Source organism: Typha angustifolia, chromosome 12, assembly GCF_048772165.1.
Source record: "Typha angustifolia cultivar Huaian chromosome 12, ASM4877216v1, whole genome shotgun sequence".
Taxonomy (NCBI): Eukaryota; Viridiplantae; Streptophyta; class Magnoliopsida; order Poales; family Typhaceae; genus Typha; species Typha angustifolia.
Genome location: NC_133250.1, coordinates 4336583 through 4408671, shown reverse-complemented (window position 1 = coordinate 4408671; position 72089 = coordinate 4336583). Strand labels below are relative to the sequence as shown.

The 72089-nt window shown below is 41.4% G+C and overlaps 1 pseudogene; it reads left to right on the top strand.

Moving 5' to 3' along the window:
• Positions 1 to 25591: 25591 nt before the first annotated feature.
• Positions 25592 to 60749, top strand: LOC140772013 (uncharacterized; annotated as a pseudogene).
• The last annotated feature ends 11340 nt before the right edge of the window (positions 60750 to 72089 follow it).

Sequence of the window (72089 nt, the reverse complement as noted above, 5' to 3'; positions counted from 1 at the left end):
TTTTCTTTTCTTCTCTTCTTCTTCTTCTTCCTTTCTTCCTTCTTCTTTCTTCTTCTTCATCTTCCTCAGCTATTTCCCTTCTGCAATAGTGCTGGGCTCGGCTCAGCACTGTAGCAGATAGTGCCGAGCCCAGCACTGTGACAAGGGATTGCTCCCTTTTTAATTTGTTTATATTAATATATGATTTAGTTTTTAAAATTTAGGTGAATCAGTTATCTGGATGATAGATTATTTTAATAATTTATACTCTCTAGCATAAGTATTAGTTAAGTATTATTAGTATAATAATTATTTATTAATTATAGTTATAAGTACTTGCATATGATTATATATAGTATAACCACTGTTTATTAGATTAATACATGTAATCATATAGATAATAATCTTATATTTTATATAGTTAGTTTTATTAAAAATAATTAAATTTTATAAGTTTCTATTAATGTTTATGTATGCTTATACATGCATATATTTAATACATTTGAGTATACAATGTGTTTCTAGCAACTTATCATTATTATTATATATTATTTTCTATGCAATAAAATGCTGAGCTCAGATAATCATTTTTATATTTATGAATAATGATTAATATATGTATGATTCGTAACTAGTTAAGTAAAAGTTATAATTGCCATATAATTGAATAAGGTTATCATAATTATATATATATAAGGTATATCAAGTTATTTAATAAAATCAAATAATTTATTATATTTTACACCAATGAATTCTAAATGGGATAAACGGCTAACATCATATTATTTAAATATTTTCAGACTCCGAACCCCCTTATTTGAGACCCCGTGGACCTTGCTAGCGATGAGTGTCACTCGGTTACCTGACGGACGTGAGAGATGCGTGGTTTGTATCTTCTGATCAGACTGTGAGTAGTCTTATCCCCTAGATCCCTTTCTCAAATTAGGTTATATTATATTATGTACATGCATGTTTTGGCCTCCAGCATGATAATATGACTTTATCTAGAGATGATTACCGTCGAGCATATTTTTATCATGCATGTAATTAGGCTGATCTTTGATATGAGTATGATAATGATAAATAAGGATGGTTGGAGATGATTATACTGTTATGGTTTTATGTCGAGATAATCTCTAGCATGAGTGTGCATGTGATAGACTAGCGGGAGTATGCATGTGTTAGATATATGGTTGGAGACTACATTGCATCATTTTTCTCTTGATTCCTGTTTCACCTAAATTCCTATTATGCATTGACTCGTTATCGTACTGGATATATGCATATGATCTGTCATTTAAAAGGAAAGCATGAAATATGATTAATAGGATAGTTGATAGAAAGCATGGGATACCCGAGTAGGCGCCAGGGTTAGGGGTGCCTGGATTGATGATTATGGTCACTGATATGCGATATCTCGTGGCCCATGTCCGAGGTCAGTTGAGTCTGTGCGCACAGACAATCGGACACATACCGTTCGCCAGGGCATATGTGGTGAGTTATCCTCACAAGGGTTCTATCAACTATGTGGGGTGCCCGGTCTGGATGGATGTTGATACCCTTAGCGGATGGCAGGGTATGGTTATATTTGAGATACTCCTTGCGGATAGCAGAGTATGCTCGGAGCCTTCGGGCATGATGTTGAGACCGGGTACCGGGTGTTGACTATGCACAGTGGTCTAGTATGATGATATTATACCGAGATGTCGGTGATGATTATGATGTTGAGAAATGCATATGATTTCATTATCATTCGGTGACCTGATTATCGAGTAGTCAATATTAATCATATATGATTGCATTTGATTTCATAGTATTGTCATGGTGGGCATGCATCATGTGTCATATTTGAGAGAGAAAGTTATGATGATTATATGACGTGGTGACCTATTTATTCATTGTCGAGGATTATGTATTCTTATCAGTTATGACATGTTATCTACTTTTCATTTATGTATTATTGAGGATACATTCATATACTCATTCATGACATGATACTCTGTCTAATTCATATTATCCAGTACATGATTTACTCTTTGTTTGGCATCACTGATTCGGGGTAAGGTCTATTCACTGAGCCTTTTGGTCATGACTCTCTTTATTTCTTTTCTAACCCCTCAGATTTGTGGTACGTGATAGCGACCTGAGATATCTTGAGAAGATATTTTAGAGTGATGATGAGGTGAGCTATTGATGCGAGACGGTATGGAAGATAGTTTAACCAGACATTGAGTTGTATCGTTGTTTGCTATATTTGTACCTTATTGTATCAGATGATGAGTTATATAGTATATGTCAGATTTTTATAGCACTCGTGTATTAGCTGTTTAGTTGTATCTTGATGGTTTGTTGTGGCCTGTATGGGTCCTGCCAGATTATGTAGCGGTCTAGTGTTTATTATTGTGGACTTGGATATTCATATGTTAACAGATTTATTTGATTGACAGTATGATTTATTCGACGATGGATTATGTGATCATGGATATGTTAGTAGGTGTTATTTGATAATTTCATGTTTATAGGTGCACAGGAGAGTATCTGTGCGTGACGGGCCCCGCTCGACCTGTCTTGTGCGCCGCGCGTGCTGTGTGGGCGCGTGGGCGTGCACGTGCCGTGCCGGGCGGGGGCGTTACACTAGCGATCAAGACTGAGAGGAACAAAGTCGTTTGGATCGACGGGTTGTTTTGTGAGTCAGTCTTGTAACTGCTACTATCATAGTGATTGGTTTTGATCCGAGTTTGGATCCGTGGTTTTTTCCCGTTTGGGTTTTCCACATTAAAATCTTGGCGTTCATCTCTACATTCGTTTTTAATATTTCTTCTGACTTTTACTTAAGCAAACGAGAAATATCATTGCCTAGAGGTTAGATACATACGTGTGTCTAGGGGTTTTTCAATTGGTATCAGAGCAGGTTCTCTCAATCTTTGAGAGAGATCAGATAGGCATGGATTTTCATAGAGATGGACCCTCATCTATTAGACCTCCTATTCTAGATGGATCAAATTATGGATATTGGAAAGCTAGGATGAGAGCTTATTTGAAGTCTATAGATGAGAGAGTATGGATGGCCATTATGAACAGTTGGAGTCCACCAATGTACATGGTGAATGGTGAGTTAGTTGAGAAACCGATTGAGTCATGGGATAAAACAGATTATGAAAAAGTTGGCTAGAATAGCAAAGCAATAAATGCAATTTTTAGTTGTGTTTCCTCGGAAGAATTTAGAAGAATATCTACTTGTGAAATAGCAAAAGAAGCCTGGATGATCTTAGAAACAACTCATGAAGGTACTATGGCTGTAAAACTTTCGAAACTTCAGAGGTTGACTATTAATTTTGAAACCCTACGTATGGAGGAGAATGAAAGATTTGATGAGTTCTATGCAAAGTTGAGTGATATAATCAACTCCAGTTTCAACCTAGGAGAGAAAATTCCTGAAAATAGAATTGTCCGTAAGATCCTTAGGTCTCTTTCAGAAAGGTTTCAGGCGAAACTTACAGCTATTGAGGAAAGTAAGGACATCGACTCTATGAAAGTTGAACAATTGGTAGGAAATCTACAAACATTTGAGTCCAGTCTTTCAAAACCGAGGAAGTCCAAAGGGATAGCTCTATCCACTGTTGAACAAAATTTAGAGGAGTCTGAAGATGAAGGTGATTTAGATGTTGAGATGTTGGCTATGTTTGTCAAAAAGTTCAATAAATTCTTTCGAAAGCCAAACAAGTTGAATACTGAAAAGTTTGAAAAAAGCAAAGCTTTTGTGAAAAAGAAGAATACCGTGACTTCGAATACAGGTGGTAGCAACAACAATGTCAAACAGAAAAACAAGAATTCTGAGAATAAAGTTCAATGTTTTGAATGTTCTGGTTTTGGACACATTGCACAAGAATGCCCTAATCGTTTTAAGAGAAAGGGCAAAGCTATAAAAATTACTTGGGATGATTCAGATGAATCTAATGATTATTCTGAAAAAGACGAAGAAAACTTTGTAGCCTTTGCCTCTTCTCTGCTTAATACTGACTCTGTTGATAATACTGATAGTACAGATGATCTTGATATGCTACCAGCTGAGGAAGATGAATATGAAATTCAAAAGGCATATAATGATTTGTACCTGGAGTCGTTTAAACTCAAGAAAAGCAATCTTAGACTACTTCAACGACTCAAGGAAATTGAACCAGAAAGAATTCAATTTGAGGAGAAGTACAAATTGGAGCTTGAACGTGTCAAAGACCTTTCTGAACAACTTGACAATGCGAAAAATAAAATGAAGGCTGATGAAATTGAACTAGAGCGATTGCATAAGGAAGTTACATTTCTAAAAGGGAAGAACAAACTGGACGAGATTCTAAAAGCTCAGATCTCTGGAAAAGACAGGTATGGTGTTGGATATATTGGTAATTCAAATAATAATAAAACTGTTTTTGTTTCTACAGGTATACAAAAGGAAGAATACCTGAAGCCATCAATCGCATTTTCAAAGCAATCCTGGATGAATCCTTCCAAATTGAAGTTGAATCTACAAACTGGTGAATCTTTGACGATACCAAAGGTAAACTTTAGTCACACCTCTCGACAAAAGGTGAGTAGAAAAGGGTTTGTTCCGACATGCTATCATTGCGGCATTCTAGGGCATATTCAACCTCATTGTAAGTTTTTGCAAAAACCTAGAACTGCTTTCATTTATGGGATGAAAACAAAAACCATATGGGTCAAGAAAAGTGATTTGAAATGTTATGTTGTACATACAGCCTTGAAAACTTTAAATTCTGATTTATGGTATTTAGACAGTGGCTGTTCAAGACATATGTCGGGTGACAAGTCGTTATTTTCTAATCTTGAAAAACATGAAGGAGGAGTTGTGATATTCGGAGATGGTAATTCATCAAAGGTAATAGGTAAAGGAAAGGTAAGTACTCTAGGAATTCCTAGTCTCAAAAATGTTCTTTATGTTAAGGGCTTGAAAGCAAATCTACTGAGCATCAGTCAATTTTGTGATGAAGATTATGAGGTAAAATTCTCCAAAAATGATTGTACTGTTCTAGATCATGATGGTAATATTATATGGTAAGACCAGGTACAAATATGACTGCTTATGAAATCTGGAAAGGTAAGAAACCTAGTGTTAAATATTTTTGAGTTTTTGGTAGTAAATGTTATATCTTGCGTGATCGAGAATATTTGACTAAATTTGACACTAGAAGTAGCGAAGGCATCTTCTTGGGGTACTCGAATAATAGTAGAGCCTACAGAGTATTTAATTTTGAAACTTCTACTGTTATGGAATCTGCTAATGTTATGATAGATGAATCCTCCACTGACTTAACTAAAGCTACTTCTATTTCTTTTTCTGCAGATACATATTACGAAGAAATAGGAAAGGAGCTTGATCTGGAAATTGAGAATCAGGATGAGGACAAAGTTGAAATGAACAAAAATGACTGCAACGTATCGCAACCATCTGCTAGAGTGAAATCAAATCATCCACTGTCATAAGTGATCGGAGACGTGAATGAACCAATTAAGACAAGACGACAAATCCAAAGTGAGGTATCATTTACTTGTTATACATCTTCTTTTGAACCTAAAAATGTGAAGGAAGCATTGTTAGACGATTCTTGGGTTAATGCTATGCATGAGGAATTAGAGCAATTTTCTAGGAATGATGTTTGGTATTTAGTTCCTAGACCTAAGAATGTGAACGTCATTGGAACAAAATGGATTTACAAAAATAAAAGTGATGAACATGGCAAATATAGTTCGAAATAAAGTCAGACTAGTAGCACAGGGATACACTTAGGTTGAGGGTATAGATTTTGATGAGACATTTGCTCCTGTTGCTAGATTAGAGTCTATTCGTATACTGCTTGCCATTGCTTGTCATTTAAAATTTAAATTGTTTCAAATGGATGTTAAAAGTGCTTTCTTGAATGGTATCCTGAATGAAGATGTTTATGTGGAACAACCTAAGGGCTTCGAAGATCAAAAATTTTCTTCTCATGTTTTTAAATTGAAAAAGGCTCTTTACGGGCTAAAACAAGCTCCAAGAGCTTGGTATGAGAAGTTGACCACCTTTTTAGTGGATGCGGGGTTCACTCGAGGGGAGCTTGACTCCGCTTCAGAGTAATCCGATCCAATGGTTTCTGTGAAGTAAGAGAAGGTTCCGAAGCATCCATTCACACCCCACTCTGAATGCACAAATTTGTAAGAAAAATGCCAAATGGTAATCCCTCACGAGGTGCTTCTTTCTGTGCAGCTGAGAGAATTGAATCATAGATCACTGCAGCTAAGTCAATAGAGACTCCCGATAACATGGCATGAAGAAGAAATGGACGATCTAGACTAATGCTGGAATGTCGAATCTTGGGGGTGACATTGTACAGACAAAAGAGATGAAGCATGCGAGCCACAGATGTCAGCCTTGCATGCGGCATCATGTTACCTTTCCAACGTTCCCCTTTGATCAGGACTGTACCGGCATATTCATTTACATCAAGGAGTGGAGCAGACGTTGGATACTGAAACTCACCATTAGGCAGACTCAGTTCAACACGAATAACATCAGAATCCAGGTATATAGATACACCGCGAACAGTAGAACGTATACAGTGATCGAAAATCGTGACATTACTAAAGAATTCTCGAACAACTTCCGCATAAGCAGTTCCTCTCATCCGACACACTGATAACCATCCTCGTTCAGTAAAGATCTGTTCAATCCCCAACTCAGAAAAATCAGATATAACCACAGGTCTTTCACAGATAATAGGACGAGTGCCAAAATTATGTTTGTAACGACCCGCAGCCGTTGTTGAAGAAAACTTGGGAGCCGAGGATGGCGACGAAGACGGCCTTGGTTTCTTCGTCACTGTCGTTTTTTTTTGGCATTCTTGAAAAGAAAACACGTTGCAATATTCAATACATGCCCAAAGCAACCGAAAAATAGCAAGAATTCGAAAAAAAATGGTAGAAACCATGAAGCCCCAAAAGGAAAAACATCTTTCACTTGAAAAACGCTAAAATATCACGTTCAATCTCACAAGAACCATCAAGAGTTTAACATTAACGTGATCAAAAGTTGAGAATGCACAAAATCAATCAAGATCAAGCTTGATTGTTTAATAAAAAAACTAAGAAAATAATGGATGATCAAACCTTGCAAATGTGAGGAGAAACTCAAAAATTTGGTTGAAGGACACTAGATCCGGAGGAGATCTACCCCCAAAAAGGATTTGAAGTGAAAAATTCGATGAAAAACACCAAGATCTTGAAGATTTGAGAAGGAGAAAATGAAGGGTTTTTAGGGTTTGGAGAATGGAAGATGAAACCCTTGGGTTCGGACGCAATATTTAAAGAACCCACGAGTGCGTTCGAACGCACCAGTCCGCGCGTTCGAACGCCCTTTTTTTTTTTTTAAACTAAAAACAAGTTAAAAATCATTTTGGAGATGCACTTCTAGAATTCCAAAATATATTCAAGACATAGAATATGACAATCAAATGAAATAAGTCATACAAGATCAATCAAATCATCAAAAGCATATTATAATCAATTTGAATGCATCACTCAAAATTACATTAATCTTGATTGATCATAACGATATGCATATGCAAGATGAGCATAGAAAATATGAACCAATCTTCTTAAACAAACTTTACTATATAAACAATGATGCAACAAAGTAATCAAACCGACTTAGTATAGAAATTTTGCACTTTTCGACTTATTCTCCATAACACAACAGGAATTTTTCCTGTATTTTTTTTTTACTGAAACATATATGTGCAATGATGGCTTTCACACATGAGTAGGTAGCCCTTTTCTTGTAGTACAAATCAAACGATGTGTAAGAAGAAATTCACATATATCATTTTTTTTAAAATTTGCAAATAATGTACTGAGTCAAACTGGACTTGAAACAAGACGGCTTTCACACTAACTCATTGTAGCCCTTTTCATTGATCTTTTATAAAAATATATTTGATAACTAAGCATGAGGTCAAACTATGCAAATCAAAGTTAATAGAGAGCTATTTAAAAAAATATTCATGATATCATGCTCACACAAGAATACACATACGTTATGAGGTATTAAAAATTTATTATTATAGAAGTCGAGGGAGTGACAAAATCAAAAATTGAAACAATATACTACAAGATGACAAAATTGACTATAATAACTCATAATCAAAAGAAAAATCATATTTTTATGTCAAGAGTATATTATTGAATCTAGGAGTGCATCAATTTTTTTTATTTTTTTATTTTTTTATATGACAAAAACTCTCGACAAAACTGAAACTAAAACCAAAGAAAATTTCAGAGTAAAAGAGAACCTAAAAAAAATGAAAGAAACTCGCAAACTAAAAAAACACAAATCCCAATAAAATCAGTCCAAAGCACAAATCCCTAAAGAAGTACGAAGATACTCAAATCTCTATAAATCCAAAGGTTTTGTAAACATGTCACCCAACTGTTTCTCGGTCTCAACATGTTCTAGTGCTATTGTTTTGTCTTCAACTAACTCGCGTATAAAATGATGTCGGATATCAATATGTTTTATACGCGAGTGTTGAACAGGATTTTTCGATATATTAATAGCACTCATGTTGTCACAATAAAGCACCATAGTATCTTGTTCAATGCCATAATCCTTGACAATCTATTTCATCCATAGTAACTGAGAACAACAACTCCCTACTGTAATGTACTCGGCCTCCGCAGTAGATAAAGATATCGAGTTTTATTTTCTTACTGTGCCAAGCAACCAGATTGTTTCCAACATAAAAACATCCACCTGAAGTACTTTTTCTTTCATCACATGAACCTGCCCAATCAGAATCCATGTATACCGATATGATAGCACCCGAGTCATAAATAAACCAGATTCCTAAATCAACTATGCCACTGACATATTTTATGATACGTTTCACAGCAAACAAATGTGACTCCTTAGGTTCAGACTGAAACCTAGCACACACACCGACACTAAATGCAATGTTAGGTCTACTAGCAGTTAAGTACAAAAGGCTACCAATCATGCTCCTATACGCTGTCTGATCAACACTTTTTCCTGACATGTCCTTACCTAGTTTTGTAGTTGTACTCATAGGAGTTCTAGCATGTTTTGTATTTTCTAAACCAAATTTAGTCACAAGATCCTTAGCATACTTGGTTTGAGCGATAAAAATCCCTCTCTCCAATTGAGTAATTTGAAGCCCTAAAAAGTACTTCAACTCACCCATCATACTTATCTCAAAATAACTGTGCATGAGATCTGCAAACTCCTTAGCTAATAATTGAATCGTCGCCCCGAAGACAATGTCATCCACATATATTTGTGCCACAACTAAACTCTTGTTTTCACGTCTAATGAATAATGTCTTGTCCACTCAAAAAGGGGGAGAGTGTCTTAGTGTTTAGGTGTCTAGGTGTGTACGGGGAGTATGGGCATAGGGGGAGTTTAGTGGAGTTTACTTGATGGTTGAACTTTGCTTTGTCTTAGTGTCGTTGGCATTTGAATTTAACTTGAAGTAATTGTGATAACGTGTGTTTAATCTTTGTCTGTTTAAATTTTTGCTCTTGTGATAACTTGTGTTTTGATTTTCTTATTTCAAGTTATTTTCACTTGATCTTGGATTGGTATATGTTTCCTTGCAGGGATTGATGTGCAAAATATTCTAGACTTGTTGATTGCTCAGTTTGAAGTCATTGTAATATCTTGTAACCTAGGTGTTTTGTCACAAATTGCCAAAGGGGGAGATTGTTAGGTTTTTTATTTATTGGCAATTTTGTACAAAATATTCTAAGTGTATTTTTTCATGTATATGAGCTTTACACAAGTCTAGAATATCACTGGTGTGAAGAATTGCAAGATCATTGGAGAAAAACCGTCGCGTTCTCACCACGTTCACAAACGCGTTCGAACGCGAAATCTGCGTTCACACAGACAGAGAGCCGCGTTCACAAGCGCATTCGAACGCGGGCACTACGTTCACACAGACAAAGAGTCGCGTTCACAAGCGCGTTCGAACGCGGGCACTGCATTCACACAGACAGAGAGCCGCGTTCACACAGACCGAGAGCAGCGTTCACAAACGTGTTCGAACGCAACCTGAAGAATTCAAGCTGTTGCATTTGAACGCACTTGGGCCCGTTAGAATGCACCTGAGATTAAGTTAGGCCGCTCGAACGCACTCGGGCCGCGTTCGAACGCACCTATGAAGTTTGCAATTTATTGGATTTTCGTGAGTACGAATATGACTTGGATTTGGCTCTATCTTGGAGGTCATATATAAAGATAGTGTTGCCCTAACCTAGGGTAGTTGAAGAAGGTTATTCAAGGAGACATTTTGGAGGCTACATCGGTTCTTCTACAAACAAGGCCCTTCGCATCTACAAATCTTAATCTTTCGTCTTAAGGGCTATCTAAATGAAAGATCAATCTCGAGGGCTACTGAGATTGGACTTCAATCACAAGAAGCAGTGAATCGTGGGTTCAAGCGATCAAGACTAAGAGGAACAAAGTCGTTTGGATCGACGGGTTGTTTTGTGAGTCAGTCTTGTAACTGCTACTATCATAGTGATTGGTTTTGATCCGAGTTTGGATCCGTGGTTTTTTCCCGTTTGGGTTTTCCACGTTAAAATCTTGGCGTTCATCTCTACTTTCGTTTTTAATATTTCTTCCGAGTTTTACTTAAGTGAACGAGAAATATCATTGCCTAGAGGTTAGATACATACGTGTGTCTAGGGGTTTTTCAGATGAGTTGTATAATACATTTCAAATTATAGTGTACTCGTATATTAGTTGTTTAGTTGTATGTTGATTGTTTGTCGTGGCTTATGTGGGTTGATACACTTAGTTAGGATCTTTTCTTGTTGCATTAGGTATTTCTTTCATTAAAATAAAATTCCTGTAGGTCGCATTTGAGCACAGGTGGAGTCGCGTTCGAATGCTTGTGAACGCTTGTGAACGCCTTGTGAATGCTCGTGTTTGAACGACTTGTGAACGCCTATGTCGTATTCGCAAATCCAGAGAAGGGGCTTTTTGAGTGCGTTCGAACGCGATCGATGGGAATCTTCTAGAATTAGAATCTCATATTGTTTTAGGACTTGTTGGCTAGCCTCTATAAATATGTGGATGGCAACCAACTTTATAATGCAATTGGATTCTTGATTTCTTGCCTCCTATCTTCTCTCAAGACTTCTCCCTCCTCTCTCTTCACCATTTTTTCATCTCTACCATTGGCAAGGTTTCTCCTCGCTTCTAATCTCTCTCAATTGTCGAGTCACCCCTCTTCTTTGGGATCTTGACCATTTCGTTCCCTATCTCTACTTTCCTTAATCACTTCCACAATCCACCCTCATCTCCATACCCATCCATAACCCTAACATCCATTCCACCTATTACCACCCTCATCTCCATTCCCATGATTGTGCAGATTACTTTCTACAATAAATTCAGATCTTAAGGTATTGTTCCGTAGCTGATCATTTGGTTCCAGATCCTATCAAATTGGTATCAGAGCTAATCAATTGGTATCAGAGCTTATCATTTGGTATCAGAGCCTATCATGAATCCTGCCAGATTATGTAGTGGTCTAGTGTATATTATTGTAGATGTGGATATTTATATGTTAACAGGTTTATTTAGTTGATAATATGATTTTTTTGGTGTTAGATTATGTGAGCATGAATATGCTAGCATGTAGTATTTGATAATGTAATGATTATATGTGCACAAGAGTGTATTTGTGCATGACGGGCCCCGCCCATCCTGTCGCATGAGCTGCACGTGTCGTGTGGGCACATGGGCGTGTACGTGCCTATGTCGGGCGGGGGCATTATAATATGGAAACTAGTGTGGTGCAAGAACTCCATATCGAGGGTGAAGACATTCATTTGGAGGAGTTTAGCAGGTACAATCCCAGTACTAGCGGTTCTGAACAAGTGAGTACCTATTGTTAACCATTACTGCCCGATGTGCAAATTAGTGGAGGAGACTATCGAGCATCTATTGTTGGGATGCAACGCTGTGAGGGCCATCTGGTTTGACTCAATGCTCAGAATAAGACTAGAGAGATGCCCCTAAGCCTGGAGGGATGGATCCTATCTATAATGGATCATGATAAGATCTGGAACCAAGATAGGCTACGCAATGATTCCTTCAAGATTTGAACGTATTACAGGAATTAATCCGCGCAACCATGGAAAAATATTCGTCAGATATTTTTCGGTAGCTAGAAAATTATGAAACAAATTATGTTAGATCCATAACTTCCTGATCTACAACTTTCATATTTACGCCCTTCACAGATTTGAACTGTAATAGGGACAAAAATATGGAATAACGTAGGTGATGGTGGAGGTGACGAGTGGAGTGGATGTTAGGGTTATGGATGGGTATGGGGATGAAGGTGGATTGTGGATGCTAAGGTTATGAATGGGTATGGAGATAAAGGTGGATTGTGGATGTCATTAAGGGAAGTAGATGAAGGGAATGAAGTGGTCGAGATCCCAAAGAAGAGGGGTGACTCGATAGTCGAAGGGAGAAACCTTGTTAACTGTAAAGGTGGAAGGATGGTGAAGAGGGAGGAGGGAGAGAGAGTTTAGAGAAGATAGGAGGCAAGAAATCAATAATCTAATAGCATAATGAAGTTGGCTGCCATCCACATATTTATAGAGGCTAGCCAACAAGTCCTCAAACAATATGAAACCCTAATTCTAGAACTTTCTCGTCGATTGCGTTCGAATGCACTCAAAAAGCTCCATCTTTGGATGTGCGAACGCGATGCAGGCGTTCAAATATGGGCGTTCGAACTCGCCCGACTGCGTTCGAACGCACATTATGCATTCTCTGTATTTGTGAACCTGATGTAGGCGTTTGAACGCGACTCCTCCTACGTTCGAATGCGACTACAGGAATTTTATTTTAATGAAAATAAACACCTAATGCAATAAGAAAAAAAAAATTCTAACTAAGTGTATCAAATCACATAACGAGAGACTGGCTCAACTATGTCTTCACACTAATGTGGAGCATTTGGAAGGCTTGGAACAACATGGTATTTAGAAAGGAGATGAGTCCAAGAAAGGTGGTTGATGTGATTCGGACCTCACCGAGTCGTCTTGAGCATGGATACACTCTAAAGGCATCTTTCTTATTATATTTAGTTGTTTATTTAAGAAAAATAAGGAATCTGTATGTCGCGTTTGAATGTGAGAGGGGGTGCGTTCAAATGTCCCTTGCGAACGCAATTTGTGTGTTCGAATGCCCGTGTGTGAATGCCTGCATACGTTCGCATTGGTAGAGAACGTGAAATGTGCGTTTGAACATGCTCGACCCCGTTCAGACGCAATCGGCGATAATTCATTATTTCTAGGGTTATTATTTATCACTTTTGGCTTGTTTGGTTAGCCTCTTAAGGTTTGGATGGCAACCAAAATATTATGATGAATGAATATTGAGTTCTATCCCCTTTCTATCCTCTCTACCCTAATCTTCCTTCCCCTTCCTTCAAGCCCTAGTCGTGCGCCATCTCGATGTCGGTGATCCTCTAACCTCTCTCGTTGTCGAGTCCTCCTTCCTCCTTGGGATTTTGACCCCTTTTTCCCCTTCATCCTTATCCCCTAAACACGACAAACCATCCACCCCCATCGCCATTGTCATCCCTAACCCCATCATCACTACCACTCATCACTTCCACTCTCACCCCCACGTTTACATATTTTTGTCCCAGTTGAATTCGGAATCTATGAAGGGCATAAATACAAAAAATGTAGATCAGGAAGTTAGGGATCGACCACCCGTAGTTTCGTAATATTCCAACAACGGTAAAATATCTGATAAATATTTTTCCTAAACTGTGCAGGCTGCTTTCCTGCCTTTGATTCAGATCGAAAAGCGGACATACTAATCATACCAGTGGTGGAGGCAAACAAACTGTGGAAACCCAATCCCAATTCCCTCAACAGCAACACCATGGTGATCGGAAGAAAGGAGGATGAGCTCCCTAGGCTTACTAATGGAGATTTAATTTGCTAGGTGGATGATGCATGGAAGGGGAGGCATACGGGAGGAGTTGGTATCACATTGACGAACTCCCCAAACAAAGTTCTACAAGGCAAATCTATACATCTGGAGCACTATGAAAGTGCACTTGCAAGAGAAGCTCAAGCTATGCTGGAAGGGCTAAAGGAGATAGCTAAGCTAGATGGTCGAAACTCGTGTTGGCTATTTAGTGATTCCCAGCTAATAGTGAAGGTCATTACTAGAGTATTATCAAATAATGATTGGACCATTCTCAGGGTTATTCATGAGTGCATGGGGTGGTTATCTACCCTAACCCATGTTAAGGTACACTACACTAGTAGGAACAACAACGACGTAGCCCACAAGTTAGCAAGTTTGGCTGATCCAAGCAAACCTTGTATAACTTGAGTTGAATCACCCCGGGATCTAAGTGGAAACTTTGGATTGAATGAAAGTCTCTAGTCTACAGATTGTTTATAAAGAAACGGGTCCAATTGTAGAGCTATAATTGCTAAATTGGGATTTGATTGACTTCTCTTCTTCTTCTACTTCTTCTTCTTCTTCTTCTTCTTCTTCTTCTTCTTCTCATTGGCAATTCAATTTGTGTCTATCGTTTTAAATTTTAGCTCCAATTTTAGTGTAAGGCTCAGCTTAGTCGTTAGTACTTTTATATCATCCTGGACAAACGGAGGCTAAGTTTCACTATCCACGAACCAAAACTTCAATAATGAGTCTCCACCAATATATTAGAATCTAATCTCCGCCACCCACATAATAGAGTGAGAATCAATTACCTTATATATATATAGTTTTTGACCAAACTAGCCTTGTTCCAATTTATTTTTATCAAAATAAACTACTCCTCAAACTTATTACCAGGTGACCGAGAGGATTGGACCCGTGGTGTACCGCCTAAACTCACTTGAGGAGGCGCGGATACATCCAGTTTTCCATGTCTCAAGCCTTAAGGCTCGAGTTCCCTTGCCGAGCCAATTGGAGCTATTCCACCCGAGCCAATAAGGGCTGAACCTGACGAGTCAGAAGCCGAATCGAGTACTCCTGTTCTAGTTCAGACCCTAGCCAGATGATGCACTCGAGTCCAGGATGAGTGGGTGACTGAGATTTTGGTGGAGTGGCGAGGATGCATAGTGGACGAGCTGACTTGGATGCCCAAATCCAACTTCATGGACCGCTATCCCGAGCTGACACTTTGAGGGCAAGGTGAATGGAAGCGTGGTGAAATAATCGACTCGGTCCATATTGGCTCCACTCATGGCATTGAGTTCATTGGGATGAGCCTATTTATCTAGTTGATTTTTGTTTGAAGAAATAAAAGGATTTTTGCCGGAGGGCGTTCGAACGCAGGGACCACGTTTAAACGGGTTATGCGAACGCCTGCATGCGTTTAAAAAAGTAGAGAACACAAATTATGCGTTCGAATAGAATCGGACTATTCGAACGCCATCATTCGAACACCTGCACACGTTCGCAACGACAGAGAACTGTAATTCCGCATTTGAACGCGATCGAGCCCGTTCGAATGCACCACGACGAAAATTGTTGGTTTGTTAGGGCTTTTTAACTTATTTGATGGGTCCCTAGGGTAAGCCTCTATAAATATATGGAGAAAACCCTAATTGAAGTTTATCTGATAATTAAAGTTGGCAGTATGCCTTTATCTCATTCTCTTCTTGCTCCAGCTATTGGCACCCTCTCCTACCTCCTTCCTTTCACCACCCAAGTCTTTGGTCGGCTTCTTCTAACTCCTAATCCCCCTTTTCTACAACAACTTCTCACCCGTCACAGCAAGGAATTAACTTAGCACCTATCTAGCCATTGAAGGGATATCAAGCTAGGGTTTATCTGACCTTCGACCACTATTCGGTCGATATCTCAAGATCTAGCCATCCAAACTCTGCGATCTTGGATTCATTGGAAAGCTCTTTTCAAAGGAGACAAATTCTGAAGGATCAAACTATTAGATTATGTTAGGTTTTTTATTTATTGACAATTTTGTATAAAATATTCTAAGTGTATTCTTTCATGTATTTGAGCTTTACACAAGTCTAGAATATCACTGGTGTGAAGAATTGCAAGATCATTGGAGAAAAGCCTCGCGTTCTCACCGCGTTCACAAACGCGTTCGAACGCGAAATCTGCGTTCACACAGACAGAAAGCCGCGTTCACAAGCGCGTTCGAACGCGGGCACTACGTTCACACAAATCGAGAGCAGCGTTCACAAACGCGTTCGAACGTGGGTACTGCGTTCACACAGACCGAGAGCAGCGTTCACAAATGCGTTCGAACGCAACCTGAAGAATTCAATTGTCGTGTTCGAACGCACTTGGGCCCGTTCGAACGCACCTGAGATTAAGTTAGGCTGTTCGAACGCACTCGGGCCGCGTTCGAATGCACCTATGAAGTTTGCAATTTATTGGATTTTTGTGAGTACGAATATGACTTGGATTTGGCTCTATCTTGGAGATCATATATAAGGATAGTGTTGCCCTAACCTAGGGTAGTTGAAGAAGATTATTCAAGGAGACTTTTTGGAGGCTACATCGGTTCTTCAACAAACAAAGCCCTTCGCATCTACAAATCTTAATCTTTTGTCTTAAGGGCTATCTAGACGAAAGATCAATCTCGAGGGCTACTGAGATTGGACTTCAATCACAAGAAAAAGTGAATCGTGGGTTCTAGCGATCAAGACTGAGAGGAACAAAGTCGTTTGGATCGACGGGTTATTTTGTGAGTCAGTCTTGTAACTGCTACTATCATAGTGATTGGTTTTGATCCGAGTTTGGATCCGTGGTTTTTTCCCGTTTGGGTTTTCCACGTTAAAATCTTGGCGTTCATCTCTACTTTCATTTTTTAATATTTCTTCTGACTTTTACTTAAGCGAACGAGAAATATCATTGCCTAGAGGTTAGATACATACGTGTGTCTAGGGGTTTTTCAATTGGTATCAGAGCGGGTTCTCTCACTCTTTGAGAGAGATCAAATAGGCATGGATTTTCATAGAGATGGACCCTCATCTATTAGACCTCCTATTCTAGATGGATCAAATTATGGATATTGGAAAGCTAGGATGAGAGCTTATTTGAAGTCTATAGATGAGAGAGTTTGGATGGCCATTATGAATGGTTGGAGTCCACCAATGTACATGGTGAATGATGAGTTAGTTGAGAAACCGATTGAGTCATGGGATAAAACAGATTATGAAAAAGTTGGCTGAAATAGCAAAGCAATAAATGCAATTTTTAGTTGTGTTTCCTCGGAAGAATTTAGAAGAATATCTACTTGTGAAATAGCAAAACAAGCCTGGATGATCTTAGAAACAACTCATGAAGGTACTATGGTTGTAAAACTTTCGAAACTTCGGAGGTTGACTACTAATTTTGAAACCCTACGTATGGAGGAGAATGAAACATTTGATGAGTTCTATGCAAAGTTAAGTGATATAGTCAACTCCAGTTTCAACCTAGGAGAGAAAATTCCTGAAAATAGAATTGTCCGTAAGATCCTTAGGTCTCTTCCAGAAAGGTTTCAGGCGAAAGTTACAGCTATTGAGGAAAGTAAGGACATTGACTCTATGAAAGTTGAACAATTGGTAGGAAATCTACAAATATTTGAGTCCAGTCTTTCAAAATCGAGGAAGTCCAAAGGGATAGCTCTATCCACTGTTGAACAAAATTTAGAGGAGTCTGAAGATGAAGGTGATTTAGATGTTGAGATGTTGGCTATGTTTGTCAAAAAGTTCAATAAATTCTTTCGGAAGCCAAACAAGTTGAATACTAAAAAGTTTGAAAAAAACAAAACTTTTGTGAAAAAGAAGAATACTGTGACTTCGAATACAGGTGGTAGCAACAACAATGTCAAACAGAAAAATAAGAATTCTGAAAATAAAGTTCAATGTTTTGAATGTTCTGGTTTTGGACACATCGCATAAGAATGCCCTAATCGTCTTAAGAGAAAGGGCAAAGCTATGAAAGTTACTTGGGATGATTCAGATGAATCTAATGATGATTCTGATAAAGACAAAGAAAACTTTGTAGCCTTTGCCTCTTCTCTGCTTAATACTGACTCTGTTGATGATACTGATAGTACAGATGATCTTGATATGCTACCAGCTGAAGAAGATGAATCTGAAATTCAAAAGGCATATAATAACTTGTACCTGGAGTCGTTTAAACTCAAGAAAAGCAATCTTAGACTACTTCAACGACTCAAGGAAATTGAACCAGAAAGAATTCAATTTGAGGAGAAGTACAAATTGGAGCTTGAACGTGTCAAAGACCTTTCTGAACAACTTGACAATGCGAAAAATAAAATGAAGGCTGATGAAATTGAACTAGAGCGATTGCATAAGGAAGTTACTTTTCTAAAAGGGAAGAACAAACTGGACGAGATTCTAAAAGCTCAGATCTCTAGAAAAGACAGGTATGGTGTTGGATATACTGGTAATTCAAATAATAATAAAACTGTTTTTGTTTCTGTAGGTAAACAAAAGGAAGAATACCTGAAGCCATCAATCATATTTTCAAAGCAATCCTGGATGAATCCTTCAAAATTGAAGTTGAATCTACAAACTGGTGAATCTTTGACGGCACCAAAGGTAAACTTTAGTCACACTCCTCGACAAAAGGTGAGTAGAAAAGGGTTTGTTCCGACATGCTATCATTGCGGCATTCTAGGGCATATTCGACCTTATTGTAATTTTTTGCAAAAACCTAGAACTGCTTTCATTTATGAGATGAAAACAAAAACCATATGGGTCAAGAAAAGTGATTTGAAATGTTATGTTGTGCATACAGCCTTGAAAGCTTTAAATTCTGATTTATGGTATTTAGACAGTGGCTGTTCAAGACATATGTCGGGTGACAAGTTGTTATTTTCTAATCTTGAAAAACATGAAGGGGGAGTTGTGACATTCAGAGATGGTAATTCATCAAAGGTAATAGGTAAAGGAAAGGTAAGTACTCTAGGGATTCCTAGTCTCCAAAATGTTCTTTATGTTAAGGGCTTGAAAGCAAATTTATTAAGCATCATTCAATTTTGTGATGAAGGTTATGAGGTAGAATTATCTAAAAATGATTGTACTATTCTAGATCATGATGGTAATGTTATATGTTTTGGATCTAGAACATCTAATAATAGCTATATTGTTAGAACTTCACATAATCTGAAATGTAACAAGACAAAACAATAGCAATAGAACATGTTGAGATGAAGAAATAGTTGGGTGATTTGTTACAAAACCTTTTGATTTACAGAGATTTCAGTATCTTCGCACTTCTTTAGGGATTTGTGCTTTGGATTGATTTGTGTTTTAGTTTGCGAGTTTCTTATTATTTTGTTTCATTTTTTTTAGGTTTTATTTTACTCTGAAATTTTCTTTGGTTTCAGTTTTAGATTTGTCGAGAGTTTTTGTTATAAAAAAAAAATTGATGCACTCCTAGATTCAATAATATACTCTTGACATAAAAATATGATTTTTCTTTTGATTATGAGTTATTATAGTCAATTTTGTCATCTTGTAGTATATTGTTTCAATTTTTGATTTTGTCACTCCCTCGACTTCTATAATACTAAATTTTTAATGCCTCATAACGTATGTGTATTCTTGTGTGAGCATGATATCATGAATATTTTTTTAAATAGCTCTCTATTAACTTTGATTTGCACAGTTTGACCTCATGCTTAGTTATCAAATATATTTTTATAAAAGATCAATGAAAAGGGCTACAATGAGTTAGTGTGAAAGCCGTCTTGTTTCGAGTCCAGTTTGACTCAGTACATTATTTGCAAATCTAAAAAGAAAATGATATATATGAATTTCTTCTTGCACATTGTTTGATTTGTACTACAAGAAAAGGGCTACCTACTCATGTGTGAAAGCCATCATTGCACATATATGTTTCAGTAAAAAAAAAATACAGTAAAAATTCCTGTTGTGTTATGGAGAATAAGTCAAAAAGTGCAAAATTTCTATACTAAGTCGGTTTGACTACTGTGTTGCATCATTGTTTATATAGTAAAGTTTGTTTAAGAAGATTGGTTCATGTTATCTATGCTCATCTTGCATATGCGTATCGTTATGATCAATCAAGATTAATTTAATTTTGAGTGATGCATTAGAATTGATTATAATATGCTTTTGATGACTTGATTGATCTGTGTATGACTTATTTTATTTGATTGTCATATTCTATGTCTTGAATGTATTTTGAATTTCTAGAAGTGCATCTCCAAAGTCTATTGATCTTGATTGATTTCGTGTAGTTTCAAGTTTTGATCACGTTAAAGTTAATATCTTGATGGTTTTTGTGCGATTGAACGTGATAACTTGCATTTTTAAGTGGAAGATGGATTTCACTTAGGGTCTTCATGGTTTCTAGAATTTTTGGATTTTTTTTGTATTCTTTGGGCATATGTTGAATCTTGCGACTTTTTTCCTTCTCTAGAATGCCTAAAAAAGCTACAGTTACCAAGAAACTAAGGCCGCCTTCTTCACCTACCTCGACTCTGTGTTGACGATTCTTCATCGTCAGTTTCCTCCGAGTTCCTAGTCTTTGGCATTTGTGTCAAAAAGGGGGAGAGTGTCTTAGTGTCTAGGTTAGTGTCTAGGTGTCTAGGTGTGTAGGGGGAGTATGGGCATAGGGGGAGTTTAGTGGAGTTTACTTGATGGTTGAACTTGGCATTTGAAACTTAACTTAACTTGAAGTAATTGTGATAACGTGTGTTTAATCTTTGTCTGTTTAAATTTTTGCTCTTGTGATAACTTGTGTTTTGATTTTTTTTATTTCAAGTTATTTTCACTTGATCTTGGATTGTTGGTATATGTTTCCTTGTAGGGATTGATGTGCAAAATATTCTAGACTTGTTGATTGCTCAGTTTGAAGTCATTGTAATATCTTGTAACCTAAGTGTTTTGTCACAAATTGCCAAAGGGGGAGATTGTTAGGTTTTTTATTTATTGGCAATTTTGTACAAAATATTCTAAGTGTATTCTTTCATGTATTTGAGCTTTACACAAGTCTAGAATATCACTGGTGTGAAGAATTGCAAGATCATTGGAGAAAAGCCTCGCGTTCTCACCGCGTTCACAAACGCGTTCGAACGCGAAATCTGCGTTCACACAGACAGAGAGCCGCGTTCACAAGCGCGTTCGAATGCGGCACTGCGTTCACACAGATCGAGAGCAGCGTTCACAAACGCGTTCGAACGTGGGTACTGCGTTCACACAGACCGAGAGCAGCGTTCACAAACGCGTTCGAACGCAACCTGAAGAATTCAACTGTCGCGTTCGAACGCACTTGGGCCCGTTCGAACGCACCTGAGATTAAGTTAGGCCGTTCGAACGCACTCGGGCCGCGTTCGAACGCACCTATGAAGTTTGCAATTTATTGGATTTTCGTGAGTACGAATATGACTTGGATTTGGCTCTATCTTGGAGATCATATATAAGGATAGTGTTGCCCTAACCTAGGGTAGTTGAAGAAGATTATTCAAGGAGACTTTTTGGAGGCTACATCGGTTCTTCAACAAACAAGGCCCTTCGCATCTACAAATCTTAATCTTTCATCTTAAGGGCTATCTAGACGAAAGATCAATCTCGAGGGCTACTGAGATTGGACTTCAATCACAAGAAGCAGTGAATCGTGGGTTCTAGCGATCAAGACTGAGAGGAACAAAGTCGTTTGGATCGACGGGTTGTTTTGTGAGTCAGTCTTGTAACTGCTACTATCATAGTGATTGGTTTTGATCCGAGTTTGGATCCGTGATTTTTTCCCGTTTGGGTTTTCCATGTTAAAATTTTGGCGTTCATCTCTACTTTCGTTTTTTAATATTTCTTCCGACTTTTACTTAAGCGAACGAGAAATATCATTGCCTAGAGGTTAGATACATACGTGTGTCTAGGGGTTTTTCAGATTATCCGCAGCTTCCTTCAAGAGTCATGTCCTCATCTAGTCCAGAACCGTTATGAATCGGATCAAGCTAGTTCATAACAACTAATATTAGAGCTAACGTTCCTTGGACTATAATGGCCACCACTAGATCGAAGGCGGCAAAGCAAACAAGCGATCAAGTCTTGGAGATGGACCACATGGCTCCATCAAGATCTCCATCCCCATAGAGCTCACGAGGACGGACAGAGGGCCCTCCTGATCTTGCGCAAACCATCGCTCTTGGCGCAAACATTGTTGGAGATCAAGGCGACCCTTGCTGATAGGAACCATAATCCTCTAAGGCGTACCCCTAAGCATCATCGAAGGTGAGAAGATCGTCCCTTACCAAGAGATGGGAGCCGACGAGGACCAATCCCGGAGGTACCATGGCAACAACGCAACAAACCGCATGGGAGCCGCACCAATTTACCTCCCTTGCACCCGAGGGCACCTATGGCCCCACATCTAGAGGAGGAACCTTGGGAGGAGTGGGAGGAGCCCCCATATCAACCAAGGGTCCAACAATAAGAGCCGCTTTACCGAGGACGCGAGTACGGACGCGATCAAATGCTACAACCCCGCACCATTCGAGTCGATTTTCCTAAATTCAACGATGGTGACCTGTTGGATTGGATTTATAGGGTGGAGGAATTCTTCACCTATCAAGAGATACCTGGCCACCAAAAGGTGCTTCTGGCCTCATTCCATCTTGAAGACGTAGCGGTGAGATGGTTTCAAGCAGCACATTGCACGTGCGCCTTCACTACTTGGGAGGAGTTCGCCGACGCACTTTTTGTGCATTTCAGACCCTCCGACTATGAGGACTTTCAAGCCACCTTGACGAAGCTAACCCAAAAGACCTCATAGCCTATCAAGAGGAGTTCGAAAGAATTAGCAATCGAGTCCATGGGTGGTCGGACTCAGCTCTCAAAAGCACTTCCATCTTTGGGCTTTGTCATGATATTCAAGCGGAAGTCAAGGCCACTCGTCCTACTACCTAGTTGGAAGCCTTCTCAGCGACTCAAATGATGAAAGAGAAGATAAAGGAGTTGAAGGCGACACACCATCCAACATGGAGCACTAGTGACCAACGCTCTAACCCTAGACTGCCAGCCTCGGGTGTGGCACATTTGGGGTGGATTCAGTCGAACCACAATCGGCCAACCCCACCATTGATAGCCCCTGATCCTAAGGGACAACCAAGGATGATGGGACGATGCCTCACACCAGCAGAGATCGAAGGTCGGCGCTCGAACTGCCTATGCTTCTATTGTGACGAGCGCTTTACACCGGGCCACAAATGCTCCAAACAGCTCGTTGCCATCATGCTTATGGAGGAGATGATCGACGATGAACCCATTGAAGATCTTGAGGAGCAGCAAGAGAAGAAGGTGGCCAAACCGAAGAGGACAACCGGCTTGAAGTCTAAGCCGAGCTCTCCCTTCATTCTTTTGCCGACGAGTCAAATCTGAAATCTCTTTAGGTCGACGGTATGATCAAGAAGAATAAAGTCCTAATTCTTATTGATTTAGGAAGCACCCATAATTTTGTGGATTCTCGGTTGGTGAGGAATTTGGGATTGGAGTCGTGATACGATTCAGACTTCATCGACGTCGTCTCGAGCATGGATTCACTTTAGGAGTGTTTTTATTTCATGTTTTAGTGTTTAATTTCCATTAAAATAAGTTTTCTGTAAGTCGCGGTCGGGCGAGTTCGAACGCGGTCGGTGAAAATTGTGTTTTTAGGGTTAATTTGAGTTGTTGGTTAGCCTATAAAAGGATGTGGAAGGCAACCAAAGTCATCATTGATTATTGAATATTGAGATTGAGTTTTGCCTTGCCTCCTTCGTCTTCTTCGCTCCCGTTCTCTCAATCCCTGGTGACGTCGCTTCTAACCTCCCTCGGCTGGCCAATCACCCTAGTCCCTTAGGGGTGGTCCTCTCCTCCCCCTTTTTCTAATCTATCCGACACTTGCCATAACCCTTCCATCGACCATAACCCTTCCACCACCACTTTTCACCAGTGTCACCCCATTAACGCCGGTCCTCCTTCAACCACCATTACCTAGGATCACGTGCCTCCATCCACGGATCCAAAACAGACCACCCTGACCTTCGTCTACTAATCGGACGATATCTCAAGATCCCCATATCCGATTCACCTAAAACTAGATTTATTGGAAAGCGCTTTTCTGGGTCTACAATATATCAAAGTTTTATGTCGATCCGACAGTGATATATTTCGGGATCTTATTTCAAAGTTCCGTGCCAGATCTAGTCCAGATCAGGAAATTGGAAAAGATAGAACCTTAGCCTAAGGGGAGATCGTATCAATTTGGTATCAGAGCTCCATAGCCCAAAGCGTGATCGTATCAAGCTTGGTATCAGAGCTCCATAGCCCGAGGCGTGATCGTATGAAGTCGGAGCCTTCCAATGACTTTGATGTGGTTATTGGTGATGGCACCATGTTGAGAACAAAGGGCATATACCGCAAAGTCCAACTACAAATTCAGGGCCATGTCTTCCGAATTGATCTTTATCTGTTGGCTCTACAAGGAGGTGACTTGGTGCTTGGGGTGCAATAGCTTTCGAATCTTAGACCGGTCACCTTCAACTTCACCACCATGGGAGTGGAGTTCAATCATGAAGGCCAACCGATCCAGCTACTAGCTGCATCAAGCAAGGAAGCCAAGGGAGAACTGCAGTCCCTAGAGGGGTTGCCGAAACCCGGGTGACACGGGTTCCTCATGCAACTCATCGAAGGGGCCAAGGATGTGGATGATCCAACGCACTTCGCCGTTGACTTAAAGGCTGTTTTGTAGGAATTTGAATATGTATTCTAGCAGCCACATGGATTGCCTCCACCTAGGATGCAAGACCATCGCATTGAGATCATGCCTGGGGTAGGTCCAGCAAATGTGAGGCCATACCGTTATCCCTTCATCTAAAAGGAAGCTATAACAAAAAGGATCCAAGAGATGTTGTCCAGCAAAGTGATAAGACCAAGTTGGAGCGCCTATTCTTCGTCGGTCTTGCTCGTGCGGAAGGACAGATCTTGGCGGTTTTGTGTGGACTATCAAGCTCTCAATTCCATCACCGTCAAAGATCGGTATCCCATACCGGTGATTGAAGAGTTGCTAGATGAATTGGCGGGTGCATGTTAATGAAGGTGGGGTACCATCAAATCAGAGTTAAACCATCCGATGTGCACAAGATAGAGTTTAGAACTCATAATGGGCACTATGAGTTCCTCATTTTGCCTTTTGGTCTTACTAATGCTCCCACCACCTTTCAAATCATAATGAATGATATCATTAGGTCTCATGTGAGGCAATATGTGCTGATATTCTTTGATGATATATTGGTATACAACCGTACATGGGAGGAGCACTTGTGACATCTTGGGACGGTACTTGGCCTATTGCGGCAATACGAATTGAAGGCCAAGGACTCCAAATGTTCATAGGGATAGCAAAGGGTCGACTACCTGGGTCACATCATATCTAAAGATGGTGTGGAAGCTAACCCTAAGAAGATCCAAAGCATGGTGGAATGGCCGCTGCCCAAGACTACCAAGGAGCTACGCGGCTTTCTCGGCTTAACTGGCTACTACCATCAGTTTGTGGCGAACTATGGCAAGGTCGTGGCTCCCCTCACGGCCTTGCTGCGGAAGGGTGCTTGCACATGGACGGACAAAGCAAGGGAAACATTTGAACCTTGAAAAAGGCGATGATCTTAGCACTGGTGATTTCACCAAACTATTCACCATTAAGTGCGATGCGTCTGGAGTCGGCATTGGGGCTGTTTTGATACAAGAAGGCAAACCCATGGCTTACATGAGCAAGGCTCTTTCTGAGAGTTCACAGCTACTATCTACCTATGAAAGAGAGATGCTCGCCATCATTCATGTTATCACCAAGTGCAGGCCGTATCTCATCGAGTGATGCTTCATGATCTACATCGATCAAAGGAGTTTGTTATACTTCCTTGGGCCGCGCATACACACACTAGCCCAGAAAGGGTGAGTGTCCAAGCTACTTGAATATGACTACAAGTTGGTGTATAACAAGAGGACCGAAAACAGCGCCGCCGATGCCTTATCAATGTGCCCAAATCCAGCCGAATTGGCAGTGATTTCAGCGCCAGTTTTTTCTTCTTTTCTAGCAGTTGCAGGAGGCATACAAGAGAGATCTGGACACCATGAGGATGTTGGACGACGTTGCTATAGATCCCAAATGTATACAAGGAGTTGTGGTGAAGGACGGACTCTTGGTGGACAAAGGCAAGATCATTGTTCTAGCTGACCACCACTTGCGCTTGGAGTTGATGCGCCACTTCCATGACACCCCCGTGGCTGGACAAGAAGGGGTGTTGCACACCTATAAATGGCTGAGCCAGAGTTGCACATGGGTTGGAATGAAGAAGGATATATAAGCCTACGTCAAGGCCTGTGAGGTGTATCAAAAGGCGAAGACAGAATCGGCAAAACTTGCTGGATTACTACAACCGCTTCTAATTCCAATGAAGATCTGGGAGGATGTCGCCATGGATTTCATTGACGGTCTACCCAAGGCCAGAGGACATTCCGTGATCATGGTAGTGGTAGATCGCCTCAGCAAGTATGCACATTTTTTAGCCTTGACAAATCCCTACACGGCAAGGAAGGTCGTGGAGGTTTATGTGCGCGACGTGGCCAAGATGCATGGTATTATTTTATATCAGGATCCTATATTTGTGAGTCAATTTTGGCAGGAATTCTTTACACTCCAAGGGACTACCTTCCGTATGAGTTCAGCCTATCATCCTCAAATGGACGGCCAATCCGAGGTGCTAAACCGTTGCTTAGAGCAGTACTTGCGGTGCTTTGTCGGCGAGCAACCGCGGTAATGGCTATCTTATTTGCTATGGGCTGAGTGGTCATACAACACGGCTTTTCACTCGGCCACTAGCATGACCCCGTTCGAGGTCATCTATGGTCAGCCATCTCCGACCTTGCATACATACTTGCCATCAGCCCGAGCCGACCAAACTAAGGTGGATAAGGTTTTGTGAGATTGTGATGAGATGTTGAGGAGACTCAAGATGCACCTAGCGGCTACCCATAACCGGATAAAGCAAGTCTACGACCAGTGGCACTAAGAGAGGTCCTTTTCGATTGGGGACTAGGTCTACATCAAGCTCCAACCATATCGGCAAAACTCAGTTAGACCGATTCCTAATCAAAAGTTGGCTCCAAAGTTTTATGGACCGTACCAGGTGACCAAGAGGATTGGACCCATGGCGTACCGCCTAGACTTACCTAAGGAGGCGTGAATACATCTAATTTTCCACGTCTCAAGCCTTAAGGCTTGAGCTCCCCCTGCCGAGCCGATTGGAGTTGTTACACCCGAGTACTCCCATTCTAGTTTGGATCCTAGCTAGATGACACACTCGAGTCCAGGATTAGTGGGTGACTAAGATTTTGCTGGAGTGGCGAGGACGCATAGTGGACAAGGCGACTTGGATGCCCGAATCCGACTTTATGGACCGCTATCCCGAGCTGACACCTTGAGAGCAAGATGAACGGAAGCATGGTGGAATGATACGACTTGGTCCATATTGGCTCCACTTGCAACATTGGGTTCATTGGGATGAGCCTATTTATCTAGCTAATTTTTGTTTGAAGAAATAAAAGGATTTTTGTCGAGGGGGCGTTCAAACGGGTTATGCTAACATCTGCACACATGCACAAAAATAGAGAACGCATATTGTGCTTTCAAACGGAATCGAGCCATTCGAACGTGATCGTTCGAACACCTACACACGTTCGCAACGACAAAGAACTGTAATTCCGTGTTAGAACGCGATCGATTGGGTTTAAATGCACTGCGGCAAAAATTATTAGTTTTTTAGGGTTTTTTTAACTTAGTTGATGGGTCCCTAAGGTGAGCCTATATAAATATGTGGAGGAAACCCTAATTGGAGTTTATCTGATAATTGAAATCGGCATTGTGCCTTTAACTCCTTCTCTTCTTACTCCAGCCATTGGCGCCCTCTTCCACCTCCTTCCTTCCACCACCTAAGTCTTTGGTCGGCTTCTTCTAACTGCTAATCTCCCTCTTCTATAACAACTTCTCCCCCTTCACACCAATGAATTAACCTAGCACCTATCTAGCCATTAAAGGGCTATCAAGCTAGGGTTTATCTAACCTTCGGCTATTGTTTGGCTGATATCTCAAGATTTAACTATCCAAACTAATACGATCATCCCTTTGGTTAAAGTTTGATCTATCTTGTTTCAGATCTCGACAGGATCTAGCATGGAACTTTAGAAATGGATCGTGGAAGATGCAGCCATTGGATCAATGTGAAATTTTGATATGTTCTAGCCCGAGAAAAATGCTTTCCGACAAATCTAAATTCAGGGAAATCGGACGGTGGGATCTTGAAATATCATCCGAGAAGTAGACGAATGTCAGAGAGTCCGTCTATGGATTTGTGGATGGAGGCACGAGATCCTAGGTGATGATGGATGGTGGTAGATTATACGATCTTCCCTTGGGCTAAGGTTCAATCTATCCCGTTTTTAGATCTGGACAAGATCTAGCATGGAAGTTTGGAAATAGATCTCGAAAGATGCAGCCATCAGATAAATGTGAAATTTTGGTTTGTTGTAGCTTTGGAAAAGAGCTTTCCAACAAATCTAGTTTCAGATAAATCAGACAGTGGGATCTCGAGATATCATCCGAGAAGTACACAAACATCAGGGATTTCGTCTATAGAGGCACGAGATCCTAGATGATGATGGATGGTGGTGGACCGGTGATAATGGGATGGCACCAGTGAGTAAGTGGTGATGGAAGGATTATGGATGATGGAAGTGGTTAGGGCAAGGTGTTAGATTGATTGGAAGAAAGGGGAGGAGTGGGTCGCTCCTAAAGGACTAGGGTGAGTGGCTAGTCGTCGAAGGTTAGAAGCGGCGACACCGGGGAACAAGAGAACTATAGAGAAGAAGATGAAGGAGACTAAGGCAAAACTGAATTCATTCAATAATGATTCCGTAGTTTCCATCCACACTTTTAGAGGCTAACCAAATAATTCAAAAATGGCAATTATTAACCCTAAAACCGTAGATTTTTGCCAACCGTGTTCGAACGAACATTTTGCGTTCTCTGTATGTGCGAACGTGATGCAGGCATTCGCAAGCGCGTTTGAACGCATATTTTGCACTCTCTATATTTGCGAACTTGATGTAAGCGTTCGCAAGCGCGTTCGAACGCACTCCACCCGCGTTCAAACGCGACATACAGAAAACTTATTTTTCTATGAATTAAATAATAAAACAAGAGTAAAAGACACCCCTAAAGTGTATCCATGCTCAAGACGACTGATATGATTCAGACTTCACTGATGTCGTCTCAAGCATGGATTCACTTTAGGAGTGTCTTTGTTTCTTGTTTCAGTGTTTAATTCCTATGAAAATAAGTTTTCTGTAAGTCGCGTTTGAACGCGAGTGGAGTGAGCTCAAACACGATTGTGAATGTGGGCGAGAACGTGGTTGAAGAATGTGCATTGTGCATTCGAATGCCCTATTCAAACGCACTATGAATACATACATCACATTCACAAATCTAGAGAAGTGGGAAACAAGCGCATTCGGCAGCGCGTTTGAACGCTTGCATCGCGTTCACAATTCCAGAGAAGAGCGAACTCGGTGCGTTCGAACACGGTCGGGCTCATTCAAACGTGGTCAACGAAATTGTATTGTTTAGAGTTAATTTTGCGTTATTTGGTTAGCCTCTAAAAGGATGTGGATGGCAATCAGAGATCATTATTGATTATTGAAGAATTGTGTTTTGCCTTGCCTCCTTCGTCTTCTTCGTTCCCGTTCCCTCAATCCACGGCGACGCCGCTTCTAACCTCCCTCGACCGGCCAATCACCCTAGACCCTTAGGGGTGGCCCTCTCCTCCCCCTTCTTCCAATCTATCCAACACTTGCCCTAATCCTTCCATTAACCATAACCCTTCCATCACCACTTTTCACCGGTGCCACCCATTAACGCCGGTCCTCCACCAACCACCATCACTTAGGATCTCGTGCCTCCTTCCACAGATCCTAAATAGACCATCATGATGTTTTACCACTAATCAGATGATATCTCGAGGTCCCCATGTCCGATTCGCCTGAAACTAGATTTGTTGGAAAGCACGTTTCTGGGGCTACCACATATCAAAATTTCACATCGATCCGACGGTGGTATATTTCAAGATCTATTTACAAAGTTCTGTGTCGGAATCAGTCCAAATCTGAGAATCAGAAGAGATCGAACCTTAGCCTAAGGGGAGACCGTATCAAGTTGGTATTAGAGCCACCGTTCCTCTGATACGATTCGAACTTCACCGACGTCGTCTCGAGCATGGAGTCACTTTAGGAGTGTCTTTGTTTCTTATTTCAGTATTTAATTTCTATGAAAATAAGTTTTTTGTAAGTCAAGTTTGAATGCGGGTGGAGTGAGTTCTAACACGGTTGTGAACGGGGTTGTGAACGTGGGTGAACAGTGTGCATTGTGTGTTCAAGCGCCCTGTTCGAACGCATTGTGAATGCCTGCATCGCGTTCGCAAATCTAGAGAAGTGGGAAATAGGCACGTTCGATCACGCGTTCGAACACCTGCATCGGGTTCGCAAATCCAAAGAAGAGCGAACACGGTGCGTTCGAACGCGATCGGGTGCGTTCGAACGTGGTCGGCAAAATTGTATTGTTTAGGGTTAATTTTGAGTTGTTGGTTAGCCTCTAAAAGGATGTGGATGGCAACCAGAGGTCATTATTGATTATTGAAGGTTTGAGTTTTGCCTTGCCTCCTTCGTCTTCTTCACTCTCGTTCCCTCAATCCCCGGCGACGCGGCTTCTAACCCCCCTCGACTAGCTAATCACCCTAGACCCTTAGGGGCGGCCCTCTCCTCTCCCTTTTTCCAATCTATCCAACACTTGCCCTAACCCTTCCATCAACCATAACCCTTCCACCACCACTTTTCACCGGTGCCACCCCATTAACACCAGTCCTCCACCAATCACCATTACCTAGGATCACGCGCCTCCATCCACGGATCCTAAATAGACCACCTTGACCTTTGTCCACTAATCGGACGATATCTTGAGAGTTTTACATCCGATTCGCTTGAAACTAGATTTGTTGGAAATCTCTTTTCTGGGGTTACAACATATCAAATTTTATGTCGATCCGACGACGGTATATTTCGAGATATTATTTCAAAGTTCCGAGCCAGATCCAGTCCAGATCAGAGAACCGGAAGAGATCGAATCTTAGCCTAAAGGGAGATCGTATCAAGCTTGGTATCAGAGCCACCGTTCCTCGGACACGCACTTCCAATGACGACAACCAGATCCATGGCTGCACGGCGGGATGATGAAGAAGAGATTCTCCCAATAGAGGACGGAAAAATGGTTGCAGGGACTTCCACCGATGGAACCACCCGATCTAATCAGAATACGGAAGAACCTAGTGTTCAAGCCGTGTCGGGGTCTCTTTCTGAACAAATGGCCATCAACAACTAGATGATGATGGAGATGACGCGGGAATTACGGGCAACAAGGGAAGCAATGGCGAACAGGAACGCACCATCGACCTCACGACGTGAGTCTACTTCCATGAACCCACTGCCGCCGGTTCAGAATGTGCTACCATAAGAGCCACTGCTGCCACCACCCTATGGCCAGATCCAGTCCAAATCAGAGAATTAAAATATATTGAACCTTAGCCAGAGGGGAGATCGTATCAAGCTAATATCAGAGCCACCGTTCCTCGGACAAGCGCTTCCTATGACGACCACCAGAGCATGGCTGCACGGTGAGATGATGAAGAAGAGATTCTCCCAATAGAGGAGGGGGAAACGGTTGCGGGGACTTCGACCTGTGGAACCACCCGATCTAATCGGAATACGGAAGAACCTCGTGTTCAAGCCGTGTTGGAGTCTCTTTCCGAACAAATGGCCATCAACAACCAGATGATGATGGAGATGATGCGGGAATTACGAGCGACAAGGGAAGCCATGGCGAATGGGAACACACCATTGACTCCACGACGCGAGTCCAACCCCATGAATCGACCGCCACCGGTTCAGCCTTTACAACCACAAGAGCCGCTGCTGCCACCACCCTATGGGCAAAGGCAAGCAAGGATGGTTACACCAGGTCCAGTTGCAGGTGAACCCATCCGACGAGCGAACCACTATGGAGACCACCTTGGAGATAAAGATCCGTGAGCGGGTCAATATGATCCGGAACCACAGCAAGTTAATCAAAACCGAAGGAGGGATCATCAGTCCTTCATGGTGCATCCTCCTCTGGTTAGACAAGGACTTGGACATGATCCGGAACGAGACAACGGCATCCATGGACAAATTGTGCATCTCGAATTCCCTAAGTTCATAGGTGGTGATCCGATCGATTGGTTGTATAGGGCGGAGCAATTCTTTGCATACCAAGGTACAGTAGAAGAATACAAAGTGACACTTGCGAGCTTCCACCTTGAGGATACGGCGCTTCATTGGTTTCGAGCAGCTAATGCCATTGAGGCTATCGAAACTTGGGCTGAATTTTATGCTGATATCACACAGTGATTTGGAGCGTCGGGGTATGAAGACTTTGATGCTCTCCTCTCAAAGACGGTGCAAAAGACCACGGTTGGGGCATATCAAGAATAATTTGAGAGGATAAGTAGCCGATGTCATCCACCATGGATGGATCGGCAACTTCGCAGCACCTTCATCTCTGGGCTGCGGGGAAGCACCCAAGCCGATGTGAGGGCTCTAAGGCTTAGAACCTTAAAGGAGGCCTTCAAAGATGTGATGCTTATGGAAGACAAACATAGGGCCATGAAGTTACACATGAAACAGAGTTGGACGAGCCAAGGGAGCCGCTCTCAAGCTAAACCAACGATAGCGGTGGGAAATATTACTGGAGTACCGAGAACCGCTGCTGCGATGGTGCCTCCTCGAGCACCCTTGAAGCCATTCCAAGATGTGAAGTATGCACCTAGAGGTCTGGGACGAGCTCTCACACCTGCTCAAGTGGAGGAACGAAGGGCCAAGGGCCTATGCTTTCGTTATGATGAGAAGTTTGTGCCCGGGCATCGCTGCGCTAAACCAATGGGATCGGTGATGCTAATCGACGGATTGGAGGAGGCTGAGGATGAGTTTGCAGCTGAAAATGAAGGTGTGGCTAGACATCAAGGAGAAGAAGCTAAGGAGCAACCCGTGGAGGATATGATAGCCGAAATCTCCCTCCATACCTATTCAGGGACAACTGCGCCAAAGACCTTGCGGGTGAACGGTGTAGTCAAGAAAACCACAGTGAGGATCTTGATTGACACCGGGTCCACCTACAACTTCATTGACAAGAGGCTCCTTAGGAAGATTGAGCTCGAGTTGGAACCCACGGAAGGGTTCGATGTGACGATTGGAGATGGCATCACATTGCAAACGGATTCTATTTGTGGTGTGGAATTGAAGGTGCAAGCCAAATTTTCATATTGGATCTCTATCCGTTGGCCTTGAGAGGTACCGATATTGTTTTGGGGACCCAATGGCTTCGAAGCTTGGGGCCCGTGATTTTTGATTTTACAAGCCTCACATTGACATTTTGGAGGAATGACCAGAGAGTGCTGCTGGATGGAAGTCAACCGTTGCTTGAACTTCCAAACGAAAGGGACGCAAGGGAGCTCGCTTCTTTCTCGGCACCTACATTTCCTTTCTTCTTAGATCTGTGGAGAGCTAGTGTAGAGGATAGTGATCTGGTCTGACTCATGGAGGAGTTGAGAGAGAACCCCTCAAGCCATTCCGAGCACGATGAGCGTGATGGGTTAGTACTAGAGCGCGGGCAAATCAAGGTACCCCGGAATGAAGAGCTACGGAGACTATTGATAGCACACTTCCATGATACTCCTATAGCAAGTCATGAAGGGGTATTATCTACCTACAAGCGGCTGGCTCAAAGCTGTACATGGACAGCGATGAAGTCTGACGTAAAGAAATATGTGCGTGAATGCCAAATCTGCCAACGAGTTAAATCGGAGACGCTCAAACCTAGTGGGCTGTTGCAACCACTACCTATACCGGAGCATATTTTGGAGGACATCTCCATGGACTTCATCGAAGGGCTGCCAGAGGTCCGAGGATAATCGGTGGTGTTTGTTGTGGTGGATAGGCTGAGTAAATATTCTCATTTCAGAACATTGTCTCACCCGTTTTCAGCGAAAAGGGTTGCTGAAATTTTTGTTCGAGAAGTGGCGCACTTGAATGGAATGCCTAGGACGATCATGTCAGACCGGGATCACATCTTCATCAGCGAGTTTTGGTCCGAGTTCTTCAGATTGCAAGGGAGTCAAATCAACCTTAGTTCAGCTTATCACCGCGAGACGGATGGCCAAACCGAGGTGGTGAATCGCAGACTAGAGCAATACTTGCGATGCTTTGTGGCAGACCGACCAAAAGATTGGGTCAAATTTCTTCCATGGGCCGAGTGGTCATACAATACCGCTCATCACTCTAGCATCGCCATGACCCCCTTTGAGGTGGTTTATGGGTACACTCCCCCTGTATTGCATGCTTACGATAGACTCGCGGCGCCGGAGAGGATCGAGCTTGACTTGGAACTTGCTGATCGAGATAAAACATTGAGATGGCTCAAGACTCACCTAGCCACAGCCCAAAACCGCATGAAGCAAACCCATGACAAAGGCCAGCGTGAGCGAGAATTTGAGGTGGATCAATGGGTGTTTGTTCGAGCTCAGCCGTATTGGCAATCCACATTGAGGCCAATTTTAAACCAAAAGTTGGGTTAAAAGTACTATGGTCTGTATCGAGTACTACAATGAATCGGTCCAGTAGCTTACCGGTTGGACCTACCTGAAGGAACCAGGATACATCCAGTCTTCCATGTATCGGCATTGAAGGCCTAGATCGGGCCTAACTATGTGGTGGGTTCGGCCTTACCCGAACCAATGGAGGACGATGGTCCCACTGAACCGGTCCGAGTCTTAGGCCGCAGGAGAAGACGCCATTGGTCTAAATTAGAGATTGAAGTGCTGATTGAGTGGCTGGGGAAACCTACTGGCGAGTTTACATGGGAGCTAGAGTCAGATATCATGGATCACTTCCCAAATTTCAAACCTTGAGGACAAGGTTGCAGAAGCGTGGTGGATTGATATGATTCAGAGTTCATCGACGTCATCTCGAGCATGGAGTCACTTTAGGAGTGTCTTTATTTCTTATTTTAGTGTTTAATTTCTATGAAAATAAGTTTTCTGTAAGTCGCGTTCGAACGCGAGTCAACTGAGTTCGAACGCGGTTGTGAACGGGGTTATGAACGTGGGTGAAGAATATGCATTGTGCGTTCGAACGCCCTGTTTGAACGCACTATGAACGCCTGCATCGCGTTCGCAAATCCAAAGAAGAGCGAACTCAGTGCGTTCAAACGCGGTCGGGCGTGTTCGAACTCGGTCGGCTAAATTGTATTGTTTAGGGGTAATTTTGAGTTGTTGGTTAGCCTCTAAAAGGATGTGGATGGCAACCAGAGGTCATTATTGGTTATTGAGAATTGAGTTTTGCGTTGCCTCCTTCGTCTTCTTCGCTCCTATTTTCTCAATCACCAACGACGCCGCTTCTAACCTCCCTCGACCGGCCAGTCACCCTATGTAATAACCCAAAAAAAAAAAAAAGAAAGAAAAAAAAAGAAAAGAAAAGAATAATAATAATAATATATAAATTGAAAAAAATAATAATAATAAAAATAAATAAAAGAGACAAAAAGAAAGAAATAAAATAAAATAAAAAATATTGGCGTTGCATGGCACGAGCTCGTGCCATGCAACGTGGGCGCGTGTTGGGGGCGCCACGTGCGCCCACAACCGCCGGCCCGGCCAACCGGGCTGGACCAGCTAGCTGCGGCGGGCCCCGCCGCCGCCGCAGCCGCCGCCTTTCCCCCTCCTCCACCGCCTTCCCTCTCTCTCTTTATATATCTCTCTCTCTTTCTCTCTCACATATTCTCTCTCTCTCCCTCTCTCTCTCTCTCTTTTCTCACATATTTTCTTGCCGACGCCGGTCTACCACCGCCGTCGCTGCCGTCGCCGCCGTAGCACCACCCTCACCGCCTCTCTCTCTCTCTCTTTTGATCTCTCTCTCTCTCGAACCCTCTCTTTCTCTCCTTCCCTTGCCGACGCCAGCCTACCGCCGCCGTCGCCGTCGTCGCCGCCGCACCACCTTCTCCTTCTCTAACTCCCTCGTTCTCTCTCTACCCTTCTCTCTTTCTCTCTCTCTAGCACCGCTCTCTTTCTCTCCTAGCCGACGGCTTCTCGTTGTCGCCGTCGTCGCCGCCGCACCACCTTCTCTCTCTCTTACCCTCCTCTCTCTCTCTCTCTCTCTCTCTCTCTCTCTCTCTCTCTTAAGCTCTCTCCCTTCTCTTATCAACGCCAGCCGCCGCTGTCGCTGTCGCCGTTGCCGTCGCCACCGCCGCAGCCTAGGTGAGCCTCCCTTCCTTCTCCTTCTCTTCTTCTTCTTCTTCTTTCTTCTTTCTTCTTTCTTTCTTTCTCTTCTCCTTCCTCTCTTCTTCTTCTCCATTCTTGGCCTCCTCCTCCTCTTGTTGTGTAGCAGACACTGTTGGAAGAGGACTATTATTATTATTATTTTTTATATAATTACTTCCTAATGATAAGTAACATAGTCTATTTAGATAATTAATTATTTTGATAATTTATAACTAATATAATTTTACTAAGCATTTTAGTATAATAATTTATTAATTACAATTATAAATATTGCCTATAAATTTATTTAGAGTTTTAGTTATTATTTATTAGTGAATATATGTAGTCTTATATTTATATTTAACTTATATTATATATGTCTATTTTTAGTATATTAATATTGTCTAATAGTTTGTATAAAATGGAATACTAGAATTGCAGATTATTTTTGTATAATAGGATAATGATTATTTTATGTATAATCTAGGATTAGTTAAATAAGAGTAAGTATTACAAAATAACTAGTAATAATATTATTCTATAATTATTTTTTTTTTAAATCATATATATAGACGTCTTGGTTATTTATAAAAAGGAGATAAATTACTATATACTTATTTTCTATAATTACCAAATTAGGATTTTATTAAATAAATATAAATAGCATATTAATATTGCCATAATTAAATTTATCCTATAAATCTAATCAATATTAAACCTAATAAAATATCATATTTTACTCGAACGAATTATAATCAGATAAACAACTAACTTTATATTACTTAAACATTTTCAGACTCTGAACCCCCGTTATTTGAGACCCTGAGGATCTCACCAGCGTCGAGTGGCAGTTGATTGATGGACCCGAGGGATACGTGTGTTGAGTCTTCTGATAAGATGTGAGTAGTCTTATCCCCTAGATCCCTTTCTCAAATTAGGATTTATTATATATTACGTTCATGCATGTTTTGGCCTCCAGCATGATTATATGACTTTATATAGAGATGATTTCAGTCGAGCATATATTTTATCATGCATTTGATTAGACTGATCTGGGATATGAGTACATTGGTGATATATAGAGATGATTGGAGATGATTAGAGATGATTATGCTATTATGGTTTTATGTCGGGATGATCTCTATCATGAGTATGCATGTGATAGATTAGCATGAGTATGCATGTGTTAGATACATGGTTGGAGTTTGCATTACATCATTTTTCTCTCGGCTTCTTTACCACCTAAATTCCTGAGTTGTATGATCTGTTGTCGTACTGGATATATGCATATGATTTATCATGTATAGGAAATCATAAAAGTACATGTGTATGTGATGTGATGTGATGTGATGTGATGGCTGGAACGGTATCTGGTCCGGACTGGTACTGGACATACTCTTAGCGTATGGCAGAGTATGGTGATGGCTGATAGTTGTACTCTTAGCGTATGACAGGGTACAACTATCATTGATATACCCTTAGCGTATGGCAGGGTATGATTACTTTCTTCAGAGATACCCTTAGCGTATGGCAGGGTATGATTTATCTACAGAGATACTCTTAGCGTATGACAGGGTATGCTCTGAGCTTGTGACATGATGTGTATCGAGTTTGTGGCCGGGTACCGTAGTCCAGCATGGTGGATGATATTCAGAGTTGAGACGGATGATTGTGATAGTGAGAGATATGTGAATTATATCTGGCTCTGACATATATGATTATCTAGTAGTTGGCATGCATCATGCATCATCATTGTTGTGACTAATATCATTGGATCATAATTGTTATACATGATATGGTGTTATATTCGGTGATGTTATATAATTTCGGTTGAGGATATAATATGGTCATTCATGAGAACTGATTTCATTCATATATATGTCATTGAGGATACATATATATATATATATGTTCATACATGACATCATACTGCTTTCTGATTCATATTATCCAGTACATGATTTACTCTCTGTTTGGCTTCACTGATTCGGGGTAAGGTCTATTCACTGAGTCTTTTGCTCATGACTCTCTTTATTTCTTTTCTAACCCCTCAGATATGTGGTACGTGATAGCGACTTGAGAAGATATTTTAGAGTGATGATGAGGTGAGCTATAGATGCGAGATGGCATAGATGATAGTTTATATAGAAATTGAGTTGTACCAGTATTTGATATTTGTACTCTTTTGTATTAGACGATGATTTATATAATACAGGTCGAATCATAGTGTACTCTTGTATCAGTTGTTTAGTTGTATCTTGATGGTTTGTTGTGGCCTGTGTGGGTCCTGCCAGATTATGTAGCGGTCTAGTGTGTATTATTGTGTATTTTGATATTCATATGTTAACAGGTTTATTTGGTTAAGAGTATGATTTATTTGGTGATGGATTATGTGATCATGGATATGTTAGCAGGTGTTATTTGATGATGTCATGATTGTATGTGCACAGGAGTGTATCTATGCGTGACGGGCCCCGCCTGACCTGTCGCGTGCGCCGCGCGTGCCGTGTGGGCGCGTGGGCGTGCACGTGTCCGTGCCGGGCGGGGGCATTACACCCTAGACCCTTAGGGGTAACCCTCTCCTCCCCCTTGTTCCAATCTATCCAACACTTGCCCTAACCCTTCCATCAACCATAACCCTTTCACCACCACTTTTCACTAGTGCCACCCCATTAACGCTGATCCTCCACCAACCACCATTACTTAGGATCACATGCCTCCATCCACGGATCCTAACCAGAGCCAGGGCTGCACGGTAAGATGAGGAAGATGAGATTTCCCCAATAGAGGAGGGGGAAACGGTTGTGAGGATTTCCACCCACGGAACCGCCCGATCAAATTAAAATACGAAAGAACCTAATGTTCTAGCCGTGTTGGGGTCTCTTTCCGAACTGTTAGGTTTTTTATTTGTTGGCAATTTTATACAAAATATTCTAATTGTATTTTTTCATGTATATGAGCTTTACACAAGTCTAGAATATCACTGGTGTGAAGAATTGCATGATCATTGGAGAAAAGCCGTCGCGTTCACAAACATTTGAGTCCAGTCTTTCAAAACCGAGGAAGTCCAAAGGGATAGCTCTATCCACTGTTGAAAAAAATTTAGAGGAGATTGAACCAGAAAGAATTCAATTTGAGGAGAAGTACAAATTGGAGCTTGAACGTGTCAAAGACCTTTCTGAACAACTTGACAATGCGAAAAATAAAATGAAGGCTGATGAAATTGAACTAGAGCGATTGCATAAGGAAGTTACATTTCTAAAAGGGAAGAACAAACTGGACGAGATTCTAAAAGCTCAGATCTCTGGAAAAGACAGGTATGGTGTTGGATATACTGGTAATTCAAATAATAATAAAACTGCTTTTGTTTCTGCAGGTATACAAAAGGAAGAATACCTGAAGCCATCAATCGCATTTTCAAAGCAATCCTGGATGAGTCTTCCAAATTGAAGTTGAATCTACAAACTGGTGAATCTTTGAAGATACCAAAGGTAAACTTTAGTCACACCTCTCGACAAAAGGTGAGTAGAAAAGGGTTTGTTCCGACATGCTATCATTGCGGCATTCTAGGGCATATTCGACCTCATTGTAAATTTTTGTAAAAACCTAGAACTGCTTTCATTTATGGGATGAAAACAAAAACCATATGGGTCAAGAAAAGTGATTTGAAATGTTATGTTGTACATACAGCCTTGAAAACTTTAAATTCTGATTTATGGTATTTAGACAGTGGCTGTTCAAGACATATGTCGGGTGACAAGTCGTTATTTTCTAATCTTGAAAAACATGAAGGAGGAGTTGTGACATTCGGAGATGGTAATTCATCAAAGGTAATAGGTAAAAGAAAGGTAAGTACTCTAGGGTTTCCTAGTCTCAAAAATGTTCTTTATGTTAAGGGCTTGAAAGCAAATCTACTGAGCATCAGTCAATTTTGTGATGAAGATTATGAGGTAAAATTCTCCAAAAATGATTGTACTGTTCTAGATCATGATGGTAATATTATATGTTATGGATCTAGAACATCTGATAATTGCTATGTCGTTGGAACTTCACATAAACTGAAATATAACAGTGCGTCTTTCGACATTGCAGATCTTTGGCATCAACGTCTTGGACATGTGAATCACAAGAAATTATTTACTCTGTCCAAACATGAAGTGGTAAGAGGAATACCTAAGATAAAAGAAATGTCAAAAAGAGTGTGCGGTTCGTGTCAAATTGGAAAACAAATTCGTATCTCACACAAGAAGGTAAATACAGATACCACTGACCGTGTGCTACAATTAGTTCACATGGACTTGATGGGTCCAACAAAAACGGAAAGTCTTGGAGGTAAACGCTATATATTCTTAATGGTCGATGATTACTCCAGATATACCTGGGTTGCCTTTCTACGTGAGAAGTTTGAAACCTTTGAGGTTTTTAAATCACTATGCTTAAAATTGCAGAATGAAAAATCTACAACCCTAGTTAGGATTCGTTCTGATCATGGTAGAGAATTTGAAAATGAAAATTTTTATATATTTTGCGATTCTCTTGGTATTCAACATGAGTTTTCAGCTCCTATAACTCCACAACAGAATGGGATTGTTGAAAGATAAAATCGAGTTGTGCAGGAAATGGCTAGGGTTATGCTTCATGCTAAAAAGGTTACTCAAAGGTTTTGGGCAGAGGCAGTCAATACAGCGGTACATGTGATAAATCGTGTTTATCTAAGACCAGGTACAAATATGACTGCTTATGAAATTTGGAAAGGTAAGAAACCTAGTGTTAAATATTTTCGAGTTTTTGGTAGTAAATGTTATATCTTGCGTGATCGAGAATATTTGACTAAATTTGACACTAGAAGTAGCGAAGGCATCTTCTTGGGGTACTCGAATAATAGTAGAGCCTATAGAGTATTTAATCTTGAAACTTCTACTGTTATGGAATCTGCTAATGTTATGATAGATGAATCCTCGACTGACTTAATTAAAGCTACTTCTATTTCTTTTTCTGCAGATACATATTACGAAGAAATAGGAAAGGAGCTTGATCTAGAAGTTGAGAATCAGGACGAGGACAAAGTTGAAATGAACAAAAATGACTGCAACGTACCGGAACCATCTGCTAGAGTGAAATCAAATCATCCACTGTCACAAGTGATCGGATACGTGAATGAACCAATTAAGACAAGACGACAAATCCAAAGTGAGGTATCATTTACTTGTTATACATCTTCTTTTGAACCTAAAAATGTGAAGGAAGCATTGTTAGACGATTCTTGGGTTAATGCTATGCATGAGGAATTAGAGCAATTTTCTAGGAATGATGTTTGGTATTTAGTTCCTAGACCTAAAAATGTGAACGTCATTGGAACAAAATGGATTTACAAAAATAAAAGTGATGAACATGGCAAATATAGTTCGAAATAAAGCCAGACTAGTAGCACAGGGATACACTCAGGTTGAGGGTATAGATTTTGATGAGACATTTGCTCCTGTTGCTAGATTAGAGTCTATTCGTATACTGCTTGCCATTGCTTGTCATTTAAAATTTAAATTATTTCAAATGGATGTTAAAAGTGCTTTCTTGAATGGTATCCTGAATGAAGATGTTTATGTGGAACAACCTAAGGGCTTCGAAGATCAAAAATTTTCTTCTCATGTTTTTAAATTGAAAAAGGCTCTTTAAAACAAGCTCCAAGAGTTTGGTATGAGAAGTTGACCACATTTTTAGTGGATGCGGGGTTCACTCGAGGGGGAGTGGACAAGACATTATTCATTAGACGTGAAAATAAGAGTTTAGTTGTGGCACAAATATATGTGGATGACATTGTCTTCGGGGCGACGAGTCAATTATTAGCTAAGGAGTTTGCAGATCTCATGCAAAGTCATTTTGAGATGAGTATGATGGGTGAGTTGAAGTTCTTTTTAGGGCTTCAAATTACTCAATTGGAGAGAGGGATTTTTATCGCTCAAACCAAGTATGCTAAGGATCTTGTGACTAAATTTGGTTTAGAAAATGCAAAACATGCTAGAACTCCTATGAGTACAACTACCAAACTAGGTAAGGACATGTCAGGAAAAAGTGTTGATCAGACAGCGTATAGGAGCATGATTGGTAGCCTTTTGTACTTAACTGCTAGTAGACCTGACATTGCATTTAGTGTCGGTGTGTGTGCTAGGTTTCAGTCTGAACCTAAGGAGTCAAATTTGTTTGCTATGAAACGTATCAGAAAATATGTCAGTGGCACAGTTGATTTAGGTATCTGGTTTACTTATGACTCGGGTGCTATCATATCGGCATACACGGATTCTGATTGGGTAGGTTCATGTGATGATAGAAAAAGTATTTCAGGTGGATGTTTTTATGTTGGAAACAATCTGGTTGCTTGGCACAGTAAGAAACAAAACTCGATATCTTTATCTACTGCGGAGGCCGAGTACATTGCAGTAGGGAGTTGTTGTTCTCAGTTACTATGCATGAAACAGATGGTCAAGGATTATGCCATTGAACAAGATACTATGGTGCTTTATTGTGACAACATGAGTGCTATTAATATATCGAAAAATCCTGTTCAACACTCGCGTACAAAACATATTGATATCCGACATCATTTTATACGCGAGTTAGTTGAAGACAAAACAATAGCACTAGAACATGTTGAGACCGAGAAACAGTTGGGTGACTTGTTTACAAAACCTTTGGATTTACAGAGATTTGAGTATTTTCGTACTTCTTTAGGGATTTGTTCTTTGGACTGATTTTATTGGGATTTGTGTTCTTTTTAGTTTGCGAGTTTCTTTCGTTTTTTTAGGTTCTCTTTTACTCTGAAATTTTCTTTAGTTTTAGTTTCAGTTTTGTCGAGAGTTTTTGTCATATAAAAAAATAAAAAAATAAAAAAAAATTGATGCACTCCTAAATTCAATAATATACTCTTGACATAAAAATATGATTTTTCTTTTGATTATGAGTTATTATAGTCAATTTTGTCATCTTGTAGTATATTGTTTCAATTTTTGATTTTGTCACTCCCTCGACTTCTATAATAATAAATTTTTAATGCCTCATAACGTATGTATATTCTTGTGTGAGCATGATATCATGAATATTTTTTTAAATAGCTCTCTATTAACTTTGATTTGCACAGTTTGACCTCATGCTTAGTTATCAAATATATTTTTATAAAAGATCAATGAAAAGGGCTACAATGAGTTAGTGTGAAAGCCGTCTTGTTTCGAGTCCAGTTTGACTCAGTACATTATTTGCAAATTTAAAAAAAAATGATATATGTGAATTTCTTCTTGCACATCGTTTGATTTGTACTACAAGAAAATGGCTACCTACTCATGTGTGAAAGCCATCATTGCACATATATGTTTCAGTAAAAAAAAAATACAGGAAAAATTCCTGTTGTGTTATGGAGAATAAGTTGAAACATGCAAAATTTCTATACTAAGTCAGTTTGACTACTGCGTTGCATCATTGTTTGAGTCAATTGGTTCGACCACCCGAGACCAAGTGGACTCAATATAGACGGACCCGAATTCTACCTTGGGCCAGTAGGAGTACAAGTATCCAATTTCGACTGAGGATGACCCCCTTTGAGGAGGTTTATGGTCGCACTTCCCCTGTCTTGCGTGCCTATGATAGACTTACGGCAGCGGATAGGATCAAGCTTGACTTGGAACTTGCTGATCAAGATGAAACCTTGAGACGGCTCAAGATGCACCTAGCAACAGCCCAAAATCGCATGAAGCAGACTAATGACAAAGTTTAGTGTGAGCGAGAGTTTGAGGTGGACCAATTGGTGTTTGTTCGAGCTCAACCGTACCGGCAATCCACATTGAGGCCAATTTTGAACCAGAAGTTAGGTCACAAGTACTATGGTCCGTACCGAGTGCTACAACGAATTGGTCCAGTAGCTTACCGGTTGGACCTACCTGAGGGGACCAGGATCCATCCGGTTTTCCATGTATCGGCATTGAAGGCCCAAATTGGGCCTAACTATGTGGTGGGTTCGGCCCTGCTCGAACCAATGGAAGAAGATGGCCCAACCGAACCGGTCCGAGTCTTAGGCCGCAGGAGAAGATGCCATGAATCCAGATTAGAGACTAAACTGCTGATTGAGTGGCTGGGCAAACCTACTGACAAGTCTACATGGGAGCTAGAGTTAGATATCAGGGATCGCTTCCCAAATTTCAAACCATGAGGACAAAGTTGCGGAAGCGTGGTGGATTGATACGACTTAGACTTAACCGATGTCGTCTCGAGCATGGATACACTTTAGGAGTGTCTTTGTTTCTTGTTTTAATGTTTAATTTCTAAAAAAATAAGTTTTCTATAAGTTGCGTTCGAACACGGGTGGAGTGCGTTTGAACGCGGTTGTGAACGTGGTTGTGAGAGTGTGCATTGTGCATTGGAACGACGCGTTCGAACGCACTGTGAATGCCTACATCGCGTTCGCAAATCCAAAGAAGTGGGAAACAAGTGCATTCGATCGCGCGTTCGAACGCCTACATCACGTTCGCAATTCCAAAGAAGAGCGAACTCGATGCGTTCGAACGCGGTCGAGTACGTTCGAACACGGTCGGCAAAATTGTATTGTTTAGGGTTAATTTTGAGTTGTTGGTTAGCCTCTAAAAGGATGTAGATGGCAACCAGAAATCATTATTGGTTATTGAGAATTGAGTTTTGCCTTGCCTCCCTCGTTTTCCTTGTTCCTGTTCTCTCAATCGCCGACGACGCCGCTTCTAACCTCCCTCGACCGGCCAATCACCCTAGACCCTTAGGGGCGGCCCTTTCCTCCCCCTTCTTCCAATCTATCCAACACTTGCCCTAACCCTTCCATCAACCACAACCCTTCCATCACCACATTTCACCGATGCCACCCCATTAACGCCAGTCCTCCACCAACCACTATCATCTAGGATCTCATGCCTCCATCCACGGATCCTAAACAGACCATCCTGATGTTTGACCATTAATCGGACAATATCTCGAGATCCCCATGTTCGATTCACCTGACACTAGATTTGTTGGAAAGCTCCTTTCTGGGGCTACAATATATCCAAATTTCACGTTGATCCGACGGCGGCATCTTTCGAGATCTATTTAAAAAGTTTCATGCCTGAATGAGTCCAAATTTGAGAATCGGAAGAGATCGAACCTTAGCCTAAGGGGAGATTGTATCAACCACCATCACCTAGGATCTCGTGCCTCCATCCACGGATCCTAAATAGACCATCCGGATGTTTGATCACTAGTCGGACGATATCTCGAGATCCCCATGTCCGATTCACCTAAAAGTAGATTTTTTGGAAAGCTCTTTTTCGGGGCTACAACATAGCCAAAGTTCACGTCGATCCGATGGAAAAATCTTTCAAGATCGTATTACAAAGTTTTATGTCAGATCTAATCTAGATCAGAGAATTGGAAGAGATCAAACCTTAGCCTAAGGAGAGATCGTATCAATGACATCGGTGAAACCCAAATCGTATCAGTAGATCGGTGGTAATAGGGTGGCATCGGTGAGTGAGTGGTGGTGGAAGGATTATGGATGATGGAAGGGGTTAGGGCAAGGTAATAGATAGATTGGAAGAAGGAAGAGGAGTGAGCCGCCCCTAAGGGACTAGGGTGAGTGGCCGATCGAGGGAGACTATTTGCCCACGGATACCGCTGTCTCGATCCGGATCATATCCAAGTCCTTGTCTAACTAGAGGAGGATGCACCATGAATGGTTGATAATCCCTCCTTCGGTTTTGGTTAACTCGACACTATTCCGGTTCATATTGCCCCGTCCAAGGGTTTAGATCTCTAAGAGGATCTCCATTTTGGTTCGCTCGTCGGATGGGCTCACCTGCAACTAGGCCTGGTGGAACCATCCTTGCTTGTCTCTGCCCATAGGCCATAGGGTGGTGGCGGTAGAGGTTCTTGTTGGTGCAAATTTTGACCTGATAGCGGCGGGTTCATGGGGGTGGACTCACGTCGTGGGTTCATTAGTGCATTTCCGTTCACTATAGCTTCTCCTGTTGCCCATATTTCCCGCATCATCTCCATCATCATCTAGTTATTGATGACCATTTGCTCGGAAAGAGACCCAATCATAGCTTGAATGCTAGGCTCTTCGGTATTTAGATTTGGTCGGGTGGTTCCATTGGTGGAAGTTCCCGCAGCCGTCTCCGCCTCCTCTATTGGGAAAATCTCTTCCTCCTCGTTTCTCCATGCAGCCATAGCTTTGGTGGTTGTCATCAGAAGTGCATGTCCGAGAAACGGTGGCTCTAATACCATTCTAGATATGATCTCCCCTTGGATTAAGGTTTGATCTATCCCGTTTTTAGATCTGGATAGTATCTCGCATGGAACTTTAGAAATAGATCCCGAAAGATGCAACCGTTGGATCGACATAAAATTTTGATATGTTGTAGCCTTGGAAAAGAGCTTTCCAACAAGCGCATTATTAGAGGCTAACCAAACAATTTAGAAATAGCAATTATTAACCCTAGAAATAGTGGATTTTCGCCAATCGTGTTCAAACGCATATTTTGCGTTCTCTGTATTTGCGAACCTGATACAGGCGTTCACAAACGCGTTTGAACGCACCCCATCCGCGTTTGAACGCAACATACAGAAATTTTTGTTTTCCTGAAATAAACACTACAATAAGAATAAAAGACACCCCTAAAGTGTATCCATACTCGAGACGACATCGATGAAGCCCGAATCTTATCACAAACCCTGCTTTCTTGGATTAGTTGGAACGCTCTTTTCAAGGGCGACATGAAATATATTAGACATGAAATACATCAGACATAAAATACATTAGACATGAAATATATTAGACATGAAATACATCAGACAGGAAATACAGCAAACATGAAATACAATGTTATTTTCTGCTTATTAAATGTTAATTTCTACTTATTTTGTGTAATGTAGTTTTGATATTTTTAGTAATGACGTGTAATGCTTATTTTGATGTTTATTTTGTGTAATATAATTTTAATGCTTTTAATTAAAATATTAGTAATTTAAAATTACTTTTGAAACTATTAGATATTAATCTTATTTTAAAGATCTCGATAAGAGATTTTTAACCATATATTTTTTATTAAAAAATAATAACACTAAGAGGACCTATTAAGTGATTTAAACTAGATAATATATATACATATATACATATCTATACATATATATATACATATATACATATCTATACATATATATATACATATATACATATCTATACATATATATATACATATACATATATATACATACATATATATATACATATACATATATATACATACATATACATATACATATACATATATATATACATATACATATACATATACATATATATATATATATAATTTTAATAAATATGGAGTTTGGAAGATTAGAGTGCACCGAGCTCTGGGCTCCATATTTGGAGCCTTTGCATCGGTGGGAGATGCTCTTAGTGCAACTAGGATTGAAGCCCACAAGTACTCATTTAACCATGCGATCCTATTGCGAAAGGGTCCAAATATGGAGCATCAATTGGAGGAGATGCTCTCAATTCAACTGGGATTGTAGCCCACAAGTACTCATTTAAACATGTGATCCTATTAACACTAATCTAATTGAGCTTTTGATACGTGCATGCATGCACGTACATGATTTGTTTGGCCACTGACTATTGTGGAGCCCACTCAGCATGGAGGGATGGTACGTGCATGTAGGTGCATGCAGTTAGTGGGCTTGTTCCGTCACTAATTATCGTGGAGCTTGTTAGGTTTTTAGTGTTGGCAATTGTGTATAAAATATTCTAAGTGTTTTTATATATGTATATGAGAATTTATACAAGTCTAGAAAGTATTTGGTTTGAAGAATTGTAAGATCAAAGGAGAAAAGCTTTTGCGTTCACACCGCATTCACACCGCATTCACAATGTGTTCGCACAGACAGTGACTGGTGTTTTTGAGTGCGTTCGAACGTGAGCACTGGTATTCGCACAGACAGAGAGTGGCGTCCAAAAGCGCGTTCGAACGAGAGCGAAGGCGTTCGCACAGACAGTGAGTGGCGTTCACAAGCGCGTTCGAACGCGAGCGCAAGTGTTCGCACAGACAGAGAGTGTTATTTCTACACGCGTTCGAACACAATCATGGGCCATTCGAACGCACCTTGCTATGTTCACAATGCGTTCACACATCCAGAAGAGTGTACTTGCCCATTTAAACGCAACCTGTGAAAATCAAGCCGCCACGTTCGAACACACCCGGGCTGCGTTCGAACGTACCTACAAAGTTTGCAATTTTTGGACTTTCGTGAGTTTGGATAAGACTTGGATTTGGCTCTATTTTGGAGATCATATATAAGCATTGTGATGCCCTAACTCTAGGGTGGTTGTTGAAGCTATTTTGGAGGAGAATATTTAAGGCTACATCGTTTCTTTAACCAACAAGGTCTGACTCTTCTACAAGGCTTAATCTTTCATCTTAAGGGCTATCTAGACGAAAGATCAATCTCGAGGGCTACTGAGGTTGGATATCAATCTCGAGGGCTACTGAGGTTGGATATCAATCACGAGAAGCGATGAATCATGGATTCTAACGAGCAAGACTGAATGGAACAAAGTCTTGGGGATCAACAGGTTGTTTTGTGAGCCAATCTTGTAACTGCTATTATTCTAGTGATTGGTTTTGATCCGAGTTTGGATCTGTGGTTTTCTTCCCTTTGAGTTTTTCTACGTTAAAATCTTGGCATCCATTTTTGCTTTTGTTTTTTAATATTTCTTCAAATTTTTACTTAAGCAAAGGAGTGATATCATTGCCTAGGGTTTAGATACATACGTGTATCTAGCTGTTCTTTCAATTGGTATCAAAGCAAGTTCTCTCACGCTGTTGAATGCTGAAAAACTTGAGGAAAATAAAGCCTTTGTGAAGAAGAAAAATCCTTTGAGTTCGAATACTGCGGTGAGTAACAACAATGTGAAATAGAAAAATAAGAATTCTGATATTAAAGTTCGCTGTTTTGAATGTTCTGGTTTTTGACACATCGCACAATAATGCCCTAATCGTCTTAAGAGGAAGGGTAAAGCTATGAAAGTCACTTGAGATGACTCAGATGAATCTGATGATGATTCTGAGAAAGATGAAGAAAACTTTATAGCTTTCGTCTCCTATCTTTTTAATACTGACTCTGTTGTTGATTCTGATAGTACAGATGATCAGGATGTGTTACCAACTGAGGAAGATGAATCTGAAATACAAAAGGCATATAATGACTTGTACCTAGAGTCGTTCAAACTCAAGAAAAGCAATCTTAGTCTACTTCAACGACTCAAGGTAATCAAACCAGAAAGAACTCAATTTGAGGAGAAGTACAAATTGGAACTTAAACGTATCAAAAACCTTACTCAACAACTTGACAATGCGAAAGATAAGATGAAGGCTCATGAAATTGAATGAAAGTGATTAAAGAAGGAAGTGACAGTTCTTAAAGGGAAAAACAAACTTAACGACATATTAAACACTCAGATTTCTAGAAAGGACAGGTATGGTATTGGATACACTAGTTATTTAAATAATAATAAAACTATCTTTGTTTCTCTAGGTCTACAAAAGGAAGAGAACCTAAGGTCATCAACCACATTTACAAAGCAATCCTGGATGAATGCCTCTAAACTGAAGTTGAATCAACAAGCTGGTGAATCTTCAATGGCACCAAAGGTAAACTTTAGACACACTCCTCAACAAAAGGTAAGTAAAAAAGGGTTTGTTCCGACATGCTTTCATTGCGGCATTCTAAGACATATTCAATCTCATTGCAATTTTTTACAAAAACCTTGAAGTGCCTTCATTTATGGGGTGAAAACAAAGGCCGTATGGGTTAAGAAAAGTGACTTGAAATGTTATGTTATGTATACTGCCTTGAAAGCTTTAAATTCTGACTTGTAGTATTTAAACAGTGGCTGTTTAAGACATATATCAGGCGACAAATCTCTATTTTCTAATCTCGAAGAACATAAAGGGGGAATTGTGACATTTGGAGATGGTAATTCATCCAAGGTAATAGGTAAGGAAAAGGTAAGTACTCCTGGTGTTCCTATTCTTGAAAATATCCTTTATGTTAAAGGCTTGAAAGCAAATCAACTGAGCATCAGTCAATTTTGTGATAAAGATTATGAGGTAAAATTCTCTAAAAATGATTATACTATTCTAGATCATGATGGTAATGTTATATGTTTTGGATGTAAAACATCTGGTAATTTCTATGTTGTTAGAACTTCACATAATCTGAAATGTAACAGTGCTTCTTTTGACATTACAGATCTTTGGTATCAACGTCTTGGACATGTGAATCATAAAGAATTGTTTAATCTGTCCAAACAAGAAGTGGTAAGAGGAATACCTAAGATGAAGGAAATATCAAAAAGTGTGTGCGGTTCGTGTCAAATTTGAAAACAAATTAGGATCTCACACAAGAAAGTAAATGCAGCTACCACTGACCGTGTGTTACAATTAGTCCACATAAACTTAATGGGTCCAACAAAAATAGAAAGTCTTGGAGGTAAACGGTATATATTCTTAATGGTTGATGATTACTCCAGATATACCTGGGTTGCCTTTTTACGTGAGAAGTTTGAAACCTATGAAGTTTTTAAATCACTATGCTTAAAACTGCAAAATGAAAAATCTACTACCCTAGTAAGGATTTGTTCTGATCATGGTAGAGAATTTGAAAATGAAAGTTTTTCCATATTTTGTGATTCTCTTGGTATTCAGTATGAATGTTCTGCTCCTATAACTCCATAACAGAACGGGGTTGTGGAGAGAAAGAGCCGTGTTGTGCAGAAAATGGCTAGGGTTATGCTTCACGCTAAAAAAGTTCCTCAAAAGTTTTGGGCTGAGGCGGTAAATGCAGCGGTACATATGATAAATCGTGTTTATCTAAGACAAGGTACAAAAATGACTGCTTATGAAATCTGGAAAGGTAAGAAACCTAGTATTAAATATTTTCGAGTATTTGGTAGCAAATGCTATATCTTGCGTGATCGAGAACACTTGACTAAATTTGACACTAGGAGTTGTGAGGGCATCTTTTTACGATATTCTAATAATAGTAGAGCCTACAGAGTATTCAATCTTGACACTTTTACTATTATGGAATTAGCTAATGTTATTATAGATGAAACCGCTGGTGACAAAACTAAAGTTACTCATATTTTTGTTCTTGCAGTACACATGACGATGACATTGAAAAAGAGCTTGTTAGGTTTTTCAATTGTTGGCAATTGTGTACAAAATATTCTATGTGTATTTTTACATGTATATGAGCTTTATACAAGTCTAGAAAATCTCTGGTTTGAAGAATTGCAAAATTATTAGAGCAAAGTTGATGAGATCAAGTCATGCCGTTCGAACGCATCCGGGCCGTGTTTGAACGCATCCGAGCCACGTTCGAACGCATCTGGGCCGCGTTCGAATGCACCAACGAAGTTTGAAAATCTTGGACTTTCGTCAGTACAGATAAGACTTGGATTTGGCTCTATCTTGTACTTTTGTGAGTACAGATAAGATTCGGATTTGGTTCTATCTTGGAGATCATATATAAGGATTATGAAACCCTATCTCTAGGGGGGTTGAAGAAGATTATTGAAGGAGACTTCTTGAGGCTACATCGGTTCTTCAACGAACAAGGTTCTACTCATCTACAAGAATTTAATCTTTTGTCTTAAAGGCTATTTAGACGAAAGATCAATCTCGAGGGCTACTGAGATTGGACTTTAATCACAAGAAGCAGTGAATCGTAGGTTCTAGCGATCAAGACTTAGAGGAACAAAGTCATTTGGTTGACGGGTTGTTTTGTGAGTCAGTCTTGTAACTGCTACTAGCATAGTGATTGGTTTTGATCCGAGTTTGGATCCGTGGTTATTTTCCCGTTTTGGGTTTTTCCACATTAAAATCTAAGCGTTCATCTTTGCTTTCGTTCTTAATATTTCTTCAGACTTTTACTTAAGGGAACGAGCGATATCATTGCCTAGTGTTTAGATACATACGTGTGTCTAAGGGGTTTTTCAGATCTTGATCTATCAATTGAAAAACAGGACGAGAATAAGGTTGAAAAGAACAAAGATGACTGCAGTATACTAGAACCATCAGCCAGAGTGAAACTAAATCATCCACTATCACAAGTGATCAGAGACATAAATAAATCAATGAAGACAAGACGACAAATCCAAAGTGAGGTATCATTTACTTGTTATACATCTACTTTTGAACCTAAAAATATCAAGATAGCATTATTAGATGATTTTTGGGTCAATATTATGCATGAGGAACTAGAGTAATTTTCTAGGAATGATGTTTGGTATTTAGTTCCGAGACCTAAGAATGTGAACGTAGTTGGAACAAAATGAATATATAAGAATAAAAGTGATGAATATGGTAATATAGTTCGAAATAAAGCCAGACTAATAGCACAAGGATACACTCAGATTGAGGGTATAGATTTTAATGAGACATTTGCTCCTGATGGTAGATTAGAGTCTATTCGTATACTGCTTGCCAATGCTTGTCATTTAAAATTTAAATTGTTTCAAATGGATGTTAAAAGTGCTTTCTTGTATATGTGGAACAACCTAAGGGTTTTGAAGATCATAAATTTCCTTCTCATGTGTTTAAATTGAAAATGGCCCTCTACGGGCTAAAACAAGCTCAGAGAGCTTGGTATAAGAAGTTGACCACCTTTTTATTGATGCAGGTTCACTCGAGGGGGAGTGGACAAGACATTGTTTATTAGACATGAGAATAAGAGTTTGGTTGTGGCACAAATATATGTGGATGACATTGTCTTCGGGGCAACGAGTCAATCTTTGGCTAAGGAGTTTGCAGATCTCATGCATAATCATTTTGAGATGAGCATGATGGGTGAGTTGAAGTTCTTTTTAGGACTTCAAATTACTCAATTGGAGAGAGGGATTTTTATCGCTGAGAGGGAATTTTATCACTCAAACTAAGAATACTAAGGATCTAGTGACTAAATTCGGGTTAGGAAATGCAAAACATGCTAGAAATCATATGAGTATAACTACCAAACTAGGAAATGACATTCTAGGAAAAAGTGTTGATCAAACACTATATAGGAGCATGATTGGTAGTCTTTTGTACTTAACTGCTAGTAGACCAGACATTGCATTTAGCGTGGGTGTATGTGCTAGGTTTCAGTCTAAACCTAAGGAGACAAATTTGTTTGCTGTGAAACGTATTATAAAATATGTTAGTGGCACAGTTGATTTGGGTATCTAGTTTACTTATGACTCGGGTGCTATCATATCGGGATACACAGATTTTGATTGGGCAGGTTCATGTGATGACAGAAAAAGTACCTTAGGTGGCTGTTTTTATGTTGGAAATAATCTAATAGCTTGGCACAGTAAGAAACAGAATTATATATCTCTCTATCTACTGTAGAGGCCGAGTACATTGCAACGGACAGTTATTGTTCTTAGTTATTGTGGATGAAATAGATGGTCAAGTATTATTGCATTGAACAAGATACTATAGTGTTTTATTGTGATACTATGAGTGCTATTAATATATCAAAAAATTCTGTTCAACACTCGCGTACAAAACATATTGATATCCGACATCATTTTATGCGAAAGTTAGTTGAAGACAAAGTAATAGCACTGGAACATGTTGAGATGGAGAAACAGTTGAGAGATTTATTTACAAAACCTTTGGATGTATAGAGATTTGAGTATCTTTATACTTCTTTAGGGATTTGTGCTTTTGACTGATTCCTTTAGGGATTTGTGTTTTGGTTTGCGTGTTTTTATTTCTTTTCGTTTTTTTAGGTTTTCTTTTACTCTGAATTTTTTTTTTTTGGTTTTAGTTCTAGATTTGTCGAGAGTTTATTTTAAAAAAATGATGCACTTCTAGATTCAAAAATATATTCTTGACATACAAATATGATTTTTTTTCTTGATTATTGAGTTATTATAGTTAATTTTGTCATCTTGTAGTATATTGTGTCATTTCTGATTTATTCACTCTATCGACCTCTATAATAATTACATTAAATTTAATACACTCATAATGTAACACCCCAATTTTAAAAAAAAAAAAAAAAAAAAAAAAAAAAAAAAAACCCTGACTGACGCACGTGCCGAGCACATGCGTCAGCTTGCCACCCTGCCACCCTGCCCTTCCCTTTTCTTCTTCTTCTTCCTTTCCTTTGCCATGCACGCCATCCTCCCCCCATCTCCCTCATCACTTCTTTCCCTCACCGCAGCCCCTCCGTTCTCCTCTCTCTCCCTCGTGGTTGCCGCCAGCCGCCGAAGCCGTCGAGCTCGCCGACCTCCCCCTCCCCTCCGGTAAGCTTTCCTTCCCCTCCTTCCTTTCTTCCCTTCTTCCTTCCCCTCCTCGGCCTCGTGCTGTGCTGGACCCATGCCGCCGCCGTCCCCGCGGTGCGCCGCCGGCCTCGTGCCGCGCCGCCACAGCCTCGCAGCCTCGTGGGCTCTTCTCTCCGCCTCACCCTCCTTCCATCGGGAGTGGAAGGAGATGGGGTGGAGGGGTGGGGGTTTAACCCCCACCCATTTCCCCCTTGGTGGGCTGCAGTGGTCTGCAGCCCACTAATCTGTTGAGGTGGGCTGCAGACCGCAGCCCACCAGCCCGGTCTGGGTGGGCTGCGGGCCGCAGCCCACCTAGACTCGGGTGGGCTGCAGGCCGCAGCCCACCTAGCCTTGGATCCGAGTGGGCTGCAGGCTGCAGCCCATTAGCCCATTGTGGAGTGGGCTGTAGTCTGCAGCCTGCTATTCCCACCTTGGTGGGCTGTGGCTGGGCCCGCAGCCCACCAAGGCCCTATTGCTTCGTGGGTTGGGTTTGGGCCTACCCATTGCCTCTAGCCTAGCCCATTTGGGGCCATTTGGACCCTATAACCCTGTTTATCTTTTTCACCTGATTTGATTAGCATGATCCTTAATTTTGGGATAACATAAGATTCCTAGGATACCATTGACTCGTACCAAACATAAATGTGCTAATAAGATAATTAATTATATTAGTTCGCTAATGGCTTACTTGCGTGAATTAATAGGATTGACACCGCGTGAGGAAGATTTTGGGATTCCGGACTAGCTGACGAGTTTTACCATACCGTGGAGACCCCCAGGCGAGTATTACCCCTGCGTGAATCATACTTATCCTTGTACTGACAGGTCATGTGATGTACCGCGTGGGAGGATTTACCCACACGGTTTACACGTTATTTGGAGGTTTGGGTGTTTCAACTTGGTATCAGAGCCAGGTTCACCATAAATCCGGCAAGTCTTCCTAGATATCATTCAAATACATAGGAAATGAATAATAATAATAAATAACTAGGAGTAATGAATAATATAGTCACTCACGACTGGTGCTATACTTGTGAATTAAGAGCTAAACTGCTTTGAACTTAGCAGGAATGCCGCCTAGACGTGCTCGATCGGTTCGTGCGACTGGTCGTGGACGGACTCCAGCCCTTGTCGACGAACCAGCAGCCGGTGCTTCAGCTAGCACTAAGGCCCTGAGACAGCTTGTCAGACAGCAAGAGAGACTCATCGAGGAGTTAGTGCGAGAGCGCACGGCAGCCATGTCTGGGATGCACATACCGAGGGAGCCGTCAGGGCATCTTACTCCAGCCGAGCAGACTGGAGGTGGGTCCGCCTGGTCGCTGAATCGGTTCATGCAGCTTAACCCCCCTTTGTTCAGCGGCACGACAGACCCCATGGAGGCTAATAGGTGGATGGTGGATGTACGGAAGATCCTGACTGCGTTTGAGTGCCCGGAGAGTCGCCAGGTGACCTTTGCGACCTTCCTTCTTCGTGGGGAGGCGGAAGAGTGGTGGAGAGCTACTGAGCGCCTGATGCCAGATCGCCTGGCTGGGGAGTACATCACTTGGAGGGCATTTTTGGACTCCTTCGACCAGAAATATTTCCCTGCATCCCTGCGTTTCGAGCTGACGAGGGAGTTTACCCAGTTGAGGCAGGGAGATATGACAGTGGCTCAATACGAGGACAGATTCAATGCCTTGTCCCGCTTCTGCCCTAGAGTTATACCGGATGATACTGCTAGGGCTGACCAGTTCAAGATGGGCCTCCGAATCGAGATCCGCAAGCAGGTGAACATGGTGAAGAACCTGACATATGCAGAGCTGGTAGAGAATGCTGGGATAGCGGAGAGGGACTTACTTGAGGAGCGCTCGCAGCATCAGGAGCGGGCAGTAGGTCGTACGGGCCGCTTTGATGGGCGTCCACGTGGAGGCCATTCTGGTGGGACCTTCCTACGACTGAGGTGTCACCCTTATGCGGGTGGCGCGGGATCTAGTGCTACCCCGAGTAGACCTAGCCCTCAGGGTTCAGGCGGGCCGAGTAGGGCCCGACCTTCAGTTGGTGGCGGGAGGTCAGCAGCAGTCTTGAGTAGTGCGGGCAGTGGTGGTTTTGCACGGCCGTCTACTCCTGAGGGTCGGGTTTGTTTTACTTGCGGTAAGAGGGGTCACATATCTCGTGACTGCCTCGGGGCTCACGTTACCTGCTTCCAGTGTGGAGAGTCCGGGCATATCCACACGCAGTGTCCCCTGTTGGGCAGAGCGCCAGCCACTCCTACCACGCCTGCTATATCTGGAGCGTCGGGAGCCAGTACTGCCGCGAGTAGGGGTCGTGGGGGCGCGCGATCGGGACCTCCTAGCAGAGAGCGGGGTGGACGTACCGGCCGGGTTTTTGCTATGACCCTATGGGATGCCGAAGTATCCAATGACGTGGCCACAGGTAACTGAGTAAATTAAGCATGTTTTAAGTTTTACGTATGTCCTATTCATACATAATATTAGATCCTCCTTCCTAACCATGTGCAATTTACATATTGTGGAAAATGTATTTCCTATTTTTAGTTAAAGCTTATATACGTAATGGCAGGTACTATGACTTTATTTGCACACACCGCTAGGATTTTATTTGACCCCGGGGCCACCCATTCCTTTATTTCTACATCCTTCCTGGAAAAGGGGGATGTGGCGCCGAGACCTCTTGTGGAGCCCTTAGTCATAGCCACCCCACTTGGAGATTTCCTGGAAGTCCGCCATGTTTATCGCTCTTGCACCTTGACTTTTGGCGAGTGGGACTTTAAGGCGGACCTCCTACCCCTTGAGATGCAGGACTTTGACCTAATCCTGGGGATGGATTGGTTAGCCGCCTACCATGCCAGTATCAACTGCTACAGCAAGGAGGTCATCTTGCAGCTTAATGATGGCATTGAGTGTCGATTGTGTAAGGATCGACAGGTGGACCGATCACAGTTGGTGGCAATCATGTCTATCGAGTCAACTGGGACCCAAACCCTGACTGACTTACCAGTGGTGCAGGAGTTCCCAGATGTTTTCCCTGAGGACATTCTGGGGCTTCCCCCAGACAGAGGAGTTGAGTTCGTCATTGACCTGATCCCCGGGGCGGAACCAGTCTCCAAGGCACCCTACCGTATGGCTCCGAAGGAGATGGAAGTACTAAGAGAGCAGATTGATGACCTACTGAGTAGGGGACTTATCCGGCATAGCTCATCTCCTTGGGGCGCTCCAGTCTTGTTTGTGAAGAAGAAGGATGGTACCCTCCGCCTTTGCATTGATTATCGGCAACTGAACCAGCTGACTATGAAGAACAAGTACCCATTGCCTCGCATTGAGGACTTGTTTGATCAATTGCGTGGAGCGCGCGTCTTCTCGAAGATCGATCTGAGATCTGGGTATCATCAGTTGAGGATTAGGTAAGCGGATGTCCCAAAAACTGCTTTTCGTACCCGGTACGGGCTGTATGAGTTTTTGGTTATGCCTTTCGGCTTGACCAATGCACCAGCTATCTTTATGGACTTGATGAACCGAGTCTTCCGCCCTTTCTTGGATCGGTTCGTGGTGGTGTTCATTGATGACATCTTGATTTACTCTGCCTCAGAGCGGGAGCATGAAGAGCACCTTCGTTTGGTACTACAAATGCTAAGGAGAGAAAAGTTATTTGCTAAGTTCTCCAAGTGTGATTTTTGGCTGGAGGAGGTGGTGTTCCTTGGGCATGTGGTCTCAGGAGAGGGCATCTGGGTTGATCAATCCAAGATCACTGCTGTTCTCAATTGGAGGCAACCGGGTACCGTCTCGGAGGTCCGTAGTTTCTTGGGTTTGGCCGGGTATTATCGGCGTTTTGTGGGAGGATTTTCGAAAATTGCCAGTCCCCTCACTAAGCTAACCCGGAAGGATCAGTGTTTTGAATGGACAGCTGATTGTGAGGAGAGCTTCCAAGAGCTGAAGAAGAGACTTACATCTGCACCCGTCCTTGTAGTTCCTCGCAGTGGAGGAGGCTACCAGGTCTACTGTGATGCTTCATACTCAGGCTTGGGCTGTGTGCTCATGCAGGAGGGCGGAGTTGTTGCTTATGCATCCAGGTAGCTCAAGAACCATGAGCGGAACTACCCTACCCACGACTTGGAGCTAGCAGCGGTAGTGTTCGCCCTGAAGATTTGGAGGCATTATCTTTACGAGGAGAAGTGCGAGATCTTCACTGACCACAAGAGTTTGAAGTACCTATTCACCCAAAGGGAGCTGAACATGAGACAGCGCAGGTGGCTTGAGCTGGTGAATGATTATGACTGCACTATTAACTATCACCCTGAGAAGGCAAATGTAGTGGCGGATGCCTTGAGCAGAAAGTCGATGGGGAACTTGGCTAGTTTGATTACGCAGCAGTAGGACATCCTTTGAGAACTGTAGAAGATGGACGTACACATCATAGCCAAAGATGTGGGTACTGGACTGCTGGCCCAGTTAACTGTGAGGCCGACTCTAGCGGAGAGGATCAGAGTTGTGTAGGCAGAAGACCCCTATTTACTGCAAGTCCTCCAGCAGGTTCGAGACTCAGGTAAAAAGGGTTTTTGCCTTGATGGATTGGGAACCCTGAAGTTTGGAGATAGATTCTGTGTACCTGATGTGGGCGGACTCCGTCGGGAGATTTTAGAGGAAGCCCACCAGACATTTTACAGTGTGCACCCTGGGGAGACGAAGATGTACCATGATGTTCGTAGATACTTTTGGTGGCCAGGATTGAAGAAGAGCATTGCAGAGTTTGTAGCTCGATGCTTGATTTGTCAGCAGGTCAAAATTGAACATCAGAGGCCGGCTGGGACACTCAGGCCATTACCTATTCCTGAGTGGAAATGGGAGCATATCACCATGGACTTTATGGTGGGTCTGCCGAAGACCTTGAAGAAAAGGGACTCTATATGGGTGATTGTGGATTGATTGACGAAGTCAGCTCACTTCCTCCCAGTCAGTACCACTGATTCTATGGATCATCGAGCCACTTTATTCCGGGATGAGATCTTTGCTCGCCGTGGGGCACCAGTCTCCATTACTTCTGACCGTGACCCCAGGTTCACCTCTAGGCTGTGGCATCATTTTGCTAAGTCACTGGGTACCAAATTGTAATTCAGCACTGCCTATCATCCTCAGACTGACGGTCAGTCAGAGCGGACGATTCAGACCTTGGAGGACATGCTACGTGCCTTAGTTGCAGACTTCGGACTCAGTTGGGACCGACACCTTCCCCTAATTGAGTTCGCCTATAATAATAGTCATCACTCCAGCATTGGGATGCCCCCCTATGAAGCGTTATATGGACGGAAATGTCGGACACCTATCAGTTGGGATGAAGTGGGGGAACGGAAGATAGAGAGCTCAGAACTGATACAGGAGACCGTGGACAAAGTGCGGAAGGTACGGGAACACTTATAGGTTGCCCAGAGTCGACAGAAGAGTTACGCTGACCGTCGACGTCGAGACCTGGAGTTCATAGTCGGGGACAAAGTTTTCCTCAAGGTCTCGCCGTGGAAAGGGGTATTTCAGTTTGGGAAGAAGGGCAAGCTGAGCCCTCGTTATATAGGCCCTTATGAGATCTTGGCGCGGATCGGACCGGTTGCTTACCAGGTGGATTTGCCATCAGAGCTATCACAGATTCATAATGTATTTCATGTGTCAGTGTTGAGGAAGTACCTATATGACCCGTCACATGTTTTGAGGGAGGAACCTATCCAGCTAAAAAGGGACTTGTCCTATGAGGAGCAACCAGTACGGATCATTGATAGATGTGTGAAGACGCTCCGAAGAAGAGTCGTACCTCTGGTCAAGGTCCTTTGGCGGCATCATGGAGTAGAGGAAGCTACATGGGAGCCTGAGGAAGAGATTCAGTCTACCTACCCTCATTTATTTATCGACTCAGGTGCGTAATTTCGAGGGCGAAATTCCTTGTTGTAGGGGATAGTTGTAACACCCCAATTTAAAAAAAAAAAAAAAAAAAAACCCTGACTGACGCACGTGCCGAGCACGTGCGTCAGCCTGCCACCCTGCCACCCTGCCCTTCCCTTTCCTTTGCCGTGCACACCATCCTCCCCCCATCTCCCTCATCTCTTCTTTCCCTCACCACAGCCCCTCCGTTCTCCTCTCTCTCCCTCGTGGTTGCCGCCAACCGCCGAGCTCGCCGACCCCCCCCCCCCTCCGGTAAGCTTTCCTTCCCCTCCTTCCTTTCTTCCCTTCTTCCTTCCCCTCCTCGGCCTCGTGCTGTGCTGGACCCATGTCGCCGCCGTCCCCGCGCTGCGCCGCCGGCCTCTTGCCGCGCCGCCGCAGCCCCGCAGCCTCGTGGGCTCTTCTCTCCGCCTCACCCTCCTTCCATCGGGAGTGGAAGGAGATGGGGTGGAGGGGTGGGGGTTTAACCCCCACCCATTTCCCCCTTAGTGGGCTGTAGTGGTCTGCAACCCACTAATCTATTAGGGTGGGCTGCAGACCGCAGCCCACCAGCCCGGTCTGGGTGGGCTGCGGGCCGCAGCCCACCTAGACTCGGGTGTGCTGCAGGCCGCAGCCCGCCTAGCCTTGGATCCGGGTGGGCTGCAGGCTGTAGCCCATTAGCCCATTATGGAGTGGGCTGCAGTCCGCAACCCACTATTCCCACCTTGGTGGGCTGTGGCTGGGCCCCCAGCCCACCAAGGCCCTATTGCTTCGTGGGTTGGGTTTGGGCCTACCCATTGCCTCTAGCCTAGCCCATTTGGGACCATTTGGACCCTATAACCCTGTTTATCTTTTTCACCTGATTTGATTAGCATGATCCTTAATTTTGGGATAACATAAGATTCCTAGGATACCATTGACTCGTACCAAACATAAATGTGCTAATAAGATAATTAATTATATTAGTTCGCTAATGGCTTACTTGCGTGAATTAATAGGATTGACACCGCGTGAGGAAGATTTTGGGATTCCGGACTAGCTGACGAGTTTTACCATACCGTGGAGACCCCCAGGCGAGTAGAGTTATACATATCTAGAATAACATAATTACAGTCATTATACCCGTTATGATACGGTAGTAAATGTCAGTATTAATGCATGTAGATGGTACTCCCTGTTATATCTTTTGCATATGTAGTTATTTATAACCTGTTCATCATAGTATCATGAGTATGTTAATGTGTATGATAATGCTTTACATGTGTCCTGTATGGTATACCGTTGCATAGATGTATGATTACTGTGAATATGGAATGTAATGATCATGATGACTATAACATGCTTTATACATGCATAAACACTGCACCACTTCCACCTATCATTAGTAGTCGAATTCTGACTAGGCAGTACCTCTACTCACTCAGCCCAGGGTTAAGGGTAGAGTGTATCATATATGTCTATACTATTAGCGGCCTACACCTGAGGTCGGGAAGACTGTATGGCGTTTAGGTAGTTATACTGCATAGTTAGAACTAGATTATGATGATAGAAGAACATGATTATGAGGCGGGGATATAACTCTAGCGGTACCCGACGACGCAGGGTTAGGGCGTCTATTGATGAGCCGAGGGCTCCCGATTCTCCCGCCGAGGGCGGTGATGATTTAGAGAGAGTGAGATATGGGCTTATGATCGGGGTCCTGAGTCTGATGGCCACAGACAACCGGTCACATGTAGTGTCGCCATACACGTGTAGGTGACATTACCGCTAGATGTGTATATATCCCCCCTCGATGTATGTGATGATGGATGATTGTTTCGTAAGAGTATTTACCCTGTGTGGTGAATAGCTCGGTGAGCGATGATAAGTATGATTATTGCTTTGGTAGACATGAGATGACTAAACTGCTATTTTATTGCTATGCATAACATGTAAAACCTATGATTGAGATGTGCACGAATAAGAGATTGTCTCAAGCTTTATATCTGTGTGAACTTATCATAATATGTTTAGGAACTAGCAGATTCCAGGATAGTGATTGGTAATCTTTATCAATTGCATTGACTTAGTAAATTGTGGTAAGTCATTTCAATAAGCATGTCGTTATCATTAGCAAATATAGGCATATATTGGATATGCACATGTGATGTCATTATTTTAGATTCTATGGATCCTACTCGCTGGGCTTTAAGCTCACCCCTCGTGGTGGTATTATTTCAGAGCTAGGGGACGTAGGTGCGGGTAGCGAGGAGTAGCCGTTTTCTTTCTTTTTAGTACGTATGTTAGTTGTATTAAGCCCCTGCGAGGGTATGATGATGACGTTGTATTTTTTGGACTTTAACATAGTATTTTGGATGTATATTTGGAAGGCTTGTTGTGGCATGTGGAACTTATATCCGGACTCCTTTAGTTGAGTTATTTATGGTGAAATTGTGCTGTTGTGTGCCTTGTGAAATCCTTATACTGACAGGTCATGTGATGTACCGCGTGGGAGGATTTACCCACGCGGTTTACACGTGTATTTGGAGGTTTGGGTGTTTCACATAATGTGTGTATATTCTTGAGTGAGCATGACATAATGAAATATTTTCTTAAATAGTTAACTATTGACCTTGATTTGCATAGTTTGACCTCATACTTAGTCATCAGTAATGTGTTCATAAAAGATCAATGAAAAGGGCTACAATGAGTTAGTGTGAAAGCTATCTTGTTTAGAGTCCAATTTGACTCAGTACATTGCTTGAAATTTTTTCAAAAACAAGGGTGATATATGTGAATATCTGTTTGCACATCGTTTGATATGTACTATAAGAAAAGGGCTACCTACTCATGTGTGAAAGCCACCATTGCACCTATATGGTTTTAGTAAAAAAGAATACAGGAAAAATTCTTGTCATGTTATAGAGAATAAGTCGAAAAGTGTAAAATTATATACTAAGTCGGTTTGACTGCTGTGCTACATCATTGTTTAAATAGGAAAGTTTGTTTAAGAAGATTATTTCATGTTGTCTATGCTCAACTTGCATATGCATATTGTTATGATCAATCAAGATTAATTTAAAATTTGAGTGATGCATTAGAGTTGATTATAATATGCTCTTGATGATTTGATTGATCTGTATATGACTTATTTCATTTGATTGTCATATTCTATGTCTTGAATCTATTTTGAATTTTTAGAAGTGCATCACCAAAAATATTTTTAGATTATTTTTACTGATTTAAAAAAAAATGATAGTGTTCGAACGTAGGCTTCTTGAATTCGAATGCAGTGACTGGCGCGTTCAAACGCGCAGACTGGTGCGTTCGAATGCACTCAGGGGTTCTTTAAATATTGCGTCCGAACGCAAGGGTTTTCATCTTCCTCCTTTCAAACCCTAGAAACCCTTCCTTTCCACTCTCCCAAATCTTCAAGATCACCAAATTTTTCACTCCGAACTCTTTCAAAGGCTAATTCTCCTCCAAATCTAGAGTTTTTCGGCCGAATCTTCAAGATTTTCATCACTTTTTGCAAGTATGATCGTGTATACAATTCTTATTTTTTTATCCAAATTAGCCTCTTGATCTTGGTTGATTTCATGCGTTTTCGAGTCTTGATCACGATAGAGTTTATATCTTGATGTTTCTGGAATGATTGAACGTGACAAATTTGCTTTTTATAGTGGAAGATGGATTTCACTTAGGGCTTTCATGGTTTGTAGGATTTTTTGGCCTTGTTATTTTTTGTATGCTTTGGGCATGTGTTGAATCTTGAGATTTATTTTTCTCTATAGAATGCCTAAAAAAGCTACACTTTCCAAGAAGCCAAGGCCGCCTTTCTTACCATCTTCGACTCCCAAGTTTTCTTTATCAAATACTGCTGGCAGATACAAACACAATTTTGGAACTCGTCCGATAATTTGTGAAAGGCTGGTTGTTATCTCTGATTTTGCTGCCTTGGGGATAGAAAAGTTGTTCACTGAGCGATGATGGTTGTTAGTGTGTCGGATGGACGGGACAGCGTATGTGGAGGTTGTCCGGGAGTTTTATAGTAATGTCACTCTTTTGGAACGATGTATACGGTCCACAATCTTAGGGGTATTCGTGTACTTGGACTCTGAAGTCATCCGTGCTGAATTCCAACTTCCTAATGGCGAGTTTGAGTACCCATCTTCTGAGTCTCTTCCTGCTGTTCAAGATTATGCTGGTGATGTATTAATACAAGGGGAAGAGTGGATAGGTAACATGATGCCACATGCGAAACTGACATCGGTGGCTCGCATGTTACATCTCATCTGTCTTTACAACATCACTCCGAAGACTCGACATTCTAGTATCAATCAGGACCGGGACTTCCTCCTTCATGCGATACTATTAGGGGTTTCTTTTGATTTGGCTGCTATAATATATGTTTCTATTTTGACAGCTACACAAAAAGAAGCTCCTCGTGAAGGTTTGTCATTTGGTATTTTCATCACCAAACTGTGCACGTAGAGTGTTGTGAGAGTGGACACCATAGAAGCTTCAATTACTGCACAAAAACCATTGGATCGGATCATAATTAAGAGGAGTCAAGCTCATGATCCACCGTCTCCATACAAGCCGACTTCTTCCGCCGCTGAACGTTGATCACACCGAGACAGTTCTGATGACAGCTCTAACGATGACTCATATCACCCTGAGGGAGAGTTTCCACAGTTCTCTAAATGGGTTGATTAGCTTAGCACTCAGGTGTAGGACTTACAGTTGGTCATGAATAACTTACGAGCTGAGCAAGCTTGTCAAAGGACAGTGCTCGACTCGGTTTTGTCGATCCTCCATCGTCAGTTTCCTCCTAGTTCTTAGCCTTTGGTTATTTGTATCAAAAAGGGGGAGAGTTAGTTTAGAAGAGATCATGTGTTTACGGGGAGTAAGGAGTGAGTTTAGGAGTTTAGAGGGAGTTTATTATATGATAATTTGCTTGATAACTTGACATGCATTATTGTGTTTGAATTGTTTAGTGAATGTATGATCTTTCACTTCAAGTTATTTTCACTTAATCTTGGATTGATATGTTTTTTATTTGTAGGGATTGAAGTGCTAAAATTTTTAGACTTGTTGAATGCTCATTTAGGATTCCTTGTAATTATTGTAAACTAAATGTTTTGTCACAAATTGCCAAAGGGGGAGATTGTTAGATTTTTAGTGTTGGCAATTATGTACAAAATATTCTAAGTGTTTTTATACATGTACATAAACATTTATACAAGTCTAGAAAGTATTTGGTTTGAAGAATTGCAAGATCAAATGAGAAAAGTTTTCCCATTCACACTGCGTTCACACAGACAGTGACTGGTGTTTTTGAGCGCGTTTGAACGCGAGCACTAGCGTTTGCACCACTACGTGTTCCATATCTATCTTATTTTTAGTAGCTTGCTTACCAGGTTTTTATTACTCGATCTAGCTCATGTGCTTAGATCATGTGTAACTCCTTCCTTGATAGTAGGAATAGGAGAGTGATGCTAGTGGTGCTATATGAGGTGTAATGCCCATATCCTTTATAATAGGATCATGCACGTAACCATCTCTACAAAAAGAGTCATTTTATGTAATTATGGGCATGAAAAATATTAAGAAAAGACTTTTTTAGTCAACTTGGAGATCCAGTTTCTCTCTAAGGTTGAAAGACTCATAACAGTTCAAAATCGCTATGATCCGATGACTGTGATCGTAACATTTTGGAATCAGAGCCAGGCATTTTGGTATCGAATTAGTTGCCTTGAAGCAGAAGTTGGCAAGCTCTTCTCCAGCCAGGAGCGAGGACGTCATGAACTTCAGGAGATGTTCGCTGCGTTGAATGCTCGCTTTGACCAACTTACGCCGCCGTGGTGAAACTTCTGTTGATCATCGCAAAGGTCAGCAGCATTCGACTGGTCATTATCCAGGAGGTCGTTCAATTGTTTCACGCCTCACCAAATTGGAGTTTCCTAGATATGATGGTAAGGACGATCCCACACAAGCTGATATGTCAAGTAGAGCATTTCTTGAGTTTCAAAATATTCTGCCCAATGAGCAAGTGGCCCTCGCCACTTATCATTTGGATGGTGACGCTCAACTATGGTATCAAATTGCCAAAGAGGATGGATGAAACTGTACATGGGCCACACTCACAGGTGGTCTCCATATTCGTTTTGTCCCAACTCAATTCGAAGACTTCTTCGGCGATCTCACCAAACTACAGCAATGGGGAAGTGTTCGTGAGTATCAAACACAGTTTGAAAGATTACTAACTCGTGCAGGACCTCTTTCTCTAAAACAACAAATTGGGTGCTTTACTAGTGGTCTCAAGGAGTCCATTCGAGTGGAGGTACAGGCATCTAAACCCTCCTCTCTAACAGCTGCAGTTGGCCTTGCTAGGCTTTACGAAGCACGTGTCTTAGCTGCTAACAAGAAGTCACCAACTTCGGCCAACCACGTTCTCTTGGCAAGGAGGGCTCGGAACACAGTTCTACTTCCATGCCGCTTGCTCGGAGGTTCACACCAGCAGAGATCGAGGAATGTCGTCATAAGGGACTATGCTTCCACTGCAATGACAAGTATGGTCGTCGATTCAAACGACTTTGTTCCTCTCAGTCTTGATCGCTAGAACCCACGATTCACTGCTTCTTGTGATTGAAGTCAAATTTCAGTAGCCCTCGAGATTGATCTTTCGTCTAGATAGCCCTTAAGACGAAAGATTAAGATTTGTAGATGCGAAGGGCCTTGTTTGTTGAAGAACCGATGTAGCCTCCAAAAAGTCTCCTTGAATAATCTTCTTCAACTGCTCTAGGTTAGGACAACACTATCCTTATATATGATCTCCAAGATAGAGCCAAATCCAAGTCATATTCGTACTCACGAAAATCCAATAAATTACAAACTTCATAGGTGCGTTCGAACGCGGCCCGAGTGCGTTCGAACGGCCTAACTTAATCTTAGGTGCGTTCGAACGGGCCCAAGTGCATTCGAACGCGACAGCTTGAATTCTTCAGGTTGCGTTTGAACGCGTTTGTGAACGGTACTCTTGGTCTGTGTGAACGCAGTACCCGCGTTCGAACGCGTTTGTGAACGCGGCTCTCTGTCTGTGTGAACGCAGTGCCCGCGTTCGAACGCGCGTGTGAACGCGACTCTCTGTCTGTGTGAACGCAGTGCCCGCGTTCGAACGCGCTTGTGAACGCGGCTCTCTGTCTGTGTGAACACAGTGCCCGTGTTCGAACGCGCTTGTGAACGCGGCTCTCTGTCTGTATGAACGCAGTGCCCGCGTTCGAACACGTTTGTGAACGCGGTGAGAACGCGACGGCTTTTCTCCAATGATCTTGCAATTCTTCACACCAGTGATATTCTAGACTTGTGTAAAGCTCATATACATGAAAAAATACACTTAGAATATTTTGTACAAAATTGCCAACAAATAAAAAACCTAACAGGTACTTGTCACAAAATCCATATTAATATGTTCCTATTTCCATTTAGGAATCTGCAAAGGTTGTAATGCGCTTGCAGGCCTTTGATGTTCAATCTTGACTTGCTAACAAGTCAAACACTTAGCCACAAATTCTCCAATATTTTTTTCATTCCTTCCCACCAGAATTCCTTCTTTAACTCATGATACATTGTTGTTCCCCCGGGGTGCATAACATAAGCAAAAGTATGAGCTTCATTTAAAATTTCATTTCTAAGTCCTTCACAATTAGGAACATATAATCTGCCTCTAAAACGCAGTATCCCGATAGAGTCTATAGAGAAATCTGGTTTACTGGAATTCTGTACTTGTTTCACAATTTGCATAGCCTTAATATCAGTCTTCTAAGATGCACTAATTCTATCTATCAATGTAGGTTTGACAATAAATTGTGCAAATAAACCAACTCCGCCACCCTTGGTCACAATTGGAACTTCTAGCCTTTGCAGATCCTTAAGTATCATAGTTTGTTGGGTAATTAAAAATGCTAGACTCCCAGCTGACTTTCTACTTAAGGCATCTGCAACAACATTTGCTTTACCTGAATGATAATTTATGGTACAATCATAATCCTTCACTAATTCCAACCATCTCCTTTGCCGCAAATTAAGTTCTTTCTGAGTAAACAAATATTTATGACTTTTATGATCTGTAAAAATTTCACATTTTTCCCCATATAAATAATGTCGCCAAATCTTTAAAGCAAAGACTACATCAGCCAACTCCAAATCATGAGTAGGATAATTCTGTTCATAATCTTTTAACTGCCTTGATCCATAAGCCACTACATTACCATTCTGCATTAAAACACAACCTAATCCTTTACGTGAGGCATCACAATACACCTGAAATCCTATTCCACTGGAAAGAATAATCAGAATTAGTGCACAAGTGAATCTTCTTTTTAATTCTTGAAAACTATTTTCACACTCTTCATTCCACTCAAACTTTTGATTCTTCTGTGTAACGCCCCCGCCCGGCACGGACACGTGCACGCCCACGCGCCCACACGGCATGCGCGACGCACGCGATAGGTCAGGCGGGGCCCGTCACGCACAGATACACTCCTGTGCACATACAATCATGACATCATCAAATAACACCTGCTAACATATCCATGATCACATAATCCATCACCAAATAAATCATACTCTTAACCAAATAAACCTGTTAACATATGAATATCAAAATACACAATAATACACACTAGACCGCTACATAATCTGGCAAGACCCACACAGGCCACAACAAACCATCAAGATACAACTAAACAACTGATACAAGAGTACACTATGATTCGACCTGTATTATATAAATCATCGTCTAATACAAAAGAGTACAAATATCAAATACTGGTACAACTCAATTTCTATATAAACTATCATCTATGCCATCTCGCATCTATAGCTCACCTCATCATCACTCTAAAATATCTTCTCAAGTCGCTATCACGTACCACATATCTGAGGGGTTAGAAAAAAAATAAAGAGAATCATGAGCAAAAGGCTCAGTGAATAGACCTTACCCCGAATCAGTGAAGCCAAACAGAGAGTAAATCATGTACTGGATAATATGAATCAGAAAGCAGTATGATATAATGTATGAACATATATATATATGTATCCTCAATGACATATATATGAATGAAATCAGTTCTCATGAATGACCATATTATATCCTCAACCGAAATTATATAACATCACCGAATATAACACCATATCATGTATAACAATTATGATCCAATGATATTAGTCACAACAATGATGATGCATGATGCATGCCAACTACTAGATAATCATATATGTCAGAGCCAGATATAATTCATATATCTCTCACTATCACAATCATCCGTCTCAACTCTGAATATCATCCACCATGCTGGACTACGGTACCCGGCCCCAAACTCGATACACATTATGTCACAAGCTCAGAGCATACCCTGTCATACGCTAAGAGTATCTCTGTAGATAAATCATACCCTGCCATACGCTAAGGGTATCTCTGAAGAAAGTAATCATACCCTGCCATACGCTAAGGGTATATCAATGATAGTTGTACCCTGTCATACGCTAAGAGTACAACTATCAGCCATCACCATACTCTGCCATACGCTAAGAGTATGTCCAGTACCAGTCCGGACCAGATACCGTTCCAGCCATCACATCACATCACATCACATCACATACACATGTACTTTTATGATTTCCTATACATGATAAATCATATGCATATATCCAGTACGACAACAGATCATACAACTCAGGAATTTAGGTGGTAAAGAAGCCGAGAGAGAAATGATGTAATGCAAACTCCAACCATGTATCTAACACATGCATACTCATGCTAATCTATCACATGCATACTCATGATAGAGATCATCCCGACATAAAACCATAATAGCATAATCATCTCCAATCATCTCCAATCATCTCTATATATCACCAATGTACTCATATCCCAGATCAGTCTAATCAAATGCATGATAAAATATATGCTCGACTGAAATCATCTCTATATAAAGTCATATAATCATGCTGGAGGCCAAAACATGCATGTACATAATATATAATAAATCCTAATTTGAGAAAGGGATCTAGGGGATAAGACTACTCACCGTCTGATCAGAAGATACAAACCACGCATCTCTCACGTCCGTCAGGTAACCGAGTGACACTTATCGCTAGCAAGGTCCACGGGGTCTCAAATAAGGGGTTCGGGATCGTCTGAAAATGTTTAAGTAACATAAAGTTAGTTGTTTATCCCATTATAATCCGTTCGAGTAAAATATGATGATTTATTAGATTTTAGAATTTCTACTTATTTTTATAATTGGCTAGATTTTTATTATAAATAAAATATAAATATAGATAAAAACCTAATTATAATTAAATTATATCTTGATTAATTAGGGACTATGTAGCCATTATCTTCTTTGTTACAAAATAATAATGTATAATAAATTAATAGAATTACTTAAAAAATGTATATCATAAGAATATTAGAATATAAATCTAATAATTATAATTTACAAATTTATCTATTAATCTAATATACATATAAGTAAGTAAATAAATAAATATAAGTATTACCTATATTTATGCCTAATTAATCATTAATTATAAAAATTATCATTAATAAAATTACATTGAAGGATATATAATATTATTAAAATAGTTAATGTCTAAATAATCTATTTTCATTAATTAAGAAGCAAAATACTTAAATAAATAACATAAATAAACTAATTAATTAATAATTTAATTACAACTGCCATCAGTGCTGGGCTCGGCCCAGCACTGTCTGCTACAGTGCTGGGCCGAGCCCAACACTGTGCAGAAAGAGAAAAGAGGAGCTAAGGAAGAAGGAGAAAAAGAAAGAAAGAAAGAAGGAAAGAAAGAAGAAGAAGAAGAAGAGGAAGAAGAAGAAGAAGAAGAAGAACAGAAGAGAAAGAGAAGAAAGGAGGTGAGGGAGGTGTGGACCCGGGCCGGCGGGGAGGGCACCGACAGCTGGTGGCCAGCCAGCTACCGGCCTCTCGCCGGCGGCTCGGCTGCGATGGGCCCGAGCCCAAGGTAAGAAAAAGAGAAAGAGAGAGAGAGAGATAGAGAGAGAGAGAGAGAAGAAGAGAGAAGAAGAGAGAGGAGGAGAAAGAGCTCACCGGCGCTCGTGGAGGTGGCGGCGGTGGCGATAGTCCGGCCTCGGCGAGAGAGAGAGAGAGAGAGAGAGAGAGAGAGAGGTTTAGAGAGGGACCAACCGGGAGAGAGAGAGAGAGAGATTTAAAGAGAGAGAGGGAAGGCGGTGAGGGGGGGCGGTTTGCGGCGGCGCCGGGGCCCGCCGCGGCCAGCTGGTCGCAGCCCATTGGCTGCGGCAGCGGCAGCGGGCACGTGGCG